We start from the raw sequence: 72,089 nt of genomic DNA, 5'->3' as shown, positions 1-72,089 counted from the left end.
CGAGTCAAAGGTCGTGGGTTCAATTCTCGGCTTGGACATTTTTTTGTCGAAACTTCCTTCGTTTAGTAAAAATACCAAACGACCTCCAAAAATTACATAAAAATACTCTAAAAATTTCTAAAAATCCCTAGAATATTTCTATAGCATTTTTAAATATTTTTAAATTACTTTTAGAACTCTAATTGAGAAAATTTGAGTCGTTACAATTCCCCATATCTTATAAAAAGTTCGTCCTCGAACTTAGAATAATTCTATAGCATGTTCTCTACCTTGTACATGCATTAGTTAGCGTCCATAATCTAATATACTAAGGAAAACTACATCAAAGGTATCTTAGGACCTCCTAACCTACATACAATGAACATAAGCATAAGCAGTGACATAAGCATGAAAACATAAACGTAAGCATGGTAGATGAACTAAACATGATGATAGACTCGATCACAAGCATGTCCGTATGCATAGGCAAGAACATAACATGAACATAACGTGGACCTAAACATAAACGTAAATATAAATATAACATGACTTGAACATACTTGCATGCATACTTATAAACATACTATTGTGGTGGCCTAGTTGCACTTAGTAGTACCGTAACATAAGTTGTTGATCAGACAACTACCCTAACGCTAGGTTGGTAGGGGTTCGAACTTAGGACCGGAGTTCCCCTTTATTCTAGCGCGCTCACCGGGCTTAGGTCCCCGGATCATACCACCATCCCAGAACATATCTTGTTTGATTCTGGCGCGCTCACAGGGCTTAGGTCCCCAGATCATACCACCATCCCAGAACATATCTTATTTAATTCTGGCGCGCTCACCGGGCTTAGGTCCCCGGATCATACCACCATCTCAGAACACATCTTGTTTGATTCTGGCGCGCTCACTGGGCTTAGGTCCCCAGATCATACCACCATCCCAGAACATATCTTATTTGATTCTGGCGCGCTCACCGGGCTTAGGTCCCCGGATCATACCACCATCCCAGAACACATCTTGTTTGATTCTGGCGCGCTCACCGGGCTTAGGTCCCCGGATCATACCACCATCCCAGAACACATCTTATTATGTAAAAGAAACTAAGCAGAATTCTTAACTTTATAAGCACTTCTAAACATCTCCCTATTCTGTATATATAATCTAATACTTCTAAGGATTTCTCTTTACTGTAAAGAATAAAGAAAAGCATACTAAAAATTAAATACTTTCTTACTTGAAGACGGCAAGGTTGGTGCTGATGTGTGATGCTAGAGAATAGGAACTGCTCTGATACCAACTGTAACACCCTGCCCTCCTCACTACTAGACTGTGAGGGCGGAGCGCTACTGCACTACTAACTTATCTTAACTAACATTTTACACATGTTGATAGAAATTCCTAAAACTCTCGGAGAACTCAAAACTTACAATTAACTAACAGCGGAAGACTAAATGACTCATCTCATACATTCTACTCAACTCTTTGTTAATAAATTCTTATGCTAAATCCCAAGGCTTCTATAGTCCAGGCATCACACATCCATCCGCACCTCCTTGTCGTCTTCCTTTGCTATAACTTTTCCTTTCCTTTATCTGCAGTAAGAGGAAAATGCATCTATAAGCAAAATTGCTTAGTAAGCACTATCTAACTCACAAAACTCGAATATGCATGTGAATATACTGAAATCTAAAAGCTGAATGCTCAAAAGGAAAACTACTCATGCTCATCTACAAGCAAAAGAAACATACTGAAATGCTAAACGTGTAAAACAAATCTATACAATCATGCTAGCATAATCTTGCTGAATTTTAAACACTTTCTGAATCTTATTTCACTTGTTTAAAAACTTATACTTTAATACTTCAAAATAATAATCAACTTTCTTCTTGGGCCCAGGCGTAGTACCATCTTATGCGCGTTCCCTAATAGGTTGGGGTAGCGAGCCACCAATCCTAAAAGAGCAGACCTCGGTCTACCAGGGCCAAGACCTCGGAATTGGACACCTGAATTTGTTTAACGACAACCTCGGAAGTCGGGTACTAGCCTCTTAAATAAAGTAAAATACTTGTTATCTTTTATTACTTCTAATATATAATGCCTCGGCATTTTCTTTAAGCACCTTGTGTGCCAAAATCCCTAAAGTCTTGACTTTGGGATCTACTTAAGGCCTTGGCCTTTTTCTTTCTTTTCTTTATCTTTCTTATACTTGTTAATACCTTTAGTAAAATAATGATTCTTTAAAAACTGAAATGTTTAAACAAATTCTAACTTTGAAATGGATAAACAAAAATCTGCATACTATGCTAATCAAAATTCTGCATACTATTCTAATCAAGATTTTGCATTCTATGCTACACTATTTCTACATACTATGCAAACATAAAATCTGCACTATAAGCTTAATTAAAATCTGCAATATAAGCTCTACATAAAAATCTGCATTATAAGCTTAATTAAAATCTGCACTATAGGCTTAATTAAAAATCTGCACTATAAGCGCTTAATTAAAATCTGCAATATAAGCTCTACATAAAAATCTGCATTATAAGCTTAATTAAAATCTGCACTATAGGCTTAATTAAAATCTGCACTATAAGCGCTTCTTATGCTTCGAATTCAAGAAGAACAAAGGTCCGAAACTACTCCTACTGCAGGTGAGAAGCACTTACCTTGCTTCTTGGACTCACAACCGAACAAAAAGGGCTTCTAGTACCTTAGCCGTCCGCCGCAGATGATGCCCTAACTCCCTTTCGTTTTCTGCCCGAGCTCCGCCATCGTACGCAGAAGAGAAGGAGAGAATGGTTTAAGTTATGGGAAAACAGAGCATCAACTTATCCCTTTTTATAACTTAATATTTCTGTTAACTCCTTAAATAAATTCGCTATCTTTTCTTAACAGACAAATCCAACATCAACTTATCCCTTTTATAATCCAATATTCTGTTAATTATTTTAAATAAATTCGCTACTTTTTCTAAACAAACAAATCCAACATCAACTTATCCCTTTTATAATATTCTGTTAACTATCTTAAATAAATTCGCTACCTTTTCTAAACAAACAAATCCAAGATCATCTTTTCCCTTTTATAATATTCTGTTAACTATCTTAAATAAATTCTCTACCTTTTCTAAATAGAAAAATCTGTTTGCCCACCTAGTCAGCTGGGTTTTGACCGAGTCAAAGGTCGTGGGTTCAATTCTCGGCTTGGACATTTTTTTGTCGAAACTTCCTTCGTTTAGTAAAAATACCAAACGACCTCCAAAAATTACATAAAAATACTCTAAAAATTTCTAAAAATCCCTAGAATATTTCTATAGCATTTTTAAATATTTTTAAATTACTTTTAGAACTCTAATTGAGAAAATTTGAGTCGTTACAATTCCCCATATCTTATAAAAAGTTCGTCCTCGAACTTAGAATAATTCTATAGCATGTTCTCTACCTTGTACATGCATTAGTTAGCGTCCATAATCTAATATACTAAGGAAAACTACATCAAAGGTATCTTAGGACCTCCTAACCTACATACAATGAACATAAGCATAAGCAGTGACATAAGCATGAAAACATAAACGTAAGCATGGTAGATGAACTAAACATGATGATAGACTCGATCACAAGCATGTCCGTATGCATAGGCAAGAACATAACATGAACATAACGTGGACCTAAACATAAACGTAAATATAAATATAACATGACTTGAACATACTTGCATGCATACTTATAAACATACTATTGTGGTGGCCTAGTTGCACTTAGTAGTACCGTAACATAAGTTGTTGATCAGACAACTACCCTAGAGCTAGGTTGGTAGGGGTTCGAACTTAGGACCGGAGTTCCCCTTTATTCTAGCGCGCTCACTGGGCTTAGGTCCCCGGATCATACCACCATCCCAGAACATATCTTGTTTGATTCTGGCGCGCTCACTGGGCTTAGGTCCCCATATCATACCACCATCCCAGAACATATCTTATTTAATTCTGGCGCGCTCACCGGGCTTAGGTCCCCGGATCATACCACCATCCCAGAACACATCTTGTTTGATTCTGACGCGCTCACTGGGCTTAGGTCCCGGATCATACCACCAGTTCCCATTTATTCTGGCGCGCTCACCGGGCTTAGGTCCCCGGATCATACCACCATCCCAGAACACATCTTGTTTGATTCTGGCGCGCTCACCGGGCTTAGGTCCCCGGATCATACCACCATCCCAGAACACATCTTATTATGTAAAAGAAACTAAGCTGAATTCTTAACTTTATAAGCACTTCTAAACATCTCCCTATTCTGTACATATAATCTAATACTTCTAAGGATTTCTCTTTACTGTAAAGAATAAAGAAAAGCATACTAAAAATTAAATACTTTCTTACTTGAAGACGGCAAGGTTGGTGCTGATGTGTGATGCTAGAGAATAGGAACTGCTCTGATACCAACTGTAACACCCCGCCCTCCTCACTACTAGACTGTGAGGGCGGAGCGCTACTGCACTACTAACTTATCTTAACTAACATTTTACACATGTTGATAGAAATTCCTAAACTCTCGGAGAACTCAAAACTTACAATTAACTAACAGCGGAAGACTAAATGACTCATCTAATACATTCTACTCAACTCTTTGTTAATAAATTCTTATGCTAAATCCCAAGGCTTCTATAGTCCAGGCATCACACATCCATCCGCACCTCCTTGTCGTCTTCCTTTGCTATAACTTTTCCTTTCCTTTATCTGCAGTAAGAGGAAAATGCATGTAACGCCCGAAAATTCTAAAACTTGCATTAGAATTATTCTACGATTTTTCTGGAATTATTAGATATTTTTCCGGAATTTTCCGAGTAGCGGAAGTAGCAAAAACAAATAGGTCGCAAACTAGCTTAGGCGGGAATCGAACCCGAGACCTATGGTGTAAGGGATAATGTTAGTAACCAGTTGAACCCAGCAGGGCCGTGCTGAAAGGAAGGAGAACCAAATATATTTATATTAGAGTTGGGTTCATTAAACCACTTAATATAAATAATAAACTTAAGTGGGGTTTGGTTTATTTTGGTTCGGCACCTCTTCACCTCACGCCACTTTCTCTTCCAAAACCTCACCGCCGCCTCTCCCTTCTTCTCTTCTTCCTCACGCACGGCACACCAAGGCAAGGGTCCATAGGATCATCTTCCGGCGACGACTCCAACACGAAGGTTCTTCTCCGCGAGAGGAACGCCAAGACGTGAGCGGTTCGTCGAGGAGATCATTTCCCCGAACTAGCGAATAGAATCGTAAGAAAACCTTACGATTGAGGTAAGAAACCCCTCACCTGCAGTATAATAGCTCCGTTTGGACTTTCTACGCATTAGATTAGTAATATGCAGATTTTTGTTGACATGTAGGGTGTTTTAACCCTCCTCTCAGATTTAGGGATTTAGTTAGCACCTTTAGATGGGCCGAACACGTTTATTCTCCTTCAGTTGGAGTTCATAGACGCTGTTGGGTGCCTAGAGGTGATTTCCCTAAGGGAAAGGAGGGTTTAGGCACACCAAGTGTTCGATAAAATGACTAGACCAGCAAAAATGCAACTTAGGCATTTTAAACAGCGTAGATAAATGCATTAGAAGCATTTAGATCAGTAAATCAGTTTATTCTAGCTTATATGGGACTAGATGCCCAAATGGGTGGGCTCCCACAGTCGCCTCTAGGTTCAGACAACCTAGTTCTAGGTTCAGATAACCTAGATTCAACTAACTAGCATATCAAGATTTTACTTTCAGCAGCGGCACTGCACTGGATTAGATATCCATTGGGTTGGACTCCACAGTCGTCCCTAGGTTCAGATAACCTAGTAAACCTCCTAAATTCGGAACTTGCAACCCCGGGTTTAGTAGGGATGCGCGCACAGCAAGTACAGTTGTCGGGCCCAACAGCATGTTTAGTATTTTCACTTACTATGTATTAGTTTTCAAAACTCAAAAATCAGTTATACCAGTTGAGTTTGATTGCAGCTTCAGTTTAGTCTAGCTTAGCTCAGCATTATGCTTCAGTGTAATTTTCCATGATAGCTCTATGTTTCAGCTTATGCTATGCCATGCTTGTATTATACTATGCCATGCCATGCTTGCATATTCAGTATGTTTTCCAAAAGCATGTTTTAAAAGCATATTTGCATCGTATGCATGATTTAGTGAGGTAGATGGTTTCTTACTAAGCTTTTTAGCTTACAGATACTATTTTCCTTATACTGCAGATACAGGTAAAAGGAAAATGGACTAGCAGAGGAGGCTGGAGGACAATGCGAAGATGGTGTGTGTGTGTGGAACTGGAAGCAAAGGTCCTTAGGGGACTTAGCAGGATGAACATTAGACTCTTTAGCATGTTTACCTTAGCACCTTACAGTTTATGGTTTAATACTTTCATTTTTATGCACCTTTAGTTTTGGAACGTACTAAACTATGAAAGAATGAGTTAGATTGTTAGTAGTCATTATAGGAATGTTTGTTAATGCATGTTAGAAGTAGCTTCAATTGATTTAGAACTGCTGTGTGAGGTTTTGGCACGCCAAAGTGCTGAAATCAGAACTTCCGGGTGAAATCAGACTCTGATCGGTCACCAGACCGATCAGGGTCTGAGCTGTGCCACTGGATCGGTCAGCCGACCGATCCAGCGAGATACAGTATGCTACTGTATCCTCCTGGATCGGTCAGCCGACCGATCCAGTCTTTAGGTGCCTGGATCGGTCAGCCGACCGATCCAGACATACCTGGATCGGTCTGCCGACCGATCCATCACGGGACAATAGCGAACCCAGGATTACCTGGATCGGTCTGCCGACCGATCCAGCTTATACTGGATCGGTCCCCAGACCGATCCAGCCAGTGTTCGCGTGGGGGGTCAATGGATCGTTCCACGGACCGATCCAAAGTTCCAATTTTGTCTCCTCAACCTAGCTATGAATATCTAGAAGGTAGTGGGACATGAAATCTCACTCTCACAGAGTTAACAGAGACAACTACAATAGTTTAGTAAAATTTTTATTCAGCCCAGTTTTTCCGCATTAGAAATTTAGCTGCAGTTAGCAAAGAAACTGTAGCGGTCCGCCTTGCAGCCTAGCAGTAGAAGGTGGGTCGTTACAATGCATCTATAAGCAAAATTGCTTAGTAAGCACTATCTAACTCACAAAACTCGAATATGCATGTGAATATACTGAAATCTAAAAGCTGAATGCTCAAAAGGAAAACTACTCATGCTCATCTACAAGCAAAAGAAACATACTGAAATGCTAAACGTGTATAACAAATCTATACAATCATGCTAGCATAATCTTGCTGAATTTTAAACACTTTCTGAATCTTATTTCACTTGTTTAAAAACTTATACTTTAATACTTCAAAATAATAATCAACTTTCTTCTTGGGCCCAGGCGTAGTACCATCTTATGCGCGTTCCCTAATAGGTTGGGGTAGCGAGCCACCAATCCTAAAAGAGCAGACCTCGGTCTACCAGGGCCAAGACCTCGGGATTGGACACCTGGATTTGTTTAACGACAACCTCGGAAGTCGGGTACTAGCCTCTTAAATAAAGTAAAATACTTGTTATCTTTTATTACTTCTAATATATAATGCCTCGGCATTTTCTTTAAGCACCTTGTGTGCCAAAATCCCTAAAGTCTTGACTTTGGGATCTACTTAAGGCCTTGACCTTTTCTTTCTTTTCTTTATCTTTCTTATACTTGTTAATACCTTTAGTAAAATAATGATTCTTTAAAAACTGAAATGTTTAAACAAATTCTAACTTTGAAATGGATAAACAAAAATCTGCATACTATGCTAATCAAAATTCTGCATACTATTCTAATCAAGATTTTGCATTCTATGCTACACTATTTCTACATACTATGCAAACATAAAATCTGCACTATAAGCTTAATTAAAATCTGCAATATAAGCTCTACATAAAAATCTGCATTATAAGCTTAATTAAAATCTGCACTATAGGCTTAATTAAAAATCTGCACTATAAGCGCTTAATTAAAATCTGCAATATAAGCTCTACATAAAAATCTGCATTATAAGCTTAATTAAAAATCTGCACTATAGGCTTAATTAAAAATCTGCACTATAAACGCTTCTTATGCTTCGAATTCAAGAAGAACAAAGGTCCGAAACTACTCCTACTGCAGGTGAGAAGCACTTACCTTGCTTCTTGGACTCACAACCGAACAAAAAGGGCTTCTAGGACCTTAGCCGTCCGCCGCAGATGATGCCCTAACTCCCTTTCGTTTTCTGCCCGAGCTCCGCCATCGTACGCAGAAGAGAAGGAGAGAATGGTTTAAGTTATGGGAAAACAGAGCATCAACTTATCCCTTTTTATAACTTAATATTTCTGTTAACTCCTTAAATAAATTCGCTATCTTTTCTTAACAGACAAATCCAACATCAACTTATCCCTTTTATAATCCAATATTCTGTTAATTATTTTAAATAAATTCGCTACTTTTTCTAAACAAACAAATCCAACATCAACTTATCCCTTTTATAATATTATGTTAACTATCTTAAATAAATTCGCTACCTTTTCTAAACAAACAAATCCAAGATCATCTTTTCCCTTTTATAATATTCTGTTAACTATCTTAAATAAATTCCCTACCTTTTCTAAATAGAAAAATCTGTTTGCCCACCTAGTCAGCTGGGTTTTGACCGAGTCAAAGGTCGTGGGTTCAATTCTCGGCTTGGACATTTTTTTGTCGAAACTTCCTTCGTTTAGTAAAAATACCAAACGACCTCCAAAAATTACATAAAAATACTCTAAAAATTTCTAAAAATCCCTAGAATATTTCTATAGCATTTTTAAATATTTTTAAATTACTTTTAGGACTCTAATTGAGGAAATTTGAGTCGTTACAATTCCCCATATCTTATAAAAAGTTCGTCCTCGAACTTAGAATAATTCTATAGCATGTTCTCTACCTTGTACATGCATTAGTTAGCGTCCATAATCTAATATACTAAGGAAAACTACATCAAAGGTATCTTAGGACCTCCTAACCTACATACAATGAACATAAGCATAAGCAGTGACATAAGCATGAAAACATAAACGTAAGCATGGTAGATGAACTAAACATGATGATAGACTCGATCACAAGCATGTCCATATGCATAGGCAAGAACATAACATGAACATAACGTGGACCTAAACATAAACGTAAATATAAATATAACATGACTTGAACATACTTGCATGCATACTTATAAACATACTATTGTGGTGGCCTAGTTGCACTTAGTAGTACCGTAACATAAGTTGTTGATCAGACAACTACCCTAACGCTAGGTTGGTAGGGGTTCGAACTTAGGACCGGAGTTCCCCTTTATTCTAGCGCGCTCACCGGGCTTAGGTCCCCGGATCATACCACCATCCCAGAACATATCTTGTTTGATTCTGGCGCGCTCACTGGGCTTAGGTCCCCGGATCTTACCACCACATATCTTATTTAATTCGGCGCGCTCACCGGGCTTAGGTCCCCGGATCATACCACCATCTCAGAACACATCTTGTTTGATTTTGGCGCGCTCACTGGGCTTAGGTTCCCAGATCATACCACCATCCCAGAACATATCTTATTTGATTCTGGCGCACTCACCGGGCTTAGGTCCCCGGATCATACCACCATCCCAGAACACATCTTGTTTGATTCTGGCGCGCTCACCGGGCTTAGGTCCCCGGATCATACCACCATCCCAGAACACATCTTATTATGTAAAAGAAACTAAGCAGAATTCTTAACTTTATAAGCACTTCTAAACATCTCCCTATTCTGTATATATAATCTAATACTTCTAAGGATTTCTCTTTACTGTAAAGAATAAAGAAAAGCATACTAAAAATTAAATACTTTCTTACTTGAAGACGGCAAGGTTGGTGCTGATGTGTGATGCTAGAGAATAGGAACTGCTCTGATACCAACTGTAACACCCTGCCCTCCTCACTACTAGACTGTGAGGGCGGAGCGCTACTGCACTACTAACTTATCTTAACTAACATTTTACACATGTTGATAGAAATTCCTAAAACTCTCGGAGAACTCAAAACTTACAATTAACTAACAGCGGAAGACTAAATGACTCATCTAATACATTCTACTCAACTCTTTGTTAATAAATTCTTATGCTAAATCCCAAGGCTTCTATAGTCCAGGCATCACACATCCATCCGCACCTCCTTGTCGTCTTCCTTTGCTATAACTTTTCCTTTCCTTTATCTGCAGTAAGAGGAAAATGCATCTATAAGCAAAATTGCTTAGTAAGCACTATCTAACTCACAAAACTCGAATATGCATGTGAATATACTGAAATCTAAAAGCTGAATGCTCAAAAGGAAAACTACTCATGCTCATCTACAAGCAAAAGAAACATACTGAAATGCTAAACGTGTATAACAAATCTATACAATCATGCTAGCATAATCTTGCTGAATTTTAAACACTTTCTGAATCTTATTTCACTTGTTTAAAAACTTATACTTTAATACTTCAAAATAATAATCAACTTTCTTCTTAGGCCCAGGCGTAGTACCATCTTATGCGCGTTCCCTAATAGGTTGGGGCAGCGAGCCACCAATCCTAAAAAGTAGACCTCGGTCTACCAGGGACAAGACCTCAGAATTGGACACTTGGATTTGTTTAACGACAACCTCGGAAGTCGGGTACTAGCCTTTTAAATAAAGTAAAATACTTGTTATCTTTTATTACTTCTAATATATAATGCCTCGGTATTTTCTTTAAGCACCTTGTGTGTCAAAATCCCTAAAATCTTGACTTTGGGATCTACTTAAGGCCTTGGCCTTTCTCTTTCTTTTCTTTATCTTTCTTACACTTGTTAATACTTCTAATAAAAGAATGCTTCTTTAAAAACTGAAATGTTTAAATAAATTCTAACTTTGAAATGCATAAATAAAAATCTGTATACTATGCTAATCAAAATTCTGCATACTATTCTAATCAAGATTTTGCATTCTATGCTACACTATTTCTACATACTATGCAAACATAAAATCTGCACTATAAGCTTAATTAAAATCTGTAATATAAGCTCTACATAAAAATCTGCATTATAAGCTTAATTAAAATCTGCACTATAGGCTTAATTAAAAATCTGTACTATAAGCGCTTAATTAAAATCTGCAATATAAGCTCTACATAAAAATCTGCATTATAAGCTTAATTAAAAATCTGCACTATAGGCTTAATTAAAAATCTGCACTATAAGCGCTTCTTATGCTTCGAATTCAAGAAGAACAAAGGTTCGAAACTACTCCTACTGCAGGTGAGAAGCACTTACCTTGCTTCTTGGACTCACAACCGAACAAAAAGGGCTTCTAGGACCTTAGCCGTCCGCCGAAGATGATGCCCTAACTCCCTTTCGTTTTCTGCCCGAGCTCCGCCATCGTACGCAGAAGAGAAGGAGAGAATAGTTTAAGTTATGGGAAAACAAAGCATCAACTTATCCCTTTTTATAACTTAATATTTCTGTTAACTCCTTAAATAAATTCGCTATCTTTTCTAAACAGACAAATCCAACATCAACTTATCCCTTTTATAATCCAATATTCTGTTAATTATTTTAAATAAATTCGCTACTTTTTCTAAACAAACAAATCCAACATCAACTTATCCCTTTTATAATATTCTGTTAACTATCTTAAATAAATTCGCTACCTTTTCTAAACAAACAAATCCAAGATCATCTTTTCCCTTTTATAATATTCTGTTAACTATCTTAAATAAATTCGCTACCTTTTCTAAACAGAAAAATCTGTTTGCCCACCTGGTCAGCTGGGTTTTGACCGAGTCAAAGGTCGTGGGTTCAATTCTCGGCTTGGACATTTTTTTGTCGAAACTTCCTTCGTTTAGTAAAAATACCAAACGACCTTCAAAAATTACATAAAAATACTCTAAAAATTTCTAAAAATCCCTAGAATATTTCTATAGCATTTTTAAATATTTTTAAATTACTTTTAGGACTCTAATTGAGTAAATTTGGGTCGTTACAAAACACAAATACAACACCAAAACCATAGGATAGCCACATGGCTATACACAAATACAATGCCAAAAATAAGAAAAGAATATACAAAAGAAAATAAGCACGGTCTTCGGATGTGACGTAGGACCCGGCAGACAGGATACTCCGAGCGACACTGACCATCTACAGGCTACCTGAAAACATAAATGTATACATGCGGTGGTGATTATAGGTAACTCAGCGGGTAATAGACAAGATAGTGCATGGTCTACAATAAAACATGGAGATCACAAGTATACAGTCTCAGTAGGGAATAAAGAACATGATCATACTATCATAATCAATGCACCTAAACATATCTGACATAATAACCTGACATATAAACTGTACAAACCACAACTAACATAATGACAGATACATACCCAATCTGGAATCGACCCATGGTACAATGATCAGTAAACTCACCGGATCTGCAACAGATATACCCGTGACACCTGTGCAATATAAGTACGACTGCATATACATGTAAAATAAATGACATGTATGCAGTATGGCAACCAAATGCAACAATCATTTCTCAAACAAGTGCAACAACGACAATCACATGCAACTAGTATCTACTAGGCATGTATGCAAATATAACCCCCAGATGCACCGCGCATCATATGCAAAAGTGCATGCATGCTCCATGGTCACCCCCGCCACCTCTCCAGACACCATGACCCCTGTATGGCCGAGAGGCTTGGGTCTGTGACGACTGTACTACCCTCCAGCCCACTATATAGTGGTCGAGGCGGACAGTCCGCTAGTAGCTATCTAACTACATAGCATCAGGGTCCCTGACTGCTCACAATGCCGGATCTCACTAAACCTCGTGACCGGGTGGCACGACAGGACTAGCAGCAACTGCTCCAACTACCACTACCCATGAGTGGCCGAGTGTGCGGTGCTAAACCAAACCAACTGATGACTCTCTCAACCACAAGGGAGACAACGGTCATCAGATGCAATGAATGATGAACATGATATATATATATATAATCATCATCCATGCAACAACCCCAAACCTCAAAAATACCTCCAACAAGAGTGTAATCGTCATGATACCTCCACGTATCCCATCAAACATATATAGACACTACACATGTATAATCAACCAAAATCATCTAATAATCCCACCAGACACATGGACACAAAAACATAAGTACAATCAACATGTATCCCCCAATAAAAACACAATAGACATGTGTATATACTCCAAACATACAATCAACACCACTCCTCCAAAAGTACATGACAAATACGTGTGTACATACAACATGCAAATGCACGGTCAACAAGATGACTCCTATAACACATCCCCACCTATGTACAGTCAACATCATATACCCAATCAGCATGGTAATACCAACAACCCGACAATCCCTACAAGACATACTCTACACGTGAAATCACAACAGAGTAGATATCAAGAGTGAAGACTGTATATGAATTAAATAGATCATCACAAGGGTCAAGCATAAGTATCATGCAGGAAAAACAACAACCGATCATGATATAAGATAAAGTAGCCTAATTCATCCAATAATAACCATGCACTAAGTACAAGAAAATCTACATAGAGGTCAAGGAAGAAATACCCGCCTTGATATGTAGATCGTGTCCAGAATAAATTCCACGTTGAGACGCTCGCCTCGAAACAAAGTCCTGCGATCACATAATATATTTAGCTAATTACATAGGTAATAAATAGCTAAATAAACTCCCCAATCTAGTTAGGGAAACCCTTCTAAATTCCTCCCTTAATTGTTTAAAATAGAACAACTCTAACATTCCATAAACCATTAAATTAAACTCCAACATGATTCACCTTTAATCCTCACCCATATCCATAATTTCCAATCCAAAACCCCTAATCTAATATCAACATGAACACAATACTACTCACTAATAAATCTAAGCAAGAATAAACCCTACAACCCCTTAGAAAAATCTAATCCAGTAACTTACGGATCAGAACACAAAAGTAACACTGGGAATTGCCTACCTTGGTACTTTGGCAGCAATTTCTGAAGCTTACAGCCCACAAGAACCTCTACTATCCTCTACCAAGACCCTACATGAATTTCTTCCAAGAATAAATCCAAAAGAGCAATCATACAACAAATGATTTGCTGAAACCCTAATCCACAATACAAACTCACCTCAACAGATCCCTAACTCTTCAGTCGAGACCTCCACAACTCCAAGAACTGGAATTGGCAGTGACCGGCAACAGGGAAGATCCACCACATACTGGTCCAATGCTTCCTCTATTCCAGAACAGAAAGAACATCACCAAGCAGATCAATCTAACAAGATCTTGAAGCCGTATGATTCAAGGTGAAGTATACCTCAATTAAACTCTCCCAGGTGGTGTCGCCCACTTCGATCTAGCAATTATGGAGTTGCGAGTCAAACTCCAGTGAATAAATAGAGAAGAAGAACTGAGAGAGCTCCATCTGCCGAGAGAGATGCGAACCAACTCCCCCTCCCCCTGCCGTGCCCTAGCTCCGCCGTGCCCTAGAAGCCGAGCAACGACCGATCGCGATCAAGACACCATTGAAGATGAAATCGCTCAATCAGGGATGACAGGCAACGTCGAGATCCAGCAACCCCTTCCCTCCGACGACACGTGATGACGAGATCGTGATGGAAGAAACCTCTCCGTCGTCGTCGGGTCGTCTGCTTGCGAGAGCGAAAGGGAGGAAGTCGGGTCGGGCATATGTGAGAGAGAAAGAAAGGGAGGAAGAAGAGTCAGTATCTCCCTCCTCAACGCTTAAGGGTTGCCCTGCGCCGGCGACGTCGAGAGGGTGAAGAGGAAGATCGCCGATTGCCTGCGCGAGGGGCAGAGATGCGAAGAACAGAGAAGGGAGAAGAATCGGGGATGCGAACAGGGGAAGGGAAATCGAGAATTTAGATATTAGGTTTTTAATTAAATACTTAGATTATATTTAATTAAATCCTAAGTTAAATTTCTCATCAACTCCCAACTTAACTAGCTATCCCAAATAGGCCTCCTCTGTACCCCGAATCCATCCCCTTAAAACGAGTCATACGGACTCCGTTTAAATCCCGAAAAATTTCTAAAAATCCACGAAAAATCCAATAAGACTTTTCGTCCAATAATATTTATTATTTAATTCTTCCGGTATCTTACATGGATCGTACTGATGCCTTAGAGAAGGAGCAGCGGAGGATGTCTGACTATTATCGAAATGCTGAGGATGAGGAGGAGTGACTTTAGGATTTCTTGCTTATGACTTATTGTATTTTTTAACTTGGATTATGACTAAGTTTAATCTTAAGTACTTTTTAGTTATTCATGTCTTTGATTATGTTTTATAGAATAGGTTCTTTTGTTTTGGAAATTATTACTTAGTTTTCAAAATTATTTTTGTAAAAAATACCTCTTTCAAAATTTTGGTTTTAAAAAATTCTTTCAAAATTATTTTCATTTTTCTGGAATAGCCTAGGTCTTATTGTAGAATTGCATGATCCTATAGTTCTAGGAGCCAGCATCTCACAAGCATAGTAGAATCCCTTGTTTGATAACTTAGAATGAGTGAGATGCTTAGGTCTTAGTCCTAGATTTCATATGCTTATGTCCGTGCATCGTTATAAATCTAGGCTTTAAACAATAAATATGAATCAATTTGGGTTAATTAACTAGTAAAAACCTAATTAGTACTAAATACTCAAATTGACCAACCTGAGTCAAATTGCTACTATCTTGTGGTAGTTAGCCTTGGACAAAAGTTGGACATGTCATCATAAGGACAAATTTTTCTTAGATTTTTTCTATAACCCTGCTTGGACTTTTAGGAATCTATCGATTTTAAGGGGAGCTACGCACTAAACTTTTAAGTAGCTCATTATTTTCAAAATCTTCAACTCAATAAAGGTTTTCATAACTTAGAAAATTATTTTTCATATTTGTTTTTTTTTTCGGTAGATATTTTTTAAATCTTCATCATGCTTAGAAAATTCTTTTACAAATTTATTCTTTTCAAATTTTCAATTCTTTCGATAAACTATCAATTTTTTAAAATATTTTTTAACTACTTATATTTAACAAAAAAATTTTCCAAAACACTTTTAATTTAGCAATTTTTTTTTTCAAAATTTTTCATAAAATTTTTAATTTAGAAAAACTATTTCACAATTTTTTCAATAAGCCTTTCAAAATTTTCATTAAGCTTAGAAAACTTTTCACGAATTTTTCTTTTCGACTTTTTCAAAATTTTCATTTTTAATCTACCTTAATCTATATTTGTTCAAAATTTTCAAATAGTGTTTACCTTAGGATAACTTTTTCAATAAATCGTTCTTTTTCAAATTTTTAACTTAGTATTTTTTTTAAAAAAACCTCAAAAAGTACTTCTATTTTTGAAAACCTTGGTTGTTTTTTATTTCTATCTAATATTTTTGGTAGATTAGTCTGTCCCTATTTTTAATGTGTATCAAAGGGGAAAGATAGTAATTTCAGGGGGAGTTAGTTAACTCAAAGGGAAAATTAAAAGTTAAATTGCTTGTTTATTTACTTGTTGCATATTTTTAACTTAACTTTGAACCTTGGTTGCCAAACATCAAAAAGGGGGAGATTGTTAGTGCAAGCTGCACCAGAATCAAACCTGAGTTTTGATGTTGTCAAAGGTTCAAGTTAAGTCTTGTTGTGATCTAACAAGTTGACTGAATGTGCAGGATGTTTACTCAACCGAGAAAGCCCTAGCTGGAGGCTAGGCGGAGAAATCTTAGCAGATCGTGGAACCTAGGTGCAAATCCAAGCAAGTCAAGGGGACCCAATGCTTGGTGGTATGATCGAGAGGTCTGGAGGGCCGAAGATTGAAGGAAAAGTCCTGGGGAGCCGATCAAGGCTGAGTGAAAAGTCCAAACTAGATCTGGAGGATCAAAGTTTGGCAGGTGGGTTGAGGTAAACAAACTGGAGGAGCGACTGTGAGGTCGAGTTCCAGAAGGGAACAACCCTAGGTCGCTGATCCAACTAAAGAAACCGGAAAAGTTTCCAAGTTGAGGTCAAGTACAGTTCTACTGTTCTTTTATTACTTATTCATTATTATGTTGTGTTCTAACATCTGTTTTACAGGAAATGGTTTTTTCTTAACCTTCTGTTGCAGGACCGATTGGATCGGTCGACCGAACCTGTGGATCGGTCGACCGAACAAGATCAATACAAAGTAGCTAACATCTCAGAACAGATCATATCCGTTCAAAGACTGATCGGTCGACCGAACAGTAAGATCGGTCGACCGAACCATGAAGACTCAGCACTAGACAGCTCATCAGCAGCGATTAGCAGAAAAGGGAAAAAGGGCTGATCGGTCGACCGAACCAGGGATCGGTCGACCGATCCAATCAGCATTAAACAGTATTAAAAGAAGATCTCTGGTAGATTTCGACGAACAAGGAAAAGGCTTGTTCAGTCGACCGAAAAGATGGTTCGGTCGACCGAACCATTAAAGATCAGTTAATGCAGATTTCCGAGGCAGCTTCAGACTTCGGCCAGGAAGGAAGGAGGGAGCGGGTTCGGTCGACCGAACAGTGGGATCGGTCGACCGAACGCCCAAGGCCTATAAATTGAGGCTCGAAGTCAGAGGCCGTATACAACTTTCTAATCAATTCTGGTGCTCTTCTGCAAGTTGCTCATGCCTACGATTTCAGCAAGCAACTTCATTCGTGCCGACCAAGCTTCGTCCTTCAAATCTTATTGTCGGTATAATTATTTTATATTGCACTTAATTTACATAAGATAGTAGGTGTGTTACTATCTTAACATTCTTGTATCTGTACGATTCACTTCTTTCCGAGGATTTCGGAAAGAAAGTTTTTAGTGCTTTGCCCATCGGTGCGGTCAAGGACTGCGGGCCTTCGAGTAGGAGTCGAGCTAGACTCCGAACGAAGTAAAATATTTTATCTCCTTTTTATTTCCGCTGCATGACTTTGATTTGAAAGAAAAGAATAGTTTTAAAAAGCGCGATATTCATCCCCCCCTCTATCGCTCTAAACAATCTATCAGTAGGTACCACTCTGAATTAGTGTAACCACCAATCAGGCAAGAGGGTGATTTTCAAACTTACTTTTAATATTTATTTTTTTGGTTTTAAACTTTTTTGATATAATCCAAATTGGTACAATTATCTTTTTGGATAATTTTTTCCATTGCAAACTACTCTGAATTGGTGCAATACCAATCGAGTTTTTATACTTTTATTATCTCCCATACTGCTAATCCAAAACCTAGTTTTGGGATTTTTCTTCTTCTTCTTCTTTGTGTGCAAGGTTCTTTAAATGGCCTAAAATGAAGGATACAACACTGTTCATCCCCCGCTCTTCAACGAGGATGACTTTCCATATTGGAAGAAGCGGATGGAGGTGTACTTGAAAACCAACATCGATTAGTGGTTCACCATCTGATGAGGATACAAGGCACCGGTAGACAAAGTAATAAAAGTACCAGTCGACCCAAAAAGATGGAATTTAGAAGACAAGAAAAAGGCCCAGATCAACTCAAAGGTAGCAAACACAATCCAATGTAGACTTACTAAGAAAGACTTGAACCGTGTCGGCCCGCATGTAAATGCAAAGGACCTCTGGAATAAACTCATCGAGCTACACTAAGAAACAAATGATGCAAAGGTAACCGAAATAAATTCACCTTTGAATAAATTAATTAACAGCAAAATGCAGGAAGAAGATAAGGTGACTTGGGATGAAGAGTTGGAAGTCGAAAATCGGAAGCATCACAACTACCTCGCACTGATGGCGACTGGATCGGAATCAGAAAGCGAGACGGAACAAGATGATGAGTCTGAAGATGATTTAAGCCACGAGTTTCCACTCATTTCCGAAGATTTGAATGAGGCATCTTTTATCTTAACCGTTGAATTTTTTAGAATAATTTCATGTATGAATAAAAAATTAGTAAAATATGAAGAATAAAATAATACACTCCTTAAGAAAAATCAATACCTTAAGGAACAATATAACTCTCAGACAAAAACCTCTAACCCAATTCAATTCGAAATACTGGAGGAAGAAAATGCTAAATTAAAAACTGAAATAACCAATTAAAAGAATTATTAGAAAAATTTACAACTAGATCCAAATATCTAGATATGATACTTGGATCTCAACGAGTTGTATATAATAAATTCGGGCTCGGATACAAGTCCAACTCGACTAACAAAACCTTCATATCTCTAGTCACTCAAACTAAGAATCAAACCAAAGCTTGGGTTCCAAAAGCATGCCTAACCACACAAGTAGGACTCAATCAATTTTATGTACCCAAAAATAAAATTCATTACCTAAAATCAAATTCAACTAAACTTATCAATTCAAACTCAAATCGAAAAACTTGTTGGGACCGAATGTGTAGCTAGAGGGGGGGAGGGGGGTGAATAGCTCGTCGCGTGCTCGTCGTTGGCGTTGCTTGTTTCTTCAGAGATGTGCAGCGGAAATACAAAGAAACAAATGCATACAACACTAACAAATAGATTTTACTTGGTATCCACCTCACAAGAGGTGACTAGTCCAAGGATCCACACACGCACACACCCTCCACTATGAATAACACTCCTTTATGGTAACTACCAAAGGCGGAGAAGCCCTACAATCTCTCTATACAAGAAGAAAGCAAAGGGAAAACAGATACAAGAAATATCTTACAAGATAAGCAATGAAAACCCTAATCCTAGTTTTTCTTCTTGTTGTGTTCTCGCCTCTTGACTTAGATGTCTCTCCAAGATCCTTCAAGAACTGGCGATCTGAACCTCAAAGAGTTGCTGTGGAGATGCTGGTGAAGATCAGAGCTGAACAGTATGAGCGATGCTGAAGAAGATGCACGCCAACGACCTTTATCTGCGCCAACGGTCAGATCCCGATCGATTGGATTGCTCCCAATCGATCGGGGAGGCTTTGGATCGATCAATGGATCGATCCAGAGCGCCTCTGTGCTCTCTGGAATAGCCTGGATCGATCGGCTGATCGATCTAGGGCTTATCGCGCGAAGTCGCAGCTCCCAATCGATCCACTGATCGATTGGGGGCTCTGGATCGATCGGCTGATCGATCCAGGGCTGTTCTGTGCGATCGCGCACTCGTCCCAATCGATCCACTGATAGATTGGGAGGAGGCCTGTCGTGAAGACTCGTCCAATCGATCGGCCGATCGATTGGGCATGAGCCAATCGATCGGCTGATCGATCCAGCTCATGATTTTCTCCCAAAATCAAGTCTAAAGCCTCCTAAACCAACATTCGGTCAACCATGACCTGTTGGTTCATCGTGCCTAGCATCCGGTCACCCTTGACCTGCTAGGACTCCCTCACCAAGTGTCCGGTCAATCCCCTTTGACCCACTTGGACTTTTCCTCATCGTGCCAAGTATCCGGTCACTCCCTTGACCTACTTGATCTTTTCCCTTCTTGCCAAGTGTCCGGTCAATCCCTTTGACTTACTTGGACTTTCACCAGATGTCTGGTCAACCTTGACCCATCTGGATTTTCCTGTGCCTGACTTCATTCACCATGACTTCCCTTTTGCATAGCTTCACTCACTAGGACTTCTCTTCTGCCTGGCTTCACTCGCCAGGTCTTTCACCTAACTTCACTCACTAGGATTTTCACCTGGCTTCATTCACCAGGATTTTCTTCTGCCTGGCTTCACAAACCAGGACTTTCACCTAGTTTCACTCACTAGGATTTTCCTTTTGCCTAGCTTCACTCACTAGGATTTTCCTTTTGCCTAGCTTCACTCACTAGATCTTTCACCTGGTTTCACTCACCAGGATTTTCTTCTGCCTGGCTTCACTCACCAGGACTTTCACCTAACTTCACTCACTAGGATTTTCCTTCTGCCTAGCTTCACTCAGTAGGTCTTTCACCTGGCTTCACTTACCAGGATTTTCCTTCTGCCTGGCATCCCAGTTAAGACTTCTCAGTCAAGTATCTGGTCAACCTTGACCTACTTGACTCTTCTTCAATCAACCTGATCAGACCCTGATCAGAAGGGAATTGCACCAAACAATCTCTCCAAATGAACAACTGCACCTGCACTTGTCCATATCATCGAAGTCTTGTATTGTCAAACATTGAAACTCAAACCAAGACTCAAGCTTGGTCAACCAGGTCAACCTTGACCTGAGGGATATTGCACCAACAATCTCCCCCTTTTTGATATTTGACAATACCTTATTTAAGTTAGGCTAATCACATAGCCTAAACTTCCTTCATGCCAGTAGGTAATGAAGGCTTAAGTTAAACCCTACATTCTTCTACTAAGAAGACAAACTCCCTCTTAGATAATGCAGACCTAACTTAAACCCTACATTCTCCCCCTATTGGCACACATCAACAAATTCACTTGTTGAAAATTCTCTCCTTTGAGACTCTCCCCCTGAAGAGTTGCTCATCGTTGTTCACAACTTCACTCGTTATGATCAACACGATAATGAAGGTCCCATACCCTTCATTATCAACCCTACATTCTCCCCCAATGTAGTCAAATGCCCAACCTTGAGCATTTACAACTTAAACAATGAAGATATCCACTCTCCATTGTAATCCAATGCTCAACCTTGAGCATGTTCTTAAAAGAAAGTTAAACACCCTCCAAGGTTCATGAAAAAAATTTTCATGTCTTTAAAGAGTACCTCCCCCTAAAGACATGGTCGTACCTTCTGTCATTGCACCAACAATGACTTGGAATCCCTAAACCTTTAGGAAACCCAAATTGAGGTTCAAAAGTTCAAAATTTGAATCAAACCTCAACCTAAACTTCAATTTAGTCTTCCTCAACCAATCCTTCCTTGTTTTCAATATGAAAACACCCTTTTTATGTATACAAATGTATTTTGAGGGGTTAGGAATGGTTATCTAGACTAAAATAGGTTCAAAATGATGAAAATAAGCTTTCCCAGCCAAAATCAGCATCTTCGATCGATTGGAGTTGGGTTCCAATCGATTGAACTAGCTTGAATCGATCCACTGATCGATTCAGAAGGACTGGATCGATCCAGACGGCTTCTGTTCGCGAGAAGCCTGCCCTCAATCGATGGCCCGATCGATTGAGACCCTTCAATCGATCGGGGGATCGATTGAAGGTATGATATTTCTGAAATTCACTTTCAGTGAATTTCAGAAACCCCTAGAAAAATCTACAAAATTCTAAAAATCGTGAAAATTTGTGTAGACATTATTTAGGGTATACTTTATCATGGAAAAATAGTTTTCTATGAAAATACATCATATTTTCAAAGATTGACACAAACTTGAAAACTTACAAAAACTTTAGTATTTTTTTCAAATTTGTATCTAACTATTCAATGGTGATTACTATCAAAAGATAGCCTTCACCAAGGTTTTTCAAAATCATTTTAAAAACATTTTCAAAACCAATATCCCACCATGTTCCCTGGGCTTAATGCACATGACTTGTACATTAGTTTTCCCAATGATGGGAAAACACATAACTATGTGTTTTGATGAACTTAAAACTCAAGGAAATGCACTAAATCAGCATGTTGAGTTTTGTTCATCATCCTAACATCTCACTTGTATCTATTGTGCACAAAACACATACAAGTCATCTTATAGGTCTTTGTGAGATGTCAAATTTGGTTTTGCCCTAATCTAGGGATCATGCATATCTATCTAGGCATTTTGTGGATATTAAACATCCACCTAGGATGTCACTTGTTGAAACCACCTGTTGATAAATTCCATTTGTCCTTAATTTTAAGGAAACAAATATAATGCATGATAATGTTATGGCATACATCAAAAAGAAATAATTTTCAGAAGAAAATTTTCTTATAACTACATGATGTATGTATGACATGACATGATATTTTTGTGTTTTCATAATAAGGCATGAGTGCAAAAATAAAACATGATGTCATGACATATAATGAGCAAATAATCATGGCAAGGTTTAGCATAAATAAAATATACCTAGATTATCTATCTAAGTATCCTTAATCAAAGCTAATTCTAAAACTTAAACCCTAGATTGCCCAAAGTGCTTCAAGAAAGTGTCAAAACCTAAATTGACATTTCTAATTCTCTTGATTAATTTATGCCAATTGAAATTAAGCATATTCCTCAAGTGTTGGTATATTTCATTTTTCCACAAGAGTAGCACTTTAAATTAAGACTTAGATTTGCCTTAAATTACTAAGAAAATACCAAAGTCTCAACTTGGTATTTCTTATGTTTTCCCAAATTGTGCCAATTAAAATTAAAATCAATATCTTCAATTTTGGCACACTTTACTCTTCCAAAGAGTAAATGATAAATCTATTTCATTTTCAAAGGTTAATAATAACCTTGAAAATGCTCCTTGAGTGTCAATTTCTTTAAAGTTGGGTTAACTACCCTTCTTCTTAGAGTTGACACTCTCTAACCCATCTATGGGGTAGAGAAAATACTCCTAGGAACCCAACACCTATTGGTGCTCCTTGGATGCTCTAGGTATTCACTAGGGATAACTTCCTTAGATACCTTCCTAGTGACCTTGTTTGGCTTCTTAGAAGCCTTGGTTACTTTTTCTAGGTCAACCGTAGGGATTGCTTCCCTTGTGACCTTGTTTGTGACTTTCTTAGACTTCTTAGAAGTCTTAGTCACATTTGTTGTAAAAATACTCTTAGGGATAACCTCCCTAGTATTTTTGACTTGACCCTTAGACCTAGACTCGGTTCCATAGCTATATGGAACCTTATGGTAAGAAATTGCATCCTTCTTAGTCTTAGGTTTGTATCCTAAACCTCTATGACCCTTGGATGACCCTTGTAGTCTCCTAGACCTAGGTTTTGCTCATTTTGCCCTATTAGGATATTTTCCATCCTTTTTAGGGTATTTTCCATTTTATCAAGTCTTGACCTCAAGACTTGATTTCCTTCCCATAAATCCTTAGATTTAGGTTTTCTATTTAATCCTTGAGCATTTCTATTTCTAGGCTTATAACTAAAATCCTTAGAGTTATTGCCTAAATTCTTATCTACCTTCCTAACACTAGGTGTGGTAGTTTTAGCATGAAAAGCTACATGATCTTCCTTAAAGCTATCATGCTTTCTATTCTTATGGTAAATAGCATTAAAATGGTATAAATTGGAGCTAACATGCTTTTTACCATTATTTACGGGGATAGGCTCAATAAATGATACCTTTCTTTTTTACCTTGGAAGCTCCCCCTTGATTTGTGCTTCCTTCAAGAGCCTTGACCGCTTTCTTCCCCTTAGGACATTGGCTCCGGTAATGTCCTTTTTGATTGCAAGAGAAGCACACAATGTGCTCCTTGCTCTTCTTTGTTCCGGGGACGGTCTCCTTGGACTTCACCTTGCCCTTTAGTGTCACTTGGCCCTTCTTCTTGGCCAATTTGTGGCACTTGCTCTTGTAGTGCCCATGTTCCCTATACTCAAAACATATAATATGATTTTTATTATTAATTGAAACATTTATACCTTCATGTGTAGGGAGGGCATCTTCTCCTTTTGTTCCGGAGGTAGAAGCTTCCTCTTGATCCGATAGTGATGCTCCTCCAATGGATTTGACTCGACTTGTGGAGGTGGAAGCATCTTCATTCTCTTCTTCTTTTGACCCGGATGTGGAGGCTTCTTCTTGCTCCGGGGTCAATGATCTACACTCCCCCTCAATCCTAGAGGTGGAGACTTGATCTTCTTCTTCATCCTCTTGTACATGAAACAAGGAATATGCTCCTTCCTTGCTCTTTTGGTTGCATTCCTTTGAGGATGAAGCTTTTTCTTGGACTTCTTCTTCGGAAGTTGAGCATCTCTCAACTTCGGAGTCCTCCTCTTGGTCTTGCTCCAATGAGTCACCCTCTTTGGATTCCTCTTGATTCGGTACAGTGGAGGGGATCTCATGAATTGATGCCAACTTGCTCCAAAGCTCCTTGGCATCCTTAAATTCTCCAACTTGAGCCAAAATATTGCTTGACAATAAGTTGACCAAAAGCTTGGTCACTTTATCGTTTGCCTTGCTCCTTTGAACTTACTCTTGACTCCATTTGCTTTTCTTGAGAGGCTTGCCCTTTGAGTTTGTTGGAGCTTCAAATCATTCCATGAGAGCAAACCATTGCTCTATCTCCATCATCAAGAAATTTTCGATTCTAGATCTCCAAGAATCGAAGTGTGTAGATGTGTACGGTGGAGCCACCCTTGTGGCAAATCCAAGTCCATCTTGGAATTGCATCTTGAAGTTGAGCTTCTTGAATTCTTTGACTTTGATAATTTTGCTCCAACTTCTTCACCCTCTAGCTCTTCTTGTTATGTTTGCCCCTTCCGGCGATGATTCCGGTGAAGATCGACCTCGCTCTGATACCACTTGTTGGGACTGAATGTGTAGCTAGAGGGGGGGTGAATAGCTCGTCGGGTGCTCGTCGTTGGCGTTGCTTGTTTCTTCAGAGATGTGCAGCAGAAATACAAAGAAACAAATGCATACAACGCTAACAAATGAATTTTACTTGGTATCCACCTCACAAGAGGTGACTAGTCCAAGGATCCACACACGCACATACCCTCCACTATGAATAACACTCCTTTATGATAACTATCAAAGGCGGAGAAGCCCTACAATCTCTCTATATAAGAAGAAAGCAAAGGGAAAACAGATACAAGAAATATCTTACAAGATAAGCAATGAAAACCCTAACCCTAGCTTTTCTTCTTGTTGTGTTCTCGCCTCTTGACTTGGATGTCTCTCCAAGATCCTTCAAGAACTGGCGATCTGAACCTCAAAGAGTTGCTGTGGAGATGCTGGTGAAGATCGGAGCTGAACAGTATGAGCGATGTTGAAGAAGACGCACGCCAACGACCTTTATCTGCGCCAACGGTCGGATCCCGATCGATTGGATTGCTCCCAATCGATCGGCAATCCAATCGATCGGGGAGGCTTTGGATCGATCAATGGATCGATCCAGAGCGCCTCTGTGCTCTCTGGAATAGCCTGGATCGATCGGCTGATCGATCTAGGGCTTATCGCGCGAAGTCGCAGCTCCCAATCGATCCACTGATCGATTGGGGGCTCTGGATCGATCGACTGATCGATCCAGGGCTGTTCTGTGCGATCGCGCACTCGTCCCAATCGATCCACTGATAGATTGGGAGGAGGCCTGTCGTGAAGACTCGTCCAATCGATCGGCCGATCGATTGGGCATGAGCCAATCGATCGGCTGATCGATCCAGCTCATGATTTTCTCCCAAAATCAAGTCTAAAGCCTCCTAAACCAACATTCGGTCAACCATGACCTGTTGGTTCATCGTGCCTAGCATCCGGTCACCCTTGACCTGCTAGGACTCCCTCACCAAGTGTCCGGTCAATCCCCTTTGACCCACTTGGACTTTTCCTCATCGTGCCAAGTATCCGGTCACTCCCTTGACCTACTTGATCTTTTCCCTTCTTGCCAAGTGTCCGGTCAATCCCTTTGACTTACTTGGACTTTCACCAGATGTCTGGTCAACCTTGACCCATCTGGATTTTCCTGTGCCTGACTTCATTCACCATGACTTCCCTTTTGCATAGCTTCACTCACTAGGACTTCTCTTCTGCCTGGCTTCACTCGCCAGGTCTTTTACCTAGCTTCACTCACTAGGATTTTCACCTGGCTTCACTCACCAGGATTTTCTTCTGCCTGGCTTCACTCACCAGGACTTTCACCTAGCTTCACTCACTAGGATTTTCCTTTTGCCTAGCTTCACTCACTAGGTCTTTCACCTGGCTTCACTCACCAGGATTTTCTTCTGCCTAGCTTCACTCACCAGGACTTTCACCTAGCTTCACTCACTAGGATTTTCCTTCTGCCTAGCTTCACTCAGTAGGTCTTTCACCTGGCTTCACTTACCAGGATTTTTCTTCTGTCTGGCATCCTAGTTAGGACTTCTCAGTCAAGTATGTTGTCAACCTTGACCTACGTGACTCTTCTTCAATCAACCTGATCAGACTCTGATCAGAAGGGAATTGCACCAAACAATCTCCCCAAATGAATAACTGCACCTGCATTTGTCCATATCATCGAAGTCTTGTATTGTCAAACATTGAAACCCAAACTAAGACTCAAGCTTGGTCAACCAGGTCAATCTTGACCTGAGGGATATTGCACCAACAAAACTAAATCTAAATCAAATAACTACAAAGTTAATTTAATTTCAAGTTACAATCAAGTCTATTATAACTATAAAAATAATCAACATAAACATATAACTTAAACTCAAGTTCAATAATTTAGGGGGAGACACCAAATTAGTTGGCACCTCCAAAAATAATAATTTACCCGGCTAGATAATTATGACTAAGCTTAAATTGGGATAAAAGTTTAACCTGACAAATAACATTAGAGAAGTTTTGGATGATAGTAGGTTAGAAAAACTCTATCTATGCATGTCTAGGAAGATATGACTTTGACTTGATGCAATTAGCTTAGTGGAACTAACTTAAGCTACCTCTTACTAATCCTAGCTGGTTAGGCCAAAATTTTGTACTAAGTTTAGTGGGCAGGACTATTTGAAAAATTTTAATGGTATGGTTACTCTAATGATGTCCAGGTGACTCACGACAGCTTAAAAGTTTATTCAAAGAATGTCCATTTGTTGAACTCAAAGCTAAACTTAAATCTAACACAAGTTAAACCAAACCTTGAAATTCAACCTAACTTATCTCACAAACCCATAGAATCCCTTATCTGAAAACTTAGATTGTGTGAGATGAATAAGAAACATTTTAAATAAAATAAAATAAAATTAAATTAAATTAAATAAAAATAAAATAAAAATTAAATTAAATTAAAATTAAGTTAAATAAAATTAAAATTAAAATTAAATGAAAGTAAAATTAAATTAAAATTTAATGAAATTAAAATTAAATTAAATTAAATTAAAATAAATTAAAATTAAGTTAAATGAAATTAAAATAAAATAAAAATAAATGAAAATTAAATTAAAATTAAGTTAAATTAAGATGAATTAAAATCAAAATAACAAGTTTACACTTGAGCTGAAGATTTTTCTCCTAATTTTTTTTAGGAATCTAAATGGATATTGGATAGTGGTTGCTCCCGACACATGACCAAGGATCAAACAATGCTCCCAAAATTAACCTTCAAAAAATTAGGAAAGTTACCTTTGGAAATAATGACAAACTAAAGGTAATTAGAATAAGTACCATTGAAATAGAATCTAATTTCATTATTAATAAAACACTTCTTATTAAAAATTTCAAATTTAACTTACTCAGTATTAGTCAATTGGGTGACTCAGAATATAGGTTAGGTTTACATCCACTAAATGCTTAATTAAACATATAAAATACCCCAAAATAAAATTAAAAGGGCATAGAAATAATAATATTTATACAATTAACCTAGACAACTCCTCACTTAAGTGTCACTTGACACAAAAAGAAGAAATCTGGCTGTGGAATAAGAGAATGTCTCACACTAATTCTAGAAACCTCTTCAAACTAAATTGCTTAGTTAGATGCCACAAAAAACTACCTAACTTAGACTCAACAATTTTTAATCTAGTGTCTCTACAATCCAACACTGTTAATTTGTTTCGAACAAGTTTTGCACGGGCAAGGATGGTGGTGGCAATTGTAAATCCATGTCCGAGGAAGTAAATCTTTATATATTAAGTTTTGTGTTAAGATTGTTTTGAATGTCATGCCATATTACAGTTGCTTTTATGGTTTAATCTTACCTTGGTACTTTGTATGTCATGCCATGTTTTGCATGTTTATGATTTGCCTATTACTAATTCATGCAATGTTAGCTATATGGTTCGATAATTTTATTATATGTCATGGAGAATTTGATATATGTATTTTTTATTACATGACTTGTACATTTTTTATTTGTTGTTATACTTAGTTTTAAGTTTCATGTATATATATCTTTCATGCAATTAAAGATGAATGACATCTTTTATCATATAAGGTCAGAACTTTGATTACATCTTACCATAATCATAAGATTAACTTTTGTTTATGTATCAAAACACATATATACAAGTGATACGTTATGTTGATATTTTAAGTTTTGTTTGTTGACACATAAATACAATTGATAAGTTAGATATAAATGATACTTTTAATTTGTGTATTTTCTGACGCAGGAAAAGAAGAAAACTGGAAGGAGAAAGAAGTGTGTCGTCGAGTCAACAGAGGACGATGGTTTATGTTTGTATCTTTTCGTCCTTTTGATACTGTTTAGTATGAAACTTGTTGAACTATTGATGGATCTCTTGTATGAATATGTTTGTTTTGTATGATTTCATTTTGCATATAGACTTGCATGAATTGTGTTGGATTGAATATGAATATGACTTGTTTGGATGAATTGTGTATATAGGATGTGTTGGATTGTTTATTGTTGTGTAGGATGTGTTGGATTGTTTATTGTTGTGTAGGATGTGTTGGATTGTTTAATTGTTACGTAAGATGTGTTGTACTATTATTGTTGTGTTTACATGAATTGTATATATGAAAAAAATGCACAAATGGGTAGGGGACGTGAAATTTTTTTACATTTTGTGACAAATTTTGCGATGAAACAGTTCGTCACAAACTTATCATAATTTTATACCGTGTATCACAAATCTGTAATGAAAAAGTTTTTCATCACAGAATTTGCGATGAAATCTATGTTTCTTCGTCGATTATGCGACAAACAACTGATTTCGTAGCAGATTCTACAATGAAAAATAGATTACGTTACAGTCTATATTTTTTCCCCACGCAATTTTGCAACAACTACAGCGATGAAAACAATTTATCTCGTAGATTTTCCGAATTTACAAATTTATGATGACTTTTTATTCATCCCAAATCTGTGACGAATGTTTGTTCGTCGCACAATTACGACGAATATCCCTTTTTGTTGTAGATTTGGGATTATGAAATTCCGTAATAAATTCTTTTCCGTTGCAAAATGACAACGAATTTTGTGACAAAAAAAATCATTCATCACAGATTTTGTGATAAATATTTTTTTTCATTGCAGTTTTGAGATCATGAAATTTATCAACGAATTTTTTTAAGCAAATTTACAACAAATTTTGCGACGAAAAAATCATGCGGAGCGGATTTTGCGATGAATATCCCTTTTCATCACAGATTTAAGATCATGAAATTTACGTTTATGTTATAAATTTGTAATGAATTTTACAATAAAAAAATATTCATTGTAAATTTTTTGACAAATTTACATTATTGTCATAAAATTTGGTGACGGTATATTTGCGACAAACATTTTTTCGTCGCAGACTTCAACACAAATTAATTGTGATGATTTTTTTTTTTAAAATTCATCGTAAAATGACCATTTTTTTTACAGTGTCGATTATCCCACGGGAATAAAAAGGAGATTTGAGAAGAGATAACCATTACCCTCTAAATTTCTTCTTAAAAAAAAGAATTATATAATATTTTTTTTAAAACGAAAGGATAAATTTTCAGATAATTAAGTTAAATAGATATTTATAGAGATCCTAAGACATAAATAATGAAAAGAAATCTTATCCATCACAATTTCTAACTTTTAAAGAACGAAAAGACATATCTTAAAAAAAGAAAATTGTTTTAATAGAATGATATTCCTAAACATTTTATAGACGAACTTAAAATATAAAAATATAAAAAAATTATCAAAAATATACTAAAGGAAAAAAGAACTCAAAATTTTAAAAATTAAAATAAAAACTATCAATAATAATAATAATATTTTTCAGATCCAAAGGCATCAATGCCTGTGGATAAAACCCTCGGAGCGCGACGCCACGTCGATCGCCTTTAATTTTCATGCTGCATACCACGGCGGCCTACTGGAGCACCGCTGCCTTCGCCGTCCATTTCGACCCACAGAAACACAAACCCCCTCGATTAAAGCTCAATGAGCTAAATTACATATATAATCTGCTCGACAACAATATCTTACATAAAATTAGGGTATTCCACAAGAATATCCTCGTGAATCAGTATGAATCTTTCTACACGATACAAATAGAACAACAACGAACTATCGCATGACGCAGTCACTCGATCTCGCACGCAGCGCTGCAGGGAGAGAGAGCAAACGCGAGCAAGGGCAAGTTCCCGCGAAAAAACATTCCGCAATTCATGGTCGACCAACTCCCCACAAACTTCTCCCACACAAACGCCTTAAACTTGTTGAAGAACGAGGAGACTCTGCCACCGTCGACGACGCTCGATCTCGCCTCTCCTCCTCCTCCTCCTTCTTCTTCTTCTTCAACCTGACCACTCAAATGGAAGCTGACCTTCTTCGTCGGCTCCACTCGGTGGAAGAAAGTGTCGCACCTGGCCACGCTTGACACAAGCAGCCCTCGCCGGAACTCCACGCCAAACACCGGCTTGGTTCCGGCGGAATGATCTTCCTCACCTGTCAAGCTTGCAGAGCAACGTAAGCAAGTGAGCAAATAAGAGCATCTCCAATGTAAAATTTTTGAAGAGGTTTCTCATATAAAAAGCTAAACAAAAAAAAAACCTACGATAGCATGAAGTTTAAGGTTTTTATTTAAGAGTAGTTTTGAAAATTTAAATTTAGGTTTGAAATTTATAGGGAGATTTTTTTTTTATTAATTACGAGGAGAGTAACATATTTTTATATATGATGTGATATATTCAAAATTACAAAAAAATTCATTTAGAATTTTAACTAACACGGTAAATGTGTCAAGTCGAGCTGAGCTCAAGTCAACCTAGGTTCAAGCTCGACTCGACTTGATTTATATTGGATTGACTCGACCTCGAGCTCACTTGAGCTTGTAGAGTTAAGCTCGAGCTCGATATTTAATTATAGGCTCAAGTTCAATTTTTTTTTAATAAATAAATTAATATATTATATATTATAAAAATATATATTATTATTGGCTCATTTGACTCGACGAGCCATCGAGCTTGAGTTGAGCTCGATTTATAATCAAGCCAGTTCGAGCTCGGTTAACTTCGAACTTGAATCGAATTTTGATCGAGTGGTTTATGAACATCTTGACTCATTTGCACCCCCACGTCTAATCATCGGAGATGCCCTAAGAATCACAAGGATCAACTTTCTGAAATTAATATGGTGGTGGCTTTGAAGTATAGATATATACCTTCTTGATCTTCAACCTCTCCGAATGATCCATAGGTCGGAATTAATGCGGTTTGCAGTGGTGTACTTTTGATCTCATCTTCCACAAGCTCCGTTGAATCGCAGTGCAAGGTACTTCCCATGAGCTCACTTCTTTGACATAGCTGATCATCAGCACCTTCGTTGCTTTCCAACAGGGACGTGAATTCATCGAGATGAGAATAATTAGATCCGAGCCAAAAGTGATCATCAGTGTAGTTAGAGACCAGCTCCGAGGCGATCGACAAGGAGATCTCTTCTAATGTGTTGTCATTGTTATTGTTGTTGTCGTTGTTGTTACTTCCCTCAAAGTCGAAGTGAGGGAAGTCCTCGACCTGAAGCCTTGATGGAGTATAAGAGAAGCATTCCGGGGAATTCCATGAATCAATTCGTGGATCTTGTGCTAGACAATATTGCTGCTGCATCATTATGTTTGATGAGCAAGCGCCACTTTGAAATGGACTAATTATGCCAAAACCCTCAAAATCATCCTCGTCACTCTCTCGTATATCCGCAGAGATTGTTGTTGTTGTTGTTGGATGATGATCCTTGGTCATCCATTGAGAATGAGTATGAGTATGAGCATGAGAAACACCATAGTGCTCTATGATCTTCGGGCCCGGCTCGGTCTTCTTGAACACGCGGCATAGAGCATATGCATCCTAATTAGTTCACACGAATTAAGTTTAAAACCACAAAACTCGATCAGTATATATGAAGAACCCTAATTGCAATGTTCCATGGTGAATTCATGTACCTGCAAACCTGCGGCAGCATTCTCGCATTCCATCTCGTCGAGCCGATACTCATGCATGACCCAATGGGTCCGTGAGCCATGTGGAGCTCGACCACCGTAGTAGACAAGTGTTTTCTTCATCCCGACAGCGCGGTGCTGCGAATTCACCTTTCGATCTTTTCCAGTGGCCTTCCAGTACCCGGCTTGAGTGGCTCGGTTTGTCCTCGATCCGTTCGGGTACTTGCGATCTCGCGGGCTAAAGAAGTACCACTCGAGATCCTTGCTCGGTAAAAAAGACTTCTCTGAGACGAATTACAAGAATCAATGAGCATCACAGAAGATAACTAATTAAAGGACTAATGCAATGAGCATAGGATTCATTTTTAATTTCTATATATTTTTCTTATGTGGACCATGGCGAATCTTCCATCATCAAACCCTAGATATGATAGTATTTTCAAGAAGCTTTATGTACTTCCAAAGGATATTCTATCTTGTCATGTGGACCATATATGACAATATTCTTCCATCAAACCCTAGACAACCTTTTGACCTATAGGATTAGTTCTTCATCTCTCTTTATATCTATATGTCTTAGGGTTTTACCAATACAAACAAGGTTAACCCAAATAATTAATTAATCTTTAACTTTAGTTAAAATACTCTAGTTTCAAGGCTACTTTTAGTATAGGTGATCTTTAATCACCACCCTTTGATGAGAGAAAATATTATCTTCTTTTTCACTTTGAACTCAATTAGGACATAAAACAAGCTAGAATCTCATCGAAATCAACATAATTAATTATAATTTATGGTTTGCATTGCCCCCTAATTAAGGAATCTTCCATGTTGATAAAGCTAGAATTGAAATGTAAGGCTCCATCCCCAAGTAATGTAGGAATCAAGTGATAAGGAGGATGAAGTGCAACATAAGAAACACAAGAAGAAGTGTATTATACAATAATAAAAGAGGACAACTATTTAAGATCAAATATATATACCTGGTAGATCCCATGGTTCGCACTTGTAGAGGTCGACCTCGGGGATGATATCGAGCTCGATCCTGCGACCATTGATCTTCCTCTTCAAGTAGTACACGATGAGCTCTTCGTCGGTCGGATGAAACCGGAAACCAGGAGGCAAGCTCATTGGTGCCATCAGTTCAATTTCCCTCCGACCTTGAGATATATCTATATCAGAATTCACAACCTGAAATCATGATCATCATATTGTAATATATATATATATATACACACACAAGAATTTACTAGACAAGATTAATCTACGCTAAAAGAGGGAGCTAGAGACCTTGAAGGAGGGAGAAAGAAATGAAGGGGAAGGTGGGAAAGCCCTCCCTCCATGGCTTTTATAGTGAGGAAGTTAACGAGGAGGCTTGTTTAGTATGGATTCTTGTCAGCGTTCAAGAGAAGCTCTTCTTGGCTTTTGTGCCTGAGTTTGCTTTTGTCTTTTACTTTGCAGATGGCGATGGTGCAACAGTGGCTGCTGCTTCTTCTCTCTCTCTCTTTTTAGAGATTGAGGGTCTCCAATGGGTCTTCAACTTTGGATTACTTGGATTAAATATAGCTGCCCTTTTCTCAAAGTATGGGCTGGAGATGGATGGTTCTACTACTGTCTGACGAGATTAAAAGTGGTGATGATGATTTTGGATTATTTGGACTAGAACGCATGATTAAGAAGGGAAGAAAAAAAAAAAAATCAAACTTTGTCTGTTACCGAGGGTTCACAATATCAATGAGCTGCGTTCAAACTTATTCATTTAGTGTAAAAAATTGCTCAAATTTATTTATTTATTTAATTCACTTTGTATTAAATTGAATTGATATAAATAAGCTCTTACCAATGAACAACTCTTATCACAGATTGTGTTCGGCACGATTCAAGCCAACCCAGGTTAAGCCGGTATCAAGCCGACTGAGTATCAAGCCGGTACATTTCCTTGATGTGCAGAATACCTCGCCGACAAGCAGCACTGAAAAAAAATAAAAAAAATAAAATGTGGCGTAAAGTAATAGGACCAGCGAGGTGGGGTGGTTTGGCCAGTTGGCCCCACGCCCTTTTGATCTGCTTGGTGGCCTCCACCGCCACCCCATCCCCTCTCTTTTCCTTTTGATCAATCGATCTTTGGGTGCCTTTCCCCTTTTTGAGTTTATGCTTGTGGTTCTTCTCTTATGTTCATGTTTGTGTCGTATCTACGGGGGTGAATAAAATCTCAATTAGATCAAATTAATTGACCGAATCAAAACAATCTACCGAATTAATTTATTTCATAAATTCAATTTGGTTATTTTTTTAAAAAAAAAATAAATCTCAAGTTATTTAACAATTGACTAGTCCAGAAATTCAAAAAAACACTAGTACAATTGAGATGTTGCATATATAAAAAATTTGATTAATTTAATAATCAAAAGAATTAATCATATTAAATTAATTCAGTTTGTCTTTAATGATAAAATTTGATTGATTCAATTTATATAAAAAACAAATTTATTCGGTGTACCCCTACACATGACCTTACTTCTATTTGATGTAGAAGTATGGTAAGGCTCACATCAATCCCTTCGGGATGATGTAATGATTAATACATGAAATGTTATCATCATAAGGTCTGAGATTCAAATTTTAACATAATCGACGTAAATACCTCCCTTATGTGTTAATCACTATTCCCAAGGCTAGTAGCCGCTCGTGATTTACCTCCTTCATATTGATCCTAGGACGAGTTGATGAGAGCGCTGGAGATAAACGTATTCACCTTTTACCATCATGATAACGCTCACACCAAACGTAACTCATCATCAACCCTATGGTGAGATGAAAGACTATAAATTAGGTATTGAATAATCCCCTAGATAGAAAGATTATTTGCCACAGCCATAACTCCCATCCTTGCCCGTTGATGAATATCATCTATCTATTTGCTCCATGTTCTAGTCCACACTTCATTACCAATGTCAAAGCTGCTGCTACTACTCCCAAAAGTTAATTATGTCATCTTCAAAATGATAAACTCAATTAGTCTCATTGATTAGTGTTTTACGAAATTTTTACACCAACCATCAGAACAAATCAGAAAGTGCTTACGATGAGTATTCCAGAAGCCCAGTATTCTTTAGTTACGCGTTCCATTTGAAGAAAAAATTCTTACAAATAACCATAACTTGAAATCGAATCATGACTGCATGGATACCCAACCACTACACCATAGCCCCAACGATAAAAATGATTAATCAGACTGGATAACATCGAGTCTGGGATGATTGATCTAATCCCACCTTGTTACATGGTGACAAAAGGTAAATACGCTCGCTCCCAGCGCCCCTGTCCCAGGGCCAACATGGAGGAGGAAAATCACGGACGACTAGTAGCCTTTGGAATAGTGACTAGCACATAAAAGAGACATTTACTTCAACTTTGTCGAGATTCAAACCCCAGGCTTCATAATGACAGCATCTTATGCGCTAGCCATTAGATCCATCCGAGGGGACCCACCTTGTCACATGCACATTTAGTTAATCATTTGATAATTATTGAATGAATGGATAAGTGTCACAAGTGTTTATAACTACACGATATTAATTCTACGCCCTCATAGTATAGTTTAATGGTAAGTATTTGAAATAAAACTATAGTGATCGGAAATCAAAACTCAGTAGAGGGTTTCACCGCTTATGTAGAGCACTGCCTAGGTACTTGCCACATAGGATTTCCTGCATTACCTCCCTCCTAATGATAGTGGACGGCACAAGAGAGCTAATGTGATGGTTCTATATTTTTTTTTAGATATTAATTCAAAGGAGAATAAGTCTCATTTTACTCGAGTCTCTTTAATAATACAATTAATAGACGTATCATTATACACAAAGAAGTTGCAATGTGGCTCTCTAATTTGATCTAGTTTAGACCATTGCCACAAAATTTGAGACAATAAGTTATATTTGCCTTGCCGATCCTTAAATTCATCCTAGTCTTCCTTCAAACATATAAATTCGCTATGAATAAATTTATTTATTATATTTGTATTTTTCTTTTTCAGTCTGTATTCTATAGGATTATAATTTGCGGTGGTATTGGAATAGATACTTGAGTGCTTACCTTGATATACGCCTTTGCGTAGCGTTGGAAAGTGGCAAGCTTTAAGTTCTTTGATTCACAAATCTGCCAATCAAGTAGATAGATATATGTTTATATGGAGATTTTTTTTTAAAAAAAAAAACCATATTTGGAGATTTAAATATAAGAGACCAAGAATCAAATAACCTAAAGATTTGCCACAAACCTTTGCCAGCCCCAAATAGTTCAAGTGTAGAGATACCAAGTAGCTTTAGATCATCTTCATGTAGTCAGGGAAGAATATTTTTCCTTGGCCGACCATGATTTTCCTTTGTGATTGAAGTAGCATCAGCAGTTTCATAAAAATAGAATAAAAAGGAGTAAAGCGATCCAAATTATTTTATCGACAGTATGCTCCGAAAATACGGGTTCAGACTGACTCATCAACCCATATGAGAATAGTTAATCTCTATCTCATTGATATGGTTAGATTGAATGATGAGTTTGACTCTTCAGATTAAATGGATCCCCTGCACTTGAAACACGAAAATGGACTTCCAAGAAAAGATTTCTATTTTTTCCCTCTTGGATGAAACAAGGAACTGATCAAACAATTCAAAAACCATGGCTAAAATATTATTGTTGTTCCATAAATAATTCATCAAATGTAGAGGAATCACTTCGCCTGCATCTGAACTGCTTTGGCCGATACTGCAGAAAAATTGTTGAATAGTACAAGGATGAGGAATCACCATGGTTATCATGATCTCTGCCCTCCCATTACCTCATAGCTAACTTGTCACATAGCGTTTGGTATGCAGCAGAGCAGCATTTGAATTTCTCCTCTGCTGCTATCTGTTCATGCATTAGATTAACATCCGGTCAAAATCGTTCCTCGTTGCTCCACAATCACAGTTTAGGCAGATAGAAACATAGCCAGATACGGAAGGGAAGTATAATAAACAAAGAACATAGAGATTAGCAGTTTGGAATAGTTAACTATGCTAGTTTCCACTTATCAAGAGCAACCAATTATTCCATCGAATGATATATATGCATATTTCATGCTTTAGACTCCCTGTAATTTTCCTTTGTAATTGTGTCTGTCTTTTAGATTTCAACCGTGTTGATTGACAGATTCAACCGTGTTCACCACAATCATATTCTACTTGTGACACTAATAAATCCCAAAACAAGTTTAGAAAAAGCAGTGGTTTTTCAACAGAAATACATAAAAAGAGAGAAGCAATATAAGGCTACCTTTGATGACCCTTGGTGTCGATCTGGATGCCATTTTAGAGCACAACTTCTATATCTGTTGAGAAATAATAAAAACAGAAATTTTTAATGTCGTGGACTTTTCATGTAAAAGGAACAAAAGAGACTATTAATCAACAACAAATACGATTTTCAATATGCACGAATATTTGTGTAGATAAATTCAGAGAAATTAGCATCACAAGTCACGGTACATTATTTTTCCTTTTCTGTTTAGCCCTTTGTTTGTGTTACATGATGTAAAGAGCTATATATTTTCAATGTTCACTCTGTTATTTGTGTAGCTAAATTCAGTGAACAGGTCACATGATGTCAACGGTGAGACTATAAAAACAAAGAAATTACAATCCTGAATTACAGAAAAAATAGAAACTAATGTTTAAGAAGAATTAAAACTAAATACATGAAAAATAATTTCTTATAAGTAAAACATTTAAGTTACGATGATTTATTTTCGACAAGCAAATATTGATGACATTATTATACAAAAAATGGGTGGTTAGAATGGAGATGAACTTTGGAATCTTGTGTGATTGTCATTGGCCTGCCATTCTAAATGGGGAATTTTGAGTATAGCAAGACCCATGATTCTTTATGCATCACAATGTTGGGAAATTAGAAAGCAGCTGGTACAAAGAGTTATTTATTAGATGGATATATGAGATTAGAAATAGAAATAAAAAAAAAAGATTGGGATCATAACATAATTTTCCATTACACATTCTGTTCTTTCTTTTTATTCCTTCATCAAGTAGACAACTTCTAAAATTCCCTCTCTTTCTCTCCCTCTCCTTTTTCCCCTTCCCTTTCCTGTCTCTTCCTTCAAGTACACAAAGCATTAGTTTTTATGCTTAGTTTGAAAATGCTTGTTGGGCTGCAAAAAAGTGATGGCACAGTTTGATAAAATGTCGGCTACAAGGAATTATGGTGGACCCAAAGAGAAATGTAGATATGTTGATAATAGATGCGGCATGTTGAGTGGATAAGGGATAACTATACTGGTGATAACATAGACCAAGAGTATGGTTACACAAGATTTGATTATAAACACCTGTAAAACTTACGCATTTTTAACTTCTTTTAACTTTAGAGGTCCAGTTGCCTTTAACCCAAGAGCCAATCTTTCACCAGCAAAACTTTGTTGAACAGAAGCATCAGCATCAGTTTCATCCTCTGTTTCATATGTCCAATTCCTAGAGCTGTTATGGCAAGTACTGCCAGAAGAACTCTGCTGAAAATGTTCAGAATTATTAAATGACGAATCAGAGAACTGTGCCCCTCCATATGCAAAGCCAAATATGGTTTCGATGTCATCATCATCACTTGGACAAATTTCAAATGCTCCATTCCCTATAAATTTACATCATATCAGTTATAAATCACTTACATTTAAAATAACAAAGCATGAGATAAACAAACGATTCTTACATGCTCTCCTTTATAGTAGTATATAGCTGAAGTCTAAAACCTATACATATTGCTATACTTTTGAAGCTCATAATCATGAGAAAAGACAAGATAAAAGTCGGATCTCCATACCACTTTGACATCATGTGTGAATCAAGGTAATGAAATTCGTAATTTAACACGTCAGTATGTCATACTAATGATTGATTCTTCACTGAAATTAAATATCCACATTAAAGATTGTGAAAGATGACACATGAAGAACCGTACTCTTATTCCTATAAGATCTCCAGTGAGCTTCACGAAAGCTATTCTTCCTAGCTTCTCTGGCCCAGAAGTGTCTTCTAAACCAGGGTATTTCATGAAATGATTCCTCATCCTCAGCTCTCCACCTCTGTAATCTCAAGGCAAGTAGAAGAGAATAAAAAGAATATTATAGTTTGAAACGATATCATCAATATGAGAGAATGAAATTATATCTTCGTGAGGCGTTTGAAGGAAAAGCATGTAGAAAGAAGCTAATTTCTTCATTGTAAAATAGAAAAGGAAATCCCAGTAAGAATCAGCAAGTAATTCAATCCTACTAACTACCTAAGATGCCTGGTTAACCTAGGTATTTCTCAAGATGTAATAAACACACCGAGAATGACACCCATCTCCCCTAATCATTTTCATCTCAACTCCGATTCCTTCCATTGCAATACAACAAGCTGATTGAGAAAGCAGAAAACTGCTACTGAAATTTTACCTGAGTGAGGTGTTCAGCGTACTGTGAGAGATTAGAAACTAATTTCCTTTTAGATTCCATATTTCTCTTCTGTTTTGCATAGAAATTGAATCGCTGAATATGTAACTTAGTTAGAAACCAAGATGCAAAGAACAAAAATAATAACATAAAAAATTCTCTGAAATAACAGTAATAAGCTACAGCAGTAAAAAATTTCTAATCAAAGGTAGATCCGCTACCTTAGCGGTCCCCCTAGTGCTGCCAAAAAATAAATAATAATAATAATTTCTAATCAAACTTTTACATAGAGTATGGAACCCACAAATATGCAAGAGTAATCATATTGATTTCCTTTTTAACATAATAAATCAAATAATGAATAAAAAGTAGGTTTGAACTTCCTGTGCCAAATTTATTCTGCTCTAGCTTTGGAGCGTGGGCAATGAATTTCAGCCTGCAGGCTCTTAAGACTCGAACTAGAGAAAAATATACTACTTTTCTTATTTTTCATGTTTCCTTCATTTCTAAAATAGAATATGCAGGGACTAGCTTTGGAATGTCAAAAAGCAGTAGTGCCTACTGAAGTTAGGCATTTCGAAGTAGGTGCTCCAAAGAATTATCATAAATTTGAATCAATTCAATATCTACAGATGAATGGTATCAAGAGCAAACAAAACCACCAATGTCAATCCAAAGCCTAGATAAAAGGTCGAAGCTTGCACAAGACCTTGACACGCCAACATCAAAATTTGTCTAAACCAATTAGCAGATACTAAATAAATGGGACAAACACTGCTTGATACATTTATGTCCACACGGCATGTGGTGGCTATAATGATTGCAAAAGGTAATGACTTAGTGTATGGAGGAATTGGTGATAACATAAGGTGACGAGAGGTGGAAAAAGACTTAGCGGCAATGTTGGTTGAGCAGTTTACAAGATGGGAATAGAAGTGGGATATGGTTATTCAGTCATGTCACTCTTCATTTCCTTTCCCCTTCTTCTCCTTCCCAAGATCAAAGTAAACAACTTTCTTCCCTCTCTCCCTCCCTTATGCTTCTCTTCTTCCCCTTCTTATCATCCAACTTTCTTCCTCCAAAATAAATTGACCAGAGGGAGTAGTCAGACATATTCTGCAATACAAGATAAGTATCATCTAAGACTGTACGTGGTAACATAGAAAAAATAATCCATCTTTCTTTAGATATTCAGCACCCATTATGAGAGTCCTAGGGAACTCATTTGCAAGCATGTTTTCTCTATATTTATAGCCCTCAAAGTTGCTGAGGTATATCAGTTGAATTGATTTATTTGGAATGAATCGGATCATCTAGACGTTAAAAAAAAAAAAAAAAGATTGAATCATCAACAAGATTAACCGCAGATATGAGCTATGGCAGAAGGTCCTTTTTCCATTAGGTGGGTGGCGTGTTTTAGAAAACAGTGTTCTCATTTGCCTTAACTTCATATTAGCTAAGTGTTTTTCTCATACCTTCTTGGTTCATTCATAAAATGAAACAGACTAGAAGGAACTTTTTTTAGGAGTTTTTGTGCTTATCCATTTTAAGATAAGGCTCCACCTCTTTCTAAGTGGTATTTCTTGACTATGTGTCTCTCCTAGGCATGTTGTTAAAAACATCTATCTCCAGCATGCATGTTTGACTCAGGTGGAGCCAAATGGCAATTGACCTTTTACTTGGAGAACTATTTTCAGTATCAGAGATCTGTATCTAACTCCACCGTAATCTGACATTGGCATTGCTGTTGATTAAATGGTTTAACCTTATAGCAAATTTTTTGGTGGTAAAAAAAACAAATCTCCTCCTCGATTCTTCTTTTGGGGCTATCTTATCATCATTTGGTAAATCTACTAGAACTTCATGCGTGTACTCCATAGCCTGAGGGATTCCTGAAATGCTCGCACAGCTACATGAGGGATTCCTGAATGTTCGCACAGCTACATGAGGGATTCCTAATTGTGCTCTACGTTCTTTAACGGCAAGTACTAAGAAAGAAACAGATGGCCACTTATTTTTCTAATATGACTAACCAAACATGGTTGGGATTGCATTCTTTCCTGCTTTCACTTTGCCCAAAGAGAAATGTTCACTATTCATGATTGGTTTGGTATGGTCGGGAGTCTTCAGCCAGCTTGTTGATCGAAAAAATCCTTAATTTCAATAAAATATAGTAAATCGAGCTCATTCATGTGTTTTCGAAGCGGTGTAGAGAAATCATTTCATCAAGCATTTGAAGCACAGTAGAACAGAACAACGAAACCCCCAATCCAACCTTTTTTGTAATAAAAAAATTAGGGAATTGCATAATCTCATTAACAAAAAAAATATACAACAAGAGGAAAGGACATTGAACGGAACTCACAGCGTGCCCGTGGTTCTTCCTCTTGCGCTCCAAGACGGGGGTGGAATGGAAAAAGGAGACGGAGTTCGGAAAGAAAGAAGAGGCGCGGTGACCAGCTAGGACGGCTCGAATGGTGGCGTTCATGATCCAGAAGAAGGGGCGGCGTCGGCGGCGGCGGATGTAACGGAGTGGAACCCTTTCTCATCTTCTCGTCGCCCCGCAGCGATCGGTACGGACCATTTTGACGGCGGTTTGAACCTTGGAGTGGCTCACGTGATCGCTTTCGTCATTTGTAAAAATAGAAAATCATTTTGCACAAATAAAAAATTTGAGTTAATTTATAATAAAAACAAATTAATTATATTTTGAGTTCGTTACATAAATTACGTTAATATTAATCCAAAACTAAGTAATTAATTTTTAGATTGAAGTTATTTTGAAATTGAATGTTTTAACAACGATTTACCAAATAACACGGTTGGTTTTTGTATATTATTCAAAAACTTTAGGTTAAAAAGGTTAAATACACAAATGAAGAGAGTGTATGAACATCCTTGACTATTTTTTTAAAAAAATATTATATATTAGATCGAATAATAATTGCACTTATAATCATAATATACTCTTAATATAATTAAATTACTCAAATAATTCTTAACACAAGTAACTACATGGAACATGAGGTACTGGTCATATAATTCTAGAATTTATTCTAAAAATGAACATCTAACTAATACGAAAACTGAACTAGAAGATCTTTGGGTTGTACTGTCATTATCCCGAATTTGTTCACTTGTCGACGTCTCTTGTCTCATTCGTCTCATTACGTGAAATAGTTAAAATAGATGAGTCTAGAGATTCAGTATATCCAAATTATACTATGCATTAAACAGTTCCTATATTCATGTATCTTAATAGGAGACGTGCCTAACTAAATCTTTATTCATATTAAAGTATTTTCATTGCTTATGCATACTAAAATATAAATGTAAATATACTACGTGTATGGACATACACATGAATAAGCATAGACATGCACATGAACATACATAGATATAAGCATAAATATATATGAACATAAACGTGAACATGAACGTAAGAGCATATGCATGAGCATGAATATACATAACATAAACATAAACATATATGAACATAAACGTGAATATGAACGTAAGAGTATAGACATGAGCATAAATATACATAACATAAATATATATATAAACATAAGCATGAACATAAGCCTTCATGGTTTGACGCACTCCCCAGGCACGAGTCCTTGGATCATACCACCATCCCATATCTGAAGTTAACTGATTTCTTAGATAAGCTTTACGGACTTGCCTGAGACATATCTTACCCGCCCCCTTTCTCCTACCATAATTGGTAGGGATTTGAGCCTTGAAACATACACCCCTACCCATATCTCACCCATAGGTGAGTTGCTTGGGAGGGGATCTCCGGATTAACACTCGAAGCTCCCCGGACAAAAGGTACCCACATTGGAATCTTGGAATGGAAGTGATATATGGTACCTGGATTGCGGCTTGGTAAGCTCCCCAAGGTATAGGATTTCCCCGGATCAACACTTGGAAAGCTTCCCGGCTTGCCAAGGCATATCTTCCCTATACATACATAACTAATTCTATGGTAAGCTTTCCGACTTGCCAAGATATATCTTACCCATACATACATAACTAATTCTAATGGTAAACTCTTCGGTCGTAGGCCCCCGGAACTTAACTAGGTACATGGCCCAGGTATAGGTCTCCAGGGTCACACTAGTTACACTTGAACATGTACATAAGCATAATCATGATCACTACACGAACATGGAACATAAATATAAACACGTGCATAAATGTAAACGGGATCATTTCGTGAGCATGGACATAACCATAAACATGAACCTAACATAAACTTGATCACTTCATAAGTATGGACATAATCACAAACATGAACACAACACAAACCTGATCCCTACATAAGCATGGACATAAATATGTACATAAACATAAATATGATCACTACGTAAGCATGACTAAGACATCAAAACATGGTTAACTTCATATCCAAATAACTCTAGTCCGAAACTAATTTCTATTGTAACGATATCAAAACATAATTGCTAACTTTTAATCGAAACAGGTAGAAGGACCAAAGCATGGTTGTAAAGTAAAAACATGATTATTAACCCCTAAAAATAGTGAAGAAAATAATTCCTACATAATATGAAATCTACAAATTTTACAAACCATTTAAACACACATGTTACTACAAAATTCGAAAGTCATAGGTGCCCAAACTGAAACCTATATTAAAGAACATGGTGACTATATCATCAAGGTGCAACATGGATGAACCACATATGCTATACCCAAAAAACAAAGCCTAAAAAAATTTAGGAAAAACATGGTAGCTAGTCTTTTAATACATTAAAGTGTATCATGGATAGAACACACATGTTATAAGTTATAACTAAAAGAAATCGAGAGCTCCATAGATGTCAAATCTGAAACCTAAGAATTTAGGGAAATATGGTAGCTAATCTTCTAATACTTTAAAGTGTAACATCATGACACATAACCTCCAAAACAATAGAGAATCAACACTTATAAAAATTCAGAATTTAATCTATAGCATACAAAGTTTTCATGATAGGATGAAAGTGTAAAATATCGAAAATAGGCGAATATTAATAAGGGAATTTTCAAGAATTTTTGGAAATTTTTCGGAGCTCGTATGGACGAGTTAACGGGGATAAAAATAGGGCCCGGGAAAAGCCTATTTGGACTACCCATTTAAGCGAGGAAATGTTTATTTCTTAAATTCCTTTTTCTTTTTATTTTATTTTCTCTTTTCCTTAATTCCTCCACTTCCCTCCCTCGCGCACCCGAGCCGCTCCCTTCTTTCCCCGCGCGCCGACGGCTTGCCCTAACCGCTGTCGCCTGCGGCGGTTCTTCCTCCCCCTCGCGACAAAAACCCCTCGACCACTTCCTCTTCTCGTCTTCTTCCTCGCCGAACCGATTTCCCCTCTCCTTCTCATCTGGCCGACGCGACTCCGACGCGGATCCTTGGCCACAAGAGTTTCAGCGCCGGCAGCCGGTGCCCTTGCAAGCGGTTGGCGTCGCCCGGAGCAGTGCCGCTCCTCCCTGTGCTGCCTCATATGTGCCTCTGTGCCCTAGCGTTGGCCCGCCGCCGAGCCTTGGTCGCCTCACAGCCACTCTTCGCCGCCGCGCACAATCCGTTGGCCGCCATTGAGTCCTGCCGAAGCCGCTACCCTCACCGGACAGGAGCAGCGCTGTCGCCTCTTCCCTAGCACTGTCGTGGGCCATCAGATTCGACCCAACGTCGTTGTCGATACCCTGGTTCACCCCTACACAGTGGGTTTCTTTCATCTCCGGTCAAGGGTAAGCTACTAGCGTGAATTTGGGATCTGATTCTATACATTTTGTTAGGTTTTTGATCACCGCAGTGGAGGGTTTCCAGCAGCACCCCTTGTTCCAGAAATCAACAAGGCTGAGGAATAAGTTAAGGAGTTAAGCATTTTATACATGCTATGGATCATGGGTTGATTCAATTATGTTAGATAGTTGTTCATGTGTAGATGGATTTAGGTTTATGTGTTGATTAGGGTTTTCGCTCTAATTTAGGGTTGGAGAGTTTGTTTAACTAATTATAAGAATTTAGTTAAGTAAAAGTATGTCTATTGGTATTACAGGACTTTGACGCGAGACGAGCATCTCGACGTCGTAATTTGGACCAGATTGGACTATCCTATTGGAGGCGGGTACTTTGACTTATGTATTTTGATATGCATAACAATGTGTTTAACATATAGCATGATTGTGTTTTCCATTTGTTTCGGTTGATCACTACATGATCTGTTACATGTTGCTTGTTTACTTATTATGCACTGCATGTTATTATTTATGTGACCATACATGCTTTAGGTAGTGACCCAACCATATGATACATTATGTTCAGGACCTAGGGGTTTATTTGATACCCTATCTGTTTGTGTACCTTCCATCTGATACATTGACTTGTGGTACACCTTTTATTTATGTATGGATCTTGCTATGCTATTCATGATATTGCCATGTTTAGTGTCATGCATCATCTTGCATGATTACATGCTGTGCGATTGTCTGCTCCATTATTGAGAGTGCATCGCCAGTTACATGTATCTGTACACACCACCACTCATAGGTTAGTGGTATATCAGACAGGTGTGTGGCAGTTCTGCTGTTTGACTCTGTTGGTCTGGTGACTCAGCGTGGTAGCCGGCAGACGGTTCTGCTCTGTTTGGCTCCGCTGGTTTATTCATCCGCATAGTAGCTGGCAGGCAGTTGGACTTTGTTTGGCTCCGTTGATCCGCTCATGGGTAGTGTGACTCAGCGTAGTAGCCGGCAGAGAGTCCTCCCCGTCATCGTGTACCTGGAGATGAGAGCATTGCGCTCCCCCATTTATTATTTCGGGGTAGGAGTATGTGTGTACTCCGACAACATCCCGTCCACTCGGTCACTCATCAGGGGTAGTGATGTCAGAGTGCACGGTTGTCACAGCCCTACCCACTCGGACTCACCATTGTGTGTGAGATGGCTGATTGGAGTCAGGGGTGACCATATCATTGACATCATATGCATGATGCATTTATTGTTTGTGTTTGCTGCATTTACTTGCTGTATTTATTTGGATGCATATGATTGACATGCATACAGGATTATGACACTCTCGGTCTGATGACCTAGTTACCTTTATACCTTAATCCTGGTTAGTACAATTTTCTCCTGTTTTTGTTCCAGTTGCATTTATCCTTCTCGTATTCAGGAGACTGTACGCATGATTAGTGTTGTCTGTTATTTACTTTATTTTGCATATCAGTTGTACTTGCTGAGTGTTGGACTCACCCCGCCTCCATTGTTATATTTTTCAGGTTGAGGCTGTCCGGAGCAGTTCCAGTCGCTAGTCCCCATCTGCACGTAGTGCTAGTCCTTTGCTGGTCTATAGTTGTTATTTTATCTTAGTTTCTCTATCAGACTTTGTTTTTAGTCTTGTATTGTTTTACTTATGGATATTGTATGAATTCTTATCGTTTGATGGATTTTTGGTATGATTTGGATTTATTCTACTACATGCCTGCCTGGACGGCAGAAGAGGTGAGTTCTTCGGATTTGAGCTTTACGAGTGTAGTTGAGTAGGGTTGATTTCGAGTCATCTTATTACTGCGTGGTTGTGTCAGCCAGAGGCTGAGAATTATATTAACTGCGTGGTGATTGTCTATTTATTATTGTTGTTTATTCTAGCCGCATGTGACTGAGGTATATGAGGATGTAGAAAAGTTTCAGATTGTCCGCCGTACAGGGGAGATGCTGCCAAAATTTTCTCGGACAGGGACTCCTCCGGGGCGTGACAATTTTAGTGGTATCAGAGCTTAAGTTTTACGATCTTTATTTTCATATTTTGAGATATTTGGGATAACCTGATACCATTTTATTTGGTATAAGAGCGCCAAAGTTGGCGATACTTGTTTGATTTTCGTGTGTTGGATTTTTGAGATTTATCTGATACCAATTTATTGGTATCAGAGCAGGGTGTGATACCTGCTTTTAGTATTCTGGATATTTTGTGTTAGCCCAAGTTTGCGAGTCAAACTGGGTAGTTATTTTGGATTGCACGGATTTTCCATTATGTATATGTTATGGATTTCCGTTTCGAATTTATATGGATTTCCGGTGATTTTCATGTTCGGAATTTTGAGGTCAGAAGTTGGGGACTGGACAGCGATGGAACATCTCCAGACGACATATAGGTATGATGCTTAATTTTATAGTTTGTGACATGTATTAGCATTCTTTATTGAGTACCTGTCTGGTTGTTGAAACACATAGTATATGTGATGGGTTAGCCATTGAGCATGATTGACCTTAATAGACATCAAGGATTATAGTATCTGATGATTTTTCATATCATACCATCAGTAGTTTTAGCTTATGTTACTACTAGTAAGAGATGGAGGCATGTACCAACCTCTGCTATTGTTAGCTGGGTAATGGATGATACCTACATATTCCTGTTGACTTAGCCAGTAGAGTTTTTATACCCATATCTTTTGGATATTAGGGTACCCGATACGATGAAAATTGGTCATTGGAGAGTTACCATGTTTGATCATTGTTGAGAATGGTTTGAGGTTGAGGGATATTGTGAGATCAGATATTGTGATATGTTGATTTCTAATGATATATGGGAGTAAATGTTATGTGGTTGTCTGATGATCTATTACTAGATATTTGTTTTGATGATCTATTAATGGATAACTATTTTGATGATCTATTATTTGGGTTGTCGTTGATGGTGACATAGTGCGTGTCATGTATGATATTCACAGGTTTGATGATTATAGTTGGTGATCAGATTATAAATAGGGTGCTAGAGAGTTTACGGTTGAGTGTGCCTATGAGATTTTAATAAATTTGGTTAGTTGTTGTGGTTAGTTAACAGGATGATAAAAATTGATATTGGCTTCCTCTGATATTGGACTATGTGGATAAATAACGATTTGATATTTTGAATGCTAACTTGCTCTCATGGGGAGTAGAGACTGATTCATCTGATATTATGTGAGTTGATATTTTTGAGGATAAAAATGAGAGTGTCTTGATGTTCTTGAATTTTGACTTTATCTTTTGGGTCGTACACATTTATACATATGATATTATATGGGTTGACATTTTCTAGTTTGAGTTGATGTGTGGGTTTCCGATTACAAGTTTGGGTTCCTCTTATATATAGTTTGAAATGCTGGCACTTGTTGCTGATGTGTTTGATCCTAGTGCCTTCCAAAGGGTTTAAATAGGAGATTGTGGTTTAGACTTTGATGAACTACGTTTTGTTCTCTTTGTTGCCTTTGAAATGCTGGATAGATTGAAAGGTGTAGAGCCAATTCGATGTTGTTATGTTTCTGACTGGTTGTAGGCTTGGTTTGGATCTATTGCGAGATTTACTTTCCTTTATGATTAGTTTGGTTTTCGGGATTGAGCCAACAAATTTCTATATATTGGTTATGGCGGGCACATGTTTCTTGATGAGTTCTGGATTTTTCAAAATGGTATTAATTGGTTGAAGATTTCTTCATTGGTGATTTCAATGTGAGTTACTGTGGTTCTGTTGAGGATAGTACAGTATCAACTTGTAAGTCATGAGCTCATTGGGATTTATGATTTCCATGGCAGTTTCCATACCTGCGATCTTCTGCTACATTGTTATGCTTAACTTAGGAATCAGATTTAGCATGGATCTCCTATATGTATGCTTGCTTCAATTGTTAATCTTTAAAGGCAGAATTGTTGTGGCTTTATTTTCTTGGTTTAGTTACGGCTTCGTGAGGATTTAAGGTGAGACCGATGATGTTATGCTCTGGTAGTTTCTAATTTTTGGTGGAATGTGTTTTGGTTATATTGAGGATATAAATTTTATTGAAGTGTTAAATGTAACCAATTTTTCATCAATGTCAAGACTGCATACGGTTGAGATGGTCTTGATTCAGTGATGCACCTTTGCTATAGATAATTAATTTTATTGTAAGGACCCATAGGGGAATTAGGTACACCTTAGATGAGCAAACAACTAGGGAGGAGACGATGCTACTGAATGCCATTGCAAAGAGAAGGCTTTCTATTGTTCAAGATGACCTGAAGCTCTAGAAATCAATTGCCCTAATATTCTTTGTCAGTCCTACCTATCCTCAGCTGAAGAGCTAAATAAGAAATAGGTAGACAGTTAGTGAGCAATTGAAAACTCTTCCTTGAGTTGCACCTCTGACCCGGTGAGGATCAATATAAGATAAGGAAATTTTTTTAATAATTGACCTGGATTCTATGAAAAGTTAAGGAAGCTGCCTTAACAATGCTGAGATTAAAAGCCATCTCTAGCATATTGTGAGCTTTGAAAGTCAGATTAATGCTACTCCCTGGCTGGGCCACTTAAAGGCCCTTGCTCCTGTTCCCTTCTCAACATATGGTGAAGGCAATCAATTGTTACAGTGAAGAGAAATAAAGGCAATGAACCTTGGCTGAGTGCTCTACCACATTTGAATCAAACACCCAGCCTGCCATTCACTAATATGGATTCACATGTAGTAGAGACAATGTCTAAAATATAGAAGGAATCCACGCATTGCAAAATGGGTGATAGTGGTGGTGGTGTTGAGGTGTGCTTGCCAATGGGGGTGCTCTCGGGCAATTGGTCAAAATATGAAGCTTGACACACCCTCTGGATCTATATGAATAAGAGCAATATGAAAGTATGTTGATTTTTGCATATTTATAAGGTGTGTACATATGATTATTATGCGTTGTGGGAATTCTTGATAGACGGTTTAAATTGCACGTAGTGAGAGTATACTTGTCCAGTTGTGATTATTGTGGGTTTCTAGTAGACTATACCCGAGTGGTTAGGCATACATGTCTGATTATTTATTGGAGATATTTCGTCGATTAAATCTATGTTGTGAAATGTGCACATGTGTTTGAGTATTTTATTGGAGGTATCTTATCGATTTAATCTGAGTTGTGATATGTGCAGATGTATTCGGTGTAATATTCGAGGTATCTTGTTGATTATGTTTGTTCTGTGTGTACACTCGTGTCTATTATGATTTGTTGGAAGTATCACACTAATTTATATCTGTGTTATGAGTGTGTTGGGTGTGTACTAATTGGATGATTATGTCGATCATACCTATTTTGTGTGTGCACGTGTGCCAGGTGTATTGTTGGTAGCATCATGATGATTCTACCTATGTTGAATGTAGAATGTTAAGTGTCTACATTATTTTATTGGTTGTATTACCCTATCAACTAATTCTCCTATTAGTGGGTGACCGATCCATTAGGATGATGATAGAGTTGACTGTGGATTTGATTTGTTTACTATGTTTTTATACCCTAGGCTATTCACAATGATCTGTGATAGAGAGATCTCGTGCAGTCTCTAGCCGGATAGTTAGGTGCCTTGGACACTTATGTATTATTTGTAGTGGAACGTTGCTTCCACCTATTGTGGATTGCTTGTAGCGGAGTATTGCCCCTATATATATATTGTAGATACATATTACGGATTTAGTTGTGGTGGAGCATTGCTCCCACATATTGAGAATTTCTTGTAGTAGAGCGTTGCTTCCACGTATGATGGAGCGTTGCTCTCACATTGGTGGATTTATTCTTTAGTGATTTATATTATTGGTGATTGGATTTCAGATTTATTGTCAGAGATCTTATGGTTAGGAATGTCTGTGATACGGACATTATGTGTCTTGGTTTTACCATTAGGGCTTGCGGAGCCTTAGATGTTTATGGACTTGATGAACCACATCTTTCTGGAGTATTTGGATCAGTTTGTTATCGTCTTCATTGATGACATATTGGTCTACTCGCGTTCAAAGGAGGAGCACGTATAGCATCTTCGCACAGTTTTGGAGATTCTTCGACGACATCAGCTGTACGCGAAGTTCAGCAAGTGCGCGTTCTGGCTATCCTCAGTCGGTTTTCTGGGACACGTGGTCTCTAGCAGAGGTATTTCAGTAGACCCTCAGAAGATCGAAGCTGTCACCAGTTGGGAGCAGCCGAAGTCAGTTCAGGAGATCCGTAGTTTTCTGGGATTGGCCGGATATTACCGACGTTTTGTCGAGGGTTTCTCGCGTATTGCTATGCCGCTGACACGCCTGACCAGGAAAGGCGTGAAGTTCACGTGGTCCGAGGATTGCGAGACCAGCTTTTAGGAGCTGAAGCGGAGATTTGTGTCGACTCCGATTTTGGTTTTACCTTCTGGAGAGGATTGGAGTAGTAGCTTACCGGCTAGCACTACCACCGTCCCTGGCAGGCGTCCACGATGTATTCCACGTATCTATGCTGCGGAGATAAGTACCTGACCCGACGTATGTGCTGACAGATATTCCAGTTCCAGTTCAGCCTGACATTACTTATGAGGAGGTTCCGGTACGGATTTTGGACCGGAAAGAGCGTCAGTTACGGAACAAGACTATCCGGCTGGTTAAAGTCGGATGGCAGTATCATTCGGACGAGGAGGCTACTTGGGAGCTCGAGGATACGATCCAAGCTCGATACCCCCATCTTTTCACTTGAGGTATGTGATATAATTTACTGTTCAACATTTATACTTTATATCTGTATTAGTATTTGCTGATGGTAGATAACAAAATTTGGGGACAAAATTTTTATTAGTGGGGGAGAATGTAAAATACCGAAAATAGGCGAATATTAATAAGGGAATTTTCAGGAATTTTTAGAAATTTTTCGGGAATTTTTCGGAACTCGTATGGACGAGTTAACGGGGATAAAAATAGGGTCCGGGAAAAGCCTATTTGGACTACCCATTTAAGCGAGGAAATGTTTATTTTTTAAATTCCTTTTTCTTTTTATTTTATTTTCTCTTTTCCTTAATTCCTCCGCTTCTCTCCCTCGCGCACCTGAGCCGCTCCCTTCTTTCCCCGCGCGCCGACGGCTTGCCCTAACCGCTGTCGCCTGCGGCGGTTCTTCCTCCCCATCGCGACAAAAACCCCTTGACCACTTCCTCTTCTCGTCTTCTTCCTCGCCGAACCGATTTCCCCTCTCCTTCTCATCTGGCCGACGCGACTCCGACGCCGATCCTTGGCCACAGGAGTTTCAGCGCCGGCAGCCGGTGCCCTTGCAAGCGGTTGGCGTCACCCGGAGCAGTGCCGCTCCTCCCTGTGCTGCCTCATATGTGCCTCTGTGCCCTAGCGTTGGCCCGCCGCCGAGCCTTGGTCGCCTCACAGCCACTCTTCGCCGCCGCGCACAATCCGTTGGCCGCCATTGAGTCCTGCCGAAGCCGCTACCCTCACCGGACAGGAGCAGCGTTGTCGCCTCTGCCCTAGCACTATCGTGGGCCATCAGATTCGACCCAACGTCGTTGTCGATACCCTGGTTCACCCCTACACAGTGGGTTTCTTCCATCTCAGGTCAAGGGTAAGCTACTAGCGTGAATTTGGGATCTGATTCTATACATTTTGTTAGGTTTTTGATCACCGCAGTGGAGGGTTTCCAGCAGCACCCCTTGTTTCAGAAATCAACAAGGCTGAGGAATAAGGTAAGGAGTTAAGCATTTTATACATGCTATGGATCATGGGTTGATTCAATTATGCTAGATAGTTGTTCATGTGTAGATGGATTTAGGTTTATGTGTTGATTAGGGTTTTCGCTCTAATTTAGGGTTGGAGAGTTTGTTTAACTAATTATAAGAATTTAGTTAAGTAAAAGTATGTCTATTGGTATTACAGGACTTTGACGCGAGACGAGCATCTCGACGTCGTAATTTGGACCAGATTGGACTATCCTATTGGAGGCGGGTACTTTGACTTATGTATTTTGATATGCATAATAATGTGTTTAACATATAGCATGATTGTGTTTTCCATTTGTTTCGGTTGGTCACTACATGATCTGTTACATGTTGCTTGTTTACTTATTATGCACTGCATGTTATTATTTATGTGACCATACATGCTTTAGGTAGTGACCCAACCATATGATACATTATGTTCAGGACCTAGGGGTTTATTTGATACCCTATCTGTTTGTGTACCTTCCATCTGATACATTGACTTGTGGTACACCTTTTATTTATGTATGGATCTTGCTATGCTATTCATGATATTGCCATGTTTAGTGTCATGCATCATCTTGCATGATTGCATGCTGTGCGACTGTCTGCTCCATTATTGAGAGCGCATCGCCAGTTACATGTATCTGTACACACCACCACTCATGAGTTAGTGGTATATCAGACAGGTGTATGACAGTTCTGCTGTTTGGCTCCATTGGTCTGGTGACTCAGCGTGGTAGCCGGCAGACGGTTCTGCTCTGTTTGGCTCCGCTGGTTTATTCATCCGCATAGTAGCCGACAGGCAGTTGGACTTTGTTTGGCTCCGTTGATCCGCTCATGGGTAGTGTGACTCAGCGTAGTAGCCGGCAGAGAGTCCTCCCTGTCATCGTGTACCGGGAGATGAGAGCATTGCGCTCCCCCATTTATTATTTTGGGGTAGGAGTATGTGTGTACTCCGACATCATCCCGTTCACTCGGTCACTCATCAGGGGTAGTGATGTCAGAGTGCATGGTTGTCACAGCCGTACCCACTCGGACTCACCATTGTGTGTGAGATGGCTGACTGGCGTCAGGGGTGACCATGTCATTGACATCATATGCATGATGCATTTATTGTTTGTGTTTGCTGCATTTACTTGCTGCATTTATTTGGATGCATATGATTGACATGCATATAGGATTATGACACTCTCGGTCTGATGACCTAGTTACCTTTATACCTTGATCCTGGTTAGTACAGTTTTCTCCTGTTTTTGTTCCAGTTGCATTTATCCTTCTCGTATTCAGGAGACTGTACGCATGATTAGTGTTGTCTGTTATTTACTTTATTTTGCATATCAATTGTACTTGCTGAGTGTTGGACTCACCCCGCCTCCATTGTTGTTATATTTTTCAGGTTGAGGCTGTCCGGAGCAGTTCCAGTCGCTAGTCCCCATCTGCAGGTAGTGCTAGTCCTTTGCTGGTCTATAGTTGTTATTTTATCTTAGTTTCTCTATCAGACTTTGTTTTTAGTCTTGTATTGTTTTACTTATGGATATTGTATGAATTCTTATCGTTTGATGGATTTTTGGTATGATTTGGATTTATTCTACTACATGCCTGCCTAGACGGCAGAAGAGGTGAGTTCTTCGGATTTGAGCTTTACGAGTGTAGTTGAGTAGGGTTGATTTCGAGTCATCTTATTACTGCGTGGTTGTGTCAGCCAGGGGCTGAGAATTATATTAACTGCGTGGTGATTGTCTATTTATTATTTTTGTTTATTCCAGCCGCATGTGGCTGAGGTATATGAGGATGTAGAAAAGTTTCAGATTGTCCGCCGTACAGGGGAGATGCTGCCGAAATTTTCTCTGACAGGGACTCCTCCAGGGCGTGACAGAAAAGGGGCACATAAGTGAACTACACCAAATCTAAAAACTAACATATGATGCCCAAGGTGATCATAAATAAAAAGAACTTAAACATAACTATACTAAATCCAAAAATTTACATATATTTTAAGCACAACATGGTTAGTTTTATGGCAACATACCCCCTAAGATTCGAACCTATACATGACACAAAGCAATCATAAACTTGGGTTCAACTTTATGGTATCAAAATTTCTAGGAATTGAACTTAACTTAACTTAGTATCAACAATAAGGAGGATTTAATGGCATTTAAAACTAGTAAAATCGAAACTAACAAACACACAAGGGTCTCAAAGTATGAGGATTTCATGGCCTCCTAAAACCCTCAAAACCGAATTATAAGGGAACTAAACATGCATGAATTTAAGGAACTAAAAAAAAATATAATATGAGAAGAACATGCCTTCAACTCTATCTTACTACCAAGCCTCTTCTTTTCCTCCCCTTAGAGCTTGGAATGATGGTGGTGGAGGCTAGGGCCGGCGGTAGTGAAGGAGGGTTTTAGAGTTTTTGGGAAGTAGCTGAAAATCCAAGGTGAGGAATGCATTATATAGGTTTTACCACGTTTAATCCATCTTTGAACCTTTCTACCATAATTACTAAGTCATAGTTTTTTTTATTATACATACTAAGTCATATAACTTTTTATATAAAAATTTATACACATGAGTTATATAAATTTATATATATATATATATACTAAGTCATATAATTTTTTTATATTAAAATTTATACACATAGGTTATATAAATTTTTATATACATACTAAGTCATAACTTTTTATAAAAATTTATACACATGAGTTATATAAATTTTTATATACTTACTAAGTCATATAAATTTTTATATACATAATAAAAAAATTATATCCATGGGTTATATAAATTTTTATATATACACTAAGTCATATAAATTTTTATTTAAAAATTTATACACATGGGTTATATAAATTTCTATATAATTACTAAGTCATATAAATTTTTATATAAAAATTTATGCACATGAGTTATATAAATTTTTATATATTTACTAAGTTATATAAATTTTTATATACATATTTAGATATAAAATAAAATTTATATCTATTTATATCCAACCATTTTCTTAAAATAATTGATTAATCCAAATCCCATAAATGTAAGCTAAGTTAATTAATTAAATATAATTAAATCTATCTATTTGAATTAATCAATCTTAATTAAATCTTAATTAATCAAATAAATCTTGTTAATTAAAATAATATAATTTCAGACACTACAATATAACACCCTACACTCTCTTATGTAATTATAATAAGAATTAAATGAAAACACAATTTTACTGACACAGATTGTAGTTGAAGACCGAAAGTCGGTGTCAATGTCATACTAAGTGCATCAATTGGGTGTAGTAGAGTTGTAGTACAATAGTTGGATGTAAACGACGTAGCAGAATCAAGTCAAAGCTTGTAATAGAATTAATTATAGGAGCACTAGTCGAAGACTTCTTTTATAGGGTATTGGGGGCACCTCCAATGACCTAGGGCATCTCAGGTGAAGCTCATACGATCTATGGACGACGACATTTATCCACTCTAGGGCACCTTTAGTGGATCTGAGACGCCTCCAATGTGTCGACTTAGGGCGCCTCCATACAATTGAGGTGCCTCCACCATGTTGAAATTTCATCCTCAAAGTTTATATGTTCTGGGGCACCTCCAATCATTCGAGGCACCCTAAACACTATTTATCCTAGTTTGATTTTTTTTTTACTTTGAGCTCCTACAAAATAAAGTTAATCCAACTAACAAAAATAGTTGCAAAATAGAGTTAACACAGATAATAAAAGTTATGAATTAAATCCCGTCTAACAAAGACCAGGATCTAATCTTGGTCTCAAGTTAGATTTTTAAAATGGATATAAGTTGGACCAATGTCTATAGTTCCACTGGACTTGTTTTTCACTGGATTTATCTCTTCGAGTTGTTTACCTGACTTATCATTTGCAGAATGACTTGGCTTGATGTCTAATCTCCTAACCCACTAGGTCTTTATACCAGACATCCCATCTGGACTTCAACCAGTTGTTTGGTCCTGCTGACCCAACTGGACTTCCTGCAAGATATCTGATCCTCTTGGACCTATTTAGGTTTTCTGCCAATTATCTAGTCCTCTTAACCTAACTAGACTTTGTTAGCATAGGAAGTACCAAATGATCAAACCTAAGTTTTAATTATGGTAAACGATTCAAAGTTAAGGTTTATTATTGTTCTAACAAGTTGAACTAAATGTGCAGGAAAGTTCTAAGTGACCCTAGGCAAAGGAATGCCCTAGTTGTAGTTAGGTGACGAAGTCCTGGTTTAGGGGGCTGAGCAAAGTCTTGGTGGGTCGAGGACGTTGGGAAAAATCCTAGGGTCGAGGACTTTAAGTGAAAGTTCTGGGGGCCACGGACACCAGGCAGAAGACTGGACAGGTCAGGTATCGAACGCCCAACGGAAAGACCTGATGTCTCTTACGCTGAGCAAAAGTCCAAACGATCTATAGTGTAAGTATCTCAGGTTAGTTTTGATGTTATCAACCGAATCAAGTTAAGTCCTGTTTATATTTGATCCTTGTATCTAAGTGTGCCTGAGCTTAGGAACACAAGAAGTCAAGAGGAAGACGCAACCAACGAGAAGGATGACACTGGAAGGAGCCGATGGATTCAGTGAATTCGAGGGATGAGGTGTTGCGGAAGAGTACATTGGTGGACGAGAAGGATGTGCACAACGTTCGAGGGATGAGAAGCCTAGAAGGAAGCCTACTTGATGAGAATGTCAGAATTGGGTTCGGGTGAGTTCAACTCCGATTCGCCAGAGCATCACCCATATGAAGAGATCAACTAAGGAGCTGATCTACCTTATGAAAGACGCCTTCAATAAATAGTGTCTAAGGCACCTTCCAGCCTATAGAAGGTGTCTTCTAGTGATCGTTAGCTAAAGATAAAGTTTTATCTTCGACGATAAGATTTCTTTAATTGAAGGCATCTTAAACCCTATTGAAGGCGCCATCCAGCTTCGGATAAAGTTTTCCAAGGGTTCTAAAAATACTCCTGGTATTAGAAAATATTCAATAACTTCTGTATTAATCTCCTAGGAACTTTTTGATCTTTTCAAAGAGTATAAGAGTCTTCCAAAGCGATATTTTTTGGTGGATCTTTGCAACTATCTTGGATTAACAACCACCTAGATTATAACCAAGTAAAAATCTTAGTCTCTTACTTAGTTCTTTTTAAGTTGTTATTTATTATGTTATATTTGGTTAACTAATATTGTATCCTTGCTAAAACTATCTTGAGATTCTTCTAACTTATTTTTAAGGTAATTCACCCCCCTCTTGTTGGCCTATATGCTCTAACAAGTGGTATCAGAGTCCAACCATCTCAGAAGGACTAACTGTCGACTGAAGTACAAAGACGATGGTCGGACCCAGCATCTACCAGCCTAAATTCAAGGGGAGTTTGCGATATAGAAGAAATGCATGGAGGTATTCTTCAAAATAGACTTTGAATTGCTTTTAATAATTAAATATGATTTTATAGCTCTCAAGGACCAACAAGGACATAAAAAAGAGGAATGCCAATGGACCAAAAAAGTACAAGCCGACTTTATAGTGAATAGACAAACCAAGTTCCATCTGTAGAGTGTACTTCCACCCCAAGAAGTTAGTCTAATAAGAGCTTACGAATCAGTGAAAGAACTCTGAGAGAAATTTCAAGAGCTACACGAAGGAACATCCGAAACAAAGCTCATGAGATGGGACCTGCTCTGGAACCAAATCAACAATCTTCGGATGGAAGAAGGAGAAACAATTGCTGATCTACACGGAAGAATCAATGAGCTAATCACCATATTAATGAACTTCGGAGAAATGGTAACTAATAAGAACTTTCAAATGTATGCTCTAAATACGTTCTCGAGAATATCGGAATGGACATCTATAGAAGACTCCTAATATATCTCCAAAGATCTCGAGGTAAATACACTAGAAAATCTTTTTTCTACTTTCAAATTATATGAGTCTCGGTGTGTAGGATAAAGAAAGAGGCTAAATCAGAACCTAGCACTACAAGCCCAAAAGAGCGAACCAGATTCAGACTCATCGATTGACGAAGACAAAGCAACCTTCATGGTATGAAAATTCTTCAAGTATTTTAAATCTGACAAATTTAACAAGTTGCAGGCCAAGATGTTCTGGGAAAATAGAAAGTAAGATTCTATAACTGTCAAGAAGAAGGGCACATCAAGGATAATTGTCTGAAACTAAAAAAGAAGGAGAAAAACAAAGGGCCAAGCAAACCAAAACACAAAAATCTGAAGGCAATGTGGGACAAGTCATCATCTAAGTCTGAAATAGAGGAGTATGTGGGACTAGCACTCATGACGATTCACAAAGAGGAGAGCATCGATGAAGGAGAAGCTACACCTGAGGAAAGTAGCAACGAAGGGGGAGCATCCAACTTCGAACATGATATGGTAAGTGAGGTATGCCTTTTACCTCCTAATCAACTTTATTATGGAATAACATTAATATCTAAATCCTTATGTAAGCTAAAATTTAAGAATAATAAATTAAAAAAGAAAAATGTTGATTTGAAAAGGAAATTAGCTAATACATGTCCACTAGAATTATTTGATAAAATTAAAAAGAAAAAAAGAAGAAAATTAAAAGAAAAAGTAGAATTACTCAAACAAAATTCCGCATGTTCAAATACCTCTCAATATTCAAATGTTAGATATAACAGTAGACTTAACTGGTATTTACAATTTCATAAGGGCTAAATTATAAAAATAGCCAAAATTTATATTTACAAAAACTATTTGATAAATCCAGTAGGTAAAAATTTATATTGGATTCTCAAATCATGCTTAGTATAATTTAAATTAATTTTATGCTTACTTTAAAATTTAATGTATTTTATCTTCAACATTGTTTAAACAAATTAAATATTTAGCCTCTTCATATTTCGAGTTAAATATTTTTTCTATGCTATTTAATGATTTTATCTACTAATAGAAAATTATTTAAAAAATATTTGACTATTATATTATTTGTTTTGATTTTTTAATAAAATTTGTATTGTTAAAATTAAAAAATGCTTTACAAATCATTTTTAAAAAATTATTTTTGTGATAAAACATGATGTTCCCTATCACAAGAAATTTTTTTGAGATTTTTTTTATCATTATCTAAATTTGTTTTAATTTTTTAACAAAAGTAATGTTTTTATTATTAAAAAATTATTAAGTCTTTATTTATGTAAAATTTAATTTTTCTAAAGATAAATATCATATTTTACATGCTCAGAAAAATTAGTATAATTTTTCAACATATTAAACTATTTGTAATCATTATATTTTCAAAAATTATGTTTTTGGCTCAAAATATTAAACCCCTAGCAAAAATTTTTCGACTTATTTATGTTTTTTGTTATTTTTCCTAGTTAATTTTTTAATGTGATCAAAAGGGGAGAATACATAGATGTTAAGTTTAGGGGGAGGTTTTATTGCTTTGCATTAATTTTAGTACCTTTCTACTCGCATTAATTTTGATGATACCATTGCAATTTTGATTGTTATACTTTAATTCATGTTTGTTTAAACCCTAACTTAACTCGGGTTGATGCACATAAAAAAAGAAGAGATTGTAAATATCTCAGGTTGGTTTTGATATGATTAACCAAGTTAAGCTAGGTCCTGTTTGTATTTGATCCTTGCGTCTAAGTGTGCAGGAGCTTAGGAACACAAGAAGTCAAGTGGAAGATGCAGCTAGTGAAAAGGATGACATGGGAAAGGAGTCGATGGACTCAGTGCATCCGAGGGACGAGGTGTTGCGAAAGAGTACACCGGTGGATGAGAAGGATGTGCACGATGTTCGAGGGATGAGAAGTTGGGAAGGAAGTCTGCTCGAGGAGAAGGTCAGAGTTGAGTTTGGGTGAGCTCAACTTCGGTTAGTCGGAGCATCACCCATGAGAAGAGATCAGCTAAAGAGTTGATCTGCCTCATGGAAGGCGCCTTCCATGGCTTGGAAGGCGCCTTCGACATTGTTCATCAAAGGCACCTTCCAGCCTATAGAAGGTGCCTTCTAGTGACTATTAGCGGAAGATAAAGTTTTATCTTCAATGATAAGATTTCTCTGATTGAAGGTGCCTTGAACCCTATTAAAGGCGCCTTGAACCCTATTGAAGACGTCTTCCAATTTTGGATAGAGTTTTCTAGGGATTATAAAAAGACCACTTGAGCTAGAAAATATTAAATAACTTCTATATTAATCTCCTAGCAACTTTCTAAGCTTTTCAAAGATTGTAAGATGCTTCCCCGCCTTCATCAAAGTAGATATTTTTAGTGGAGCTTTGAAACCACCTTGAATTAACAACCACCTAGGTTATAACTAAGTAAAAATCCTAGTTTCTTACTTAATTCTTTTGAAGTTGTTATTTATTATGTCATATTTGGTTAACTAATATTGTATCCCTGCTAAAACTAACTCAAGATTCTTCTAACTTATTTTCAAGACAATTCACCCCCGTCCTATTGGCCTACCTGCTCCAACATGGAAGACTGGTCTGACAAAAGGTAAATTCTCCTGAGAGGAATAGGTAAGGATGCATTCCCCGTTGAGGGAACAGTAGATGTAATAGGTAAGGATGCTCCAATCATCTAAGGTGCTTGAAAAGACTAGAGAATTTAATTTTTCATTTGACGATATGGAGAACTTTGCTCTTCCTCGCCAATATAATCACAAGCATGTTATTTTGCTATGGATCATAAAGAGGAATATTCATAATATTTTATTATTATTATTGTGTATATAATTGTTATTAATGTACACTGCTAATTATTGCTTTGTCTAAATTATTGTGCTCTTCTTGTGTGTTGTTGTTATAAAACTCAATAAAATTATTGTTGCTATTATAATTATAATTTTATGGTATGACAGTTGTAAATTGATATTTTTTATAATATGACAATTATTTTTATGGAGTCATTTGGACATCTCTAGGTCATTGGGACAAAAGTGACTCATGGATGTAAGACATTCAAAAAATAAAAAATTTAATTTTGTCTGATATATGAGAGTCCTATTTATTTGTGGTATCGGATAGTGAGTATCATTATCATACATTTATAGTGAGCTTCTAACTTTTAATCTAGTGAGCAATAACGTGTTTCTAACTTGAATTTTGAAAAACCATAACTTTCGACTTAAATTGAATCATGAGATGCATAAAATATCAAATCGAAGATCTTCGAATGAGCTTTGATTTGATATATTATGTGTCACGTGGTTCAATCAAAGTCAAAGGTTAAGGTCACTTAAATTTTAAGTCAACAACATGTTGTTGCTAGTCTTTGTGTTGCTAATCTTAAGAAGCCAACAACAATGGATTGCTAATCTTAAGAAACCAGCAATAATGTGTTATTAAACTTTAGAAAACCAGCAATAATATGTTGGATCGAAAGCGCTAGAGGGGGGTGGGGTGAATAGCACTCGTGACTTTCACTCGTTTCGAATTCGTAAAACAATCGAGAATTAGCAGTGGAAATAATAAAGCACACAGAAGGACCCAAGTGGTTTTACTTGGTTAAGAGCCTTGGGCGGCTCCTACTCCAAGGCTCACGCTCGTTGAGCGTTTACTTTGGGCAATTCACTATCAAAGCGCAAGGTTACAAATATGTATTACAGAACAATAATTAAAACGCTATACTGACAACAGAAATCTTGAAACTGGAGCTCCGAGTCTTCAGGGACTTGCAACAGCACTTCAAGGCATCTTTTGAGCAACAACGATAGCTAGATTACTTGTAAACTTGTTGTTTTGAGTGCTGCCTCGAGACCTCCTTTTATGCACTGTTGGAGGTGCCTCCAACACCATCCAAGGCGCCTCCAACCCTCCCGAGTCGCTCGTGTGGATCAGCACAGAACAGGTCGCACCTCATCCACTCGAAGGCGCCTCCAAGCCACTCCAAGGCGCCTCCAAGCTCTGGTCCAAGGTGCCTCCAGCTCAGTCTGAGGCGCCTCCAGGCCTGGTGCGCAGCTTCCTTCAGCCTTGCACCTGAGGCGCCTCCAAGCTCCATGGAGGCGCCTCGGGCACTGTTCATCCGAGGCTTAAGGTTGCTTCTTTGTTCCTGCAAAATGTGTTAGTCCCAAACACATACCCTGCAAAACAAAGTTAGCACATAATAGTCATAAATAAAAATTGACAGTCTTCGGACTGTCCGGGTCTGACTTCGGATTTTCGACCGGAAACCCTAGGTCGACCCGACGCCTACTGTTCCCTCTGCGGGGAACGCGTCCTCACCTACTCCACTCAGGAAAGTTTACCTTTTGCCAGTTTGGTCCTCCAGACCGACTGGACTTTTGCTCAGCGTCCGATGCTTCCGGTCTTCATGCTGGATGTCCGGTCCATGACCCGTCCAGACTTCTACCCGGTTCGCGACACCAGGATTTCAACCTAGGGTTACCTCCCCCTAGGATTTTGCCCGAAGCTCCGACCCACCAAGGCTTTCCGCATAGGGTTACCACCCCCTATGACCTAGGGTTACCATCCCTAGGGTTTTGCACCTGCCTAACCGCAGTTAGGACTTTTGCCTAAGTACACTTAGGACTTTTCCTACAAAGCTCATTAAACATATCAGTCAACAAAACACCTTAACTTTGAACTCTTTGACATAATCAAAACATAGTTTCGATCGTCGGATGTTTCCTGCACCAACATAATATATTGTTGACTTAAACTACGAGAGACCATAACTTTTGACTCAGATTGAATCATGTGATGCACAATATATCATATTGAAGATCTCTAAACAATATTCGAATTGATATATTATGTGTCCCGTGGTTCAATCCGAGTCAAAAATTATGATCCCTCAAAGTTTAAGTCAGCAATACGTTGTTGCTAGTCTTCGTGTTGATGATCTTAAGAAATCAGCAATAACGTGTTACTGATCTTAAGAAACCAGTAACAATGTGTTGCTGATCTTTAGAAAAACAACAACAACGTATTGTTGACTTAAATTTTGAGAGATCATAACTTTTTATATGGATTGAACCATATGACAAACGATATATTAAATTGAAGCTTGGAGTTTTGATTTGATATATTGTATGTACACCGCATGGTTCAATATTAGTCTAAAGTTATGGTCTTTTAAATTTTAAGTCAGTAACACATTGTTCTTGGTCTTCATGTTGCTGATCTTAAGAAATTAGCAACAATGTATTGCTCATCTTAATAAACTAGCAACAATATGTTGCTGATCTTCAAAATACGAGCAATAATGTGTTGCTGACTTAAATTTTGAGAGACTATAACTTTTTACTCAGCTTAAACTACAAGACACACAATATATCATATTGAAGATCTCTGAACAAGCTTCGATTTGATATATTGTGCATTGCATGGTTAAATCCTAGTCAAAAGTTATAACTTCTCAAAGTTTACAATTCAACATATTTTTGCTAGTCTTTGTTGCTAATCTTCTGAAGACCTGCAACACATTGTTTCTGATCTTTTGATATCGGCAACATATTGTAGCAGATACGAAATTATAGCCGCTATAACTACAAGTTATAACTTCAAGAGGTCATAACTTTTGATTTAGGTTGAACTATGGAATGTAAAATATATCAAACCATAGATTTTTGAACAAGCTTCGATTTGATATATTGTGAGTCTCATGATTTTATCCAGGTTAAAAGTTATAATCTCTCAAATTTTACGGTTCAACAAGTTGTTGCTAGTCTTTGTTGTTGAATTTTAGAAGACCAACAACTCATTGTTGATGATCTTCTGAAGATCAGCTACACATTGTAGAAATTACGAAATCATAACTACTATAACTATATGTTTACACTTCAAGATGTCATAACTTTTGATTTGGATTGAACTAAGAAACACATAATATATTAAATCAAAGATCTTTGAACAAGCTTTGATTTAATATATTATGCATCTCGTGGTTCAACCCGAATCAAAAGTTATGACCTCTTAAATTGAACTTATAGTTGTAGTGTCTACAATTTCGTAGTTATTACAATGTGTATGTTGGGTAAACTTTGAGAGGTTATAATTTTTGACTCAAATTAAACTATGAGACTACAATATATTAAATCGAAGATCTTTAAATGAGTTTTGATTTGATATATTATGCGTCTCATAATATCACACTAATCAAAAGTTATGACCTCTAAAAGTTATAACTTGTAGTTATAGCAACTACAATTTCTTAGATGCTAAAACATGTTGCTAATCTTCAGAAGACTAGTAACAATGTGGATCTTCAAAAAACAACAATGTGTTGCTAACTTTAAATTTTGAGACCATAATTTTTGACTTGGAATGAACCACGGGACATACAATATATCAAATCAAAGATTTCTGAACAAGCTTCGATCTGATATATTGTGTGTCCCGTGATTCAATTTTAGTAAAAAATTACGACCTTTCAAAGTTTACGGTTCAATACGTTGTTTCTAGTCTTTGTTGCTAATTTTCTAAAGACTAACAATACATTGTTGCTGATCTTTTGAAGATCAGCAACATATTGTAGCAAGTACAAAATCGTAGCTACTACAAGAATAAGTTATAATTTTGAGAAATCATAACTTTTAATTTGGGTGAACTACAGAATGTATGATATATCAAATCAAAGATCTCTGAACAAATTTTGATTTGATATATTATGTATTTTGTGGTTCTATCCTAGTTAAAAGTTATGACCTCTCAGAGTTTACAGTTCAATATATTATTGCTAGTCTTTGTTATTGCTAGTCATTCTGGTTAGAATCAGCATTCCGGGCGCTCGGAATGGTTCCGGGCGCCTCAGACTGTTCCGGACGCCCCGAACTATTCTAAGCGCCCCGGGTGGGGAAAGTCAACCTCGTTGACTTTTTCAGCCCGGGTCTTCTGCTCTGGCTCCGTTCGCCTCGGTCCGGGTCTTCCACTCGCTTGGGTGATCTCGGCCATCCGGAATAGGGCTCACCCGAACCCAACTTCCGACCTTCTCGAGCAGGCTTCCGCTGCGACTTCTCATCCCTCGGAATCGTTGCATGCTTTCTTCTCGTCCACCAGCGTACTCATCTGCAGCTCTTCATCCCTCGGACGCACAGAGCTCATCGGCTCTCTCTCGTGTCGACCTTCTCGCTAGCTGCGTGTCTTGCTCCCCAAGCAATCTTTCGCTCCGGCTTCTCATCCCTCGGAACCAGCGCACCCTTCCTTCTCGTCCGTCGGGGTACTCTTCCCTCGCACCTCATCCCTCGGACACACCAAGCCCGTCGGCTCTCTCCCCGTGCCACCCTTCTCGCTAGCCACGTCATCCGCTCGACTTCCCGTGCTCCTAAGTTCCTGGACACTTGGACACAGGGTTAAAATACCACAGGACCTAACTTAACTTGTTGATCACATCAAACAACCTTGGGGTTCCAACAATCTCCCCCTTTTTGATGTGAGCAATCCAAGTTAAGCTAGGGTAACTAGCATAAATTTAAAGTAATTAAATTTTGCAATGAAAGTTCAAAAAGATAAAATTTTTAATTTTGATGCTACTTCCCCCTAGACTTAATATTATCTTCTCCCCCTTTGATCACATAAAAATGGGGTTCAAACAAAAATCTAATGGTTAATCCTTTGAAATAAGCAAAGTATATTTATATGAAATACTTTGAAAGATAGAAACCAAAAGAATTTTCTGATAGCTTTTTTTAATTCAAATTTTTGAGATTTTGAAAAAATAGAGCATGCATTTTCAAGATTTATCACAAATTACATTTTAGATAATCAAACAAAAAAATTTTAATTAAAAAAATTCTTCTATAGGCAGGGATAACTTAAACGAAATTTTCATAATTTAACAATTTGTAAAAAGAATAATACTAGCTTATTATTATTATTTTTTTATTTTTTTATTTTTTTATTTACACAAAATTCGTTCTTAAGTTATTGTCATTTCTTTAATATCATTATGATATCTGATAAAGAAACCTTGTAAATGGATCGCCTTGAAATTCAGCTTGGGGAAGGGTATTGACGCCACACTCAAGCAAGATGAGAAGGTGAGTGATAAGTCATGGAGTTTTGATCGCCACAAGTTGCCTTGATAAGATTGAAATTAGTTCTTTGCCTAAGAACAAGAAGGAAGCTCTCACAAAAGAGAAACTCAAATTTTCATTCAAACTTACATGATTTGTCATACAAGAGTTCTCCTATTTAACATCCCTTAAGATCCACTATGCACTAATTATGCAATAAATATCATGCTTGCATGCATGGGTTTTATTATCCACTAATGCAACCACTAATCTCTAATACTAGCTTAATGCAACCATGCATGCATGATATTTGTTATACTAGCTTAGGAACTCTCAAAAATGCATTAAAAACTCACAAAGGACATCAAAAGTCACTTTAGAAAAACCCCCCCATGCATGCACACGAAAATGGTCCTCATGTTGGTCCAATTTCACTTTCAAATTAAAGGAATGTGATCCACTTAGTTGTTGCCTCCATTGTGCATTGATCCTCCTTTTCCTTGAGCCTCATTATTAAGCCTTCCAAAGCTTGCTTCATTCTCTTAGTCTTGGACCTTGTCATGGGTCCCCCAATTCCATTCAATGCCTCTTCTTGGCTCACATCATTCCCTCCTTCTTTAGGTGAATTCATCCTCGAATTTAGGTCTTCATCTCCTACATCAAAAGGACTCAAATCAGCCACATTAAATGTTGCACTAACACCATACTCACCGGGCAAATCAATTTTGTAAGCATTGTCATTAATTCTTTCCAACACTTGGAATGGTCCATCTCCTCTTGGTTGAAGCTTTGATTTCCTTTGGGTAGGAAACCGTTCCTTCCTCATATGAACCCACACCCAATCACCGGGTTCAAGGACCACTCTTTTTCTCCCTTTATTGGCTCGATTTGCATATTGCTCCATTTTATTCTCAATTTGAGCTTTAACTTGCTCATGAAGCTTCTTCACATATTCTGCCTTTGTTTTGCCATCCTTGTGAACTAAATAAGAAGTGTTAGGTAAAGGAAGCAAATCAAGAGGTGTTAGTGGATTGAACCCATAAACAATCTCAAAAGGAGAAAATTGAGTAGTAGAATGGACTGCCCTATTATAAGCAAATTCAACATGAGGTAAACATTCTTCCCAAGACTTAATGTTCTTCTTAATAATTGCTCTAAGAAGTAGAAAGTGCCCTATTTACCACCTCAGTCTGGCCGTCAGTTTGTGGGTGGCATGTGGTGGAGAAAAGAAGCTTTTTTCCCTGCTTGTTCCATAAGGTCCTCTAAAAATGGATTAAAAATTTGGTGTCATGATCCGAAACAATGCTCTTAGGCATGCCATGAAGTCTTACCACCTCTTTGAAAAACAAATCTGCCACATGAGTTGCATCATCCACCTTGTGGCAAGGTATGAAGTGTGCCATCTTGGAGAATCTATCAACTACCATAAAAATGGAGTCCTTACCTTTTTGAGTACGTGGTAGCCCTAAAACAAAATCCATAGACAAGTCAGTCCAAGGAAAATTAGGAATAGGCAAAGGCGTGTAAAGTCCATGAGGTAATGTCTTAGATTTTTCTTTTCTACACACAATGCACCGTGCACAAAATTTCTGCACATCGTGTTTCATGTGTGGCCAATGAAAATGTTCAAGCAGCATTTCTAAGGTCTTTTGAACCCCAAAGTGTCCCATTAAACCCCCCTCATGTGCTTCCCTAACTAGCAATTTACGCATCGATCCTCTAGGCACACAAAGTCTGTTATTCTTAAACAAGTAGTTGTCATGCCTAACAAACCCATTTTGTGATTTCTTTTCACATGCAGCATATAATTGGGAAAACTCATTATCATGTACATACAATTCCTTAATATGTTCAAAGCCAAGCAATTTAGTTTCAAGTGTAGCTAACAAATTATACCTTCTTGAAAGTGCATCTACTACAACATTTACCTTTCCTTGCTTATGCTTAATCACATAAGGAAATTGTTCAAGAAATTTGACCCATTTGGCATGCCTTTTGTTGAGCTTCCCTTGCCCTTTCAAATACTTCAAAGATTCATGATCACTATGAATGATAAATTCTTTAGGCAAAAGATAATGCTGCCATGTTTGCAATGCTCTAACAAGGGCATACAATTCTATGTCATAAGTGGAATAGTTGAGGGTGGCACCACTTAATTTCTCACTAAAATATGTAATGGGATGACCATCTTGAAGTAAAACAGCCCCAATACCCACATGAGATGCATCACATTCAATTTCAAATGATTTAGAAAAATCAGGTAAAGCAAGAATGGGTGCATGTCTGAGTTTATCCTTAAGTGTTTGAAATGCATTTTCTTGATTCTCTCCCCATCTAAAACCCATATTTTTCTTAACAATTTCATTTAGGGGTGCTGCCACTGTGCTGAAATCCTTCACAAACCTCCTATAGAAACTTGCGAACCCATGGAAGCTCCTAACCTCACTCACAGTTTTAGGAGTTGACCAATCTCTAATGGCCTTAACTTTCCCTTCATCAACCTGCACTCCTTTAGAACTTATGACAAAACCAAGAAAAACCACATGATTAGTGCAAAAAGAACACTTTTCCAAGTTAGCATATAGTTTTTCCTTTCTAAGGACATGCAAGATAGATTGGAGATGTGCAATATGCTCAACAAAACTCTTGGAATATACCAAAATATCATCGAAGTATACTACCACAAATTTTCCAAGAAATTCTCGTAAGACATGGTTCATAAGCCTCATAAAAGTGCTTGGTGCATTAGTTAACCCAAAAGGCATTACCAACCATTCATGCAATCCATATTTGGTTTTGAAAGCTATTTTCCATTCATCCCCTTCCCTTATCCTAATTTGATGGTACCCACTTTTAAATCAATTTTAGAAAAAAAGCAAGCACCATGCAATTCATCAAGCAAATCATCAAGTCTAGGGATTGGATGTTTATACCGAATTGTGATGTTGTTGATGGCTCTATAGTCAGTGCACATCCTCCATGTTCCATCCTTTTTAGGCACCAAAATTATGGGTACAGCACAAGGACTTAAACTTTCTCTAACCCATCCTTTTTGCAATAACTCCTCCACTTGATTTTGTATCTCCTTTGTTTCTTGAGGGTTGCTCCTATAGGCTGGCCTATTGGGCAGAGAAGCGCCAGGAATAAGGTCTATTTGGTGTTCAATTCCCCTCATTGGTGGCAATCCGTGAGGTACTTCCTTGGGAAACACATCTTCAAAATCCTACAAAATAACAACAACTTCACTAGGCAAAGAGTTAGTATTAGATTCCAAGCAAGTTTCCTTGCACAAAAGAAGAAATATTGGTTGCCTTGTCAAATAAGCTTTCTTCACCTCACTTACTCTTGTAAACAAATTTTCTATTTCTCTCTCTTTCTTTTCCTCATTCTTTCTTTTCTTTTGATTTTTGTCCTCAAAATCAAGTATTTTCTTTTGCACACACTCTTTCTTTTTCTTATGCTCTCGCTCTTATTTTTCTCCTTTCTCTCTCATTTTTATTTGATCCTCACAAACCTCCCTAGGTGATAATGGTACAAGTGTAACTTTGCGAGAATTGTGGACAAAAGAGAACTTGTTGGAGAATCCATCATGGTGAGCTCGCCTATCAAACTGCCAAGGTCTTCCAAGAAGAATGTGACTTGCCTCCATAGGCACAATATCACATAGAACTTGATCTTCATATTTGCCAATGGAGAAATTAATCAACACTTGCTGGTTCACTACCAATTCACCACTATTACTTAGCCATTGGAGTTTATATGGTCTTGCATGTGGTGTAGTCTTGAGGTTGAGTTTGGTGACCAACCTAGTGCTTGCCACATTGGTGCAACTTCCACCATCAATGATCATAGAGCATGTCTTTCCTTGAATAAGGCAGCGGGTATGAAAAATATTTTCTCTTTAATCCTCATGCTCCTTGGTTTGGCTTCCCAATAATCTCCTAACCACCAAGAGATCTCCATCTTGCGCATAGGCTGCTCCATCATTTTCTTCATCGCTTGAGGAAGAGGAATGAGAAGAAATTTCTTCACTAGAGATACTCCCATTATCCCTCACCACCATAGTCTTCTTATTCGGGCATTCAAATGCAATATGACCTTTTCCCAAACACCTAAAACACTTGATATCCCTACTCTTAGAAGTGGAAGAAGAGGTAGTAGGAATAGGCTTCTTAATGCTTGCTTCCTCCTTAGAATTTGAAGAAGAGCCCTCCTTCTTTGGCT

At 37.7% G+C, this 72,089-nt stretch overlaps 2 protein-coding genes across 6 annotated transcripts; both read right to left on the bottom strand.

Annotated features, from left to right (window-relative positions):
• Positions 1–30,934: 30,934 nt before the first annotated feature.
• LOC122016131 (NAC domain-containing protein 86-like) lies at positions 30,935–37,349 on the bottom strand. Of its 5 annotated transcripts, none has more exons than XM_042573335.1 (8): positions 37,217–37,349; positions 37,033–37,095; positions 34,778–35,129; positions 34,228–34,552; positions 33,921–34,128; positions 32,941–33,221; positions 32,167–32,845; positions 30,935–31,451 (listed from the first exon to the last, which is right to left on the bottom strand). In XM_042573335.1, exons 5-8 carry the CDS (start codon positions 34,075–34,077, stop codon positions 31,087–31,089), a joined length of 1,482 nt encoding a protein of 493 aa, XP_042429269.1. In that variant the 5' UTR covers positions 34,078–34,128; positions 34,228–34,552; positions 34,778–35,129; positions 37,033–37,095; positions 37,217–37,349; the 3' UTR covers positions 30,935–31,086. The 5 variants fall into 5 exon arrangements, with proteins under 5 accessions (XP_042429269.1, XP_042429273.1, XP_042429270.1 ...); XM_042573339.1 differs by having other exon boundaries at positions 34,778–34,909; XM_042573340.1 differs by having other exon boundaries at positions 31,324–31,459.
• Positions 37,350–37,361: 12 nt separating this feature from the next.
• On the bottom strand, positions 37,362–43,038 carry LOC122016132. The gene is made up of 6 exons (XM_042573341.1): positions 42,786–43,038; positions 40,424–40,516; positions 39,946–40,069; positions 39,333–39,618; positions 38,251–38,305; positions 37,362–37,845 (listed from the first exon to the last, which is right to left on the bottom strand). Exons 1-6 carry the CDS (start codon positions 42,906–42,908, stop codon positions 37,771–37,773), a joined length of 756 nt encoding a protein of 251 aa, XP_042429275.1. The 5' UTR covers positions 42,909–43,038; the 3' UTR covers positions 37,362–37,770.
• Positions 43,039–72,089: the final 29,051 nt, after the last annotated feature.

Source organism: Zingiber officinale, chromosome 8B (assembly GCF_018446385.1).
Source record: "Zingiber officinale cultivar Zhangliang chromosome 8B, Zo_v1.1, whole genome shotgun sequence".
NCBI lineage: Eukaryota > Viridiplantae > Streptophyta > Magnoliopsida > Zingiberales > Zingiberaceae > Zingiber > Zingiber officinale.
This window is presented reverse-complemented; position numbering and strand designations above follow the sequence as displayed.

Coding starts and splice junctions, on each gene's coding strand:
- LOC122016131 (XM_042573335.1), bottom strand. CDS start 34,077: ATGGCACCAATGAGCTTGCCTCCTGGTTTCCGGTTTCATCCGACCGAC. Junction 33,222..33,920: donor CGAACCATGGGATCTACCAG/GTATATATATTT, acceptor AATTCGTCTCAG/AGAAGTCTTTTTTACCGAGC. Junction 31,452..32,166: donor AGAGGTTGAAGATCAAGAAG/GTATATATCTAT, acceptor CAAGCTTGACAG/GTGAGGAAGATCATTCCGCC.
- LOC122016132 (XM_042573341.1), bottom strand. CDS start 42,908: ATGAACGCCACCATTCGAGCCGTCCTAGCTGGTCACCGCGCCTCTTCT. Junction 40,517..42,785: donor GGAAGAACCACGGGCACGCT/GTGAGTTCCGTT, acceptor TTACATATTCAG/CGATTCAATTTCTATGCAAA. Junction 37,846..38,250: donor GACACCAAGGGTCATCAAAG/GTAGCCTTATAT, acceptor ATGCATGAACAG/ATAGCAGCAGAGGAGAAATT.